The 64,016-nt window shown below is 42.2% G+C and overlaps 1 protein-coding gene and 1 pseudogene across 2 annotated transcripts; both read right to left on the bottom strand.

Annotated features, from left to right (window-relative positions):
• Positions 1 to 2,042: 2,042 nt before the first annotated feature.
• On the bottom strand, positions 2,043 to 38,099 carry AHCYL1 (adenosylhomocysteinase like 1). Of its 2 annotated transcripts, XM_036235098.1 has the most exons (18): positions 37,630 to 37,735; positions 30,777 to 30,881; positions 15,661 to 15,772; positions 13,246 to 13,389; positions 12,129 to 12,229; positions 11,612 to 11,714; positions 10,414 to 10,508; positions 9,716 to 9,822; positions 8,788 to 8,904; positions 8,466 to 8,529; positions 7,587 to 7,675; positions 7,157 to 7,227; positions 6,667 to 6,761; positions 6,486 to 6,584; positions 6,020 to 6,088; positions 5,807 to 5,885; positions 4,584 to 4,704; positions 2,043 to 4,084 (listed from the first exon to the last, which is right to left on the bottom strand). In XM_036235098.1, the coding sequence occupies exons 3-18, from the start codon at positions 15,749 to 15,751 to the stop codon at positions 4,078 to 4,080; spliced, it is 1,452 nt and encodes a 483-aa protein (XP_036090991.1). In that variant the 5' UTR covers positions 15,752 to 15,772; positions 30,777 to 30,881; positions 37,630 to 37,735; the 3' UTR covers positions 2,043 to 4,077. The 2 variants fall into 2 exon arrangements, with proteins under 2 accessions (XP_036090991.1, XP_016011067.1); XM_016155581.2 differs by lacking the exon at positions 30,777 to 30,881 and having other exon boundaries at positions 37,630 to 38,099.
• LOC118612974 lies at positions 24,276 to 24,394 on the bottom strand (annotated as a pseudogene).
• Positions 38,100 to 64,016: the final 25,917 nt, after the last annotated feature.

The raw sequence follows: 64,016 nt of genomic DNA on the forward strand, positions 1-64,016 counted from the left end.
ATTCAGTTGTATACCCTTGGGCAAGTTACTTCACCCCCCTCTCTCAATTTTCCCACCTGTAAAATGGGGGTAATAGTAGCACCTATCTCATGGGATTATTGTGAGGATCAAGTGTGCTACTTCGGTAAAGCATTTAGAATGGATCCAGTTACACAGCAAACACTACTTGTGCTCTAATTATTTCAGAGTTTGCAAGCCTTTATTCACAACTCCAAAATTTAAAAAAGTCTAAAACTCAAATAACTTTCTCTGAAGTTTGGCACATATTAATTTGGTAGCAAAACCTGATGTGAACTAATGAAAGGCTATCAATAGCCATTATTTATCTCTTATTCTATGAATATTAATAAACTAAATTGAAATATTAACGGGAATGCTGCTCCACACCCCCTAATAGGTATATGTACTATACTGTATATTCATGTATTTCCTAAAAATATGAAATATTCTCAGTTTCATGACATGAGGGATTCAGAAAAGGAATTGCGGACTTCTATTTTGTTATCTTTTTTGGCCAGAGACCCTGTGTGACAACCAGACAATGTGAGAAAACGCGCCACCTGGTGATTGCAGGGAGAATCACACTACAGGAAGGCAGGGAGGGGGCAAGGTCCCAGGTTCAGACAGGGGCCCTCTGGCCCACAATCCAGAACAATTCTTTTTAGAACATTTTTAAATGTCTTCAAGGCTGCTGTGTAGGCAGAGAAGATATCTCTTCAGTTAAAAAAATTAATATTCAACTTATGAAAGCAACAAATTAAAGACATTACCTTTTTTAAAGTTCAGTTTATAGATCTTATTGTACTTATAAATCTAGCAAATGTTAATCACTTTAAGGGGACTTTGAATATTAATAACATTCGAATTCATTTATACATTTTTATTTGATTTTCTCTTTGGAGTAAATTCTAAACCAAATGCAAACAAAATTAAAAATACTATTATTAAAAGTTCCCATATACACACAATATGTGTGCATATATACATATATAAAAAATTGATTACAACTTAAAATTGATTACTAAGTCTACATTTATTACTCAATTACACATTCTAAATTGGAATCACAAATTACCTTCCTGAGAATTTTTAAGTTGCTTTATCAGTTTACTGAGATTTCCTAATCCCGGAATGAATCTTGGCCAGGAGGCAGGCAGATGGATTAAGCAACTGCTACCTAAGCTGGAATTCTGTTCCGTATCTTTTACTTTCTGAGAGAATACTTTCTCTCAGCTTCTCTCACAGAGACTCCCTCTTCTTCCCTGATAGGATGCAAATCAAATGCCCTACAACATGTTTTTCCCTTTATACTTAGCACAACCTTTATGCTTGGATCAGCAACCTTTTTCTGTAAAGGGCCAGAGGGTAAATATTTTGGACTTTTTGGGCCATTTGGTTGCAACTACTCAACTCTGCCACTACGGCATGAAAGTAGCCAAAGACATTACATAATGAATGAAATGAAGCAGTGCTTAAAACTTTATTTATGGACACTGAAATCTAAATTTGGATTTATGTGCATGGGTAAAGAAATAACAGTACTTGTTTCAACCAGTCTGCGTAGAAATCATTAACAATGTTTGAGACTAATTTTATAAAATAGAAAAGGTATTACTTGCAAACAGAATTATTACTAGATACACTGTCACCTCAGAAGACAAAAAGCAACTTCAGAGATGGGAGGGGAGCTTCAGGCCCCGCCCCTTCCTGGTGGGCGGGGTTACCATTTATATAACTTTGGAGGCACTGTTTAAGGAAAATTAGGTAGGTCTTAGAAGGGGACTATGCAAGTGAGGAGCCCTGAAGCTTTAGCATCAAGTCTGCTTTTTGAAGGAAGTTAAGAGCGGAAGGGCCTCGGCACAGAGCAGGCACACAGAGCTTAAAACACTACTGAAGAGCTCTGATTCCAGCCTGCTCTCCTGCATATTAGGTCCTCAATAAATCTCTATTCAATATTGCTGCTGACCCATAACTTGCCCCACCATAGAAAACAGGTTCTAATGAAGTTCTGCTGTTCAACCAAGAATGACACAGACTTCCAATAAGGTCTTATCATTTTGACTTTAATGATTATTGCTCATCTGCAAGGATTAATATTGCATTCATTAAAAATCATTCAATACAAAATAAACTTGTTCCCCCCAAGTTGCTCTCCACATGCTCCCTCTGATGCCAGACATTTTCCCCAGTGTCCTTTGTTACATGGCTTGACAGAGACGGAGCCCTTACCTATTATTCCTATGGACACAGTAATAGATATGGGAGCAGGGGGCAGGCCAGAGGGCAGCAGGACCTGGGCCCCTTTCCTCCAGCATAGCTGACGCGATGGATACCACTGTTGGCCAGGCTACCTCCCCTAAAGGATGTGGTGTTCTGATTGGCTGGTCACATGCCCTGGGAAAAAGGGCTTGAACCATTAGCATCTATAGAGAAGCAAGCAAGGTCACACTGGCAAGGAGTGGGAAAGGGCTGGGTAGGGAGAAACAGGAGAGGAAAGGGGAAAAGTTTTGGCAAGACCGTAGTCCCTGCTAGGAAGCTGCAGGGTGAAAGCTTTCCGTTCTTATATTCCTGTTTTAATGTCTGTCTCTCCGATCAATGGCAGTAGAGAAATGCAAAATTTCTAGTACCTAGCACTAATGCCTGACCCAATTTTGAAGGATCACAAGCTAGAACAAGTTGAGGATTCAGAATCCTGGATAATTATATACTTAAAGCTCATGAGCATAGAGCTCATGTGACCATGCAGAAATGCCGGTAAGCAGGGTGCATGGCGTGGGGAACACAACTCTCTGATCTCTGCGAGAGCCTAACTGGGGAATTCTTTCAGAGCGTGAGCTGGGATGTACTGATCACTTTCTCTATGTAAAAACTGCCCTTTAAGATCTCAGTTCAGGAACTTTTTGTGACATGTGTCGATCAAAAGTGGTACCACTTTTGCAAAAACTAATGTTATGCAGGGCCTAAAGTCCCAGCAAGTTATATGAAGTTAGATTTCCCTCACCGTGGCCCGATGTATCCTTCCTCTTGCCATCCACATTTACCTCCCTTTAAGTATTTTAGGTTGCAGAAGCATAGCTGACCAGAAATTTGCTCTTAAAGGATAAATCCTAAAGACAGAGCTCAGTGCTTTGTACTGAATAATGGCTCAAGAAATTTGCCTTCGGCACAAGCTATATGGGGCAGAGCTGATAGAATTTGCTGCCATTGCCCCAGTTCACTGAAGCTACAAACTGGGCTAGAAATAGACAGATTTATTGGAGTTTGAAACCAGCATTTCTCTAGACTCAACTCTGCACTCTTAGCTCCAAAGGTTTGAAAGAGAAACTGATAACAACTAGCCACTCGAGCAGCAGTTTCTCAGTTATTACTTTTAACTTTTTTTTTTTTTTTTTAATACAACAGATATAAATGCTAGGAGCCAAATTCAACTTAATAGAGTGCAGTCTGGTTAAAAACCTGAAAAAAGAGAAGGTCTGGGTGGAGTGGAAGAACTGTACTAAACCCTAACGTATCTTAACAAGCAACACTCACTAGTACACATCTCTGACCCAGACAAACCACCTTCACACAGGAAACAAGGCTTAGAACATCAAGGGGAAATTAACATGCGCCACCTACATCTAACCTACCTGGCTGGTAGGTACCATCCCTGCTCCTCTGAAGAAATCAAAGAGCACTGACTTCAGCAGCTAGGAAATGGGCTCTTTTAAGGCAATTTAGACATTGCAGATTGTTCCACATAGAAGGTACCTTAGCATTTCCTGTTAATAAGGTACCCCACTTAAGACTAAAGTCCCCAGAAATGGTAAAGAAAAATCACCTTTCTGGGCTGGGAGAGAATCCTTCTTTAGTGACTAGGGTGAGAAACCTTGAATCTCTGTTTCATCTAAAGAGCCATGAGGCAAGTTCCTGTGTGGTCTGCAGAACTTAGATAATGAGATGAAAAAACAAGAATGAAATTATAGAAAAAAAAAAAATCAAGAGGAAAGGAATAAGAAGAAAATAAAAGTTATCTTAAAAAATATTTCTTTTAGAGTTGTGTGGTTCATGTGGACTGGTCCCTGGTAATATGGTCCATTAGTATCTGTGAAGGAAGAGATGGACTGCTTAGCATTGTGTCTCCCACATCAGAGTCCCAAGGGAGGAATCAGAAACAGATACTCTCCCCAGGGTCCCTCCCCAGCCCCGGCTGGGGGTCCCTACACTCGTTCCCCAGGGATCACTCTTCCCTATGCATCTATAGGGCTCTGATGGTGCCCTCTCTGGTTTCATCTCCACTCCTGATGATATGAGTTGTGGTTTTTAACTGTGACTATATATTAGAATCATCTGAGGAGCTTTTACAAAAAAGCCTGGCCCCCATCCCAGACCAACTGTATCAGAATCTCTGGGAAGAAGGACCAAGTGCTAAAATTTTAGAAAATCTTTACTTCTTTATATCTACTACTTGAGATACAATTTCTGTGCCTACCCTGTTAGTCTGAAACAAAGTTCTTGACCTCTTCCAAATCAGGTGTAACGTCAGCTTTAATTAAAAGCTGGCTACTCAGCCTGGTCTCTTCATTTGCTTTCCCCCAAGTTACCTGTAATAATTGGGTTTGAACGGCCCATTTTTGTTGAGTCCCAGATATTTTGCTTGGTCGTCTGTCAGCTCTGTCAGGTGGGCATCAAATGATGGCAGGTGCAAGCTGGCGACGTACTCATCTAGGAAGAACAAAGTGGCAGGGGAGCAGACCCCATTTCGATTATGATCCTCAGGGCATAACTTCCCCCTATTTTCATCTGAAGCTTTTTTAGAGAGACAACAAGGGACAGAATAACTCTGAAAGAATCTACGACTCGAAAATTTGCTCAATTTAAAAAGCTCTTGACACTGCCTAAGTGGGGTACTTCTCTCAGTACACCCAGAATGCGTTTAGAAAGCCACTTACCAGGGTGGCAAAAATGGGGTGCACTTGTACTTCCCCCTCCTTCTCTGGCAAAACTTTTGGCTTCACCTCAGTGGCCAACATGCCATGTGCTACTCCTACCTTCCTTAACTGGGTTGTAGTCATAATATGAATCAAAGGGGATTTCAGTGAGCTCAAAAGAGCCCTGTGCCATTAACATTTATTTAGGATTAGATCCACAAAGACCTCAAATCTTAGGATCAGAGATTTCTAAGTCAGCAGGGACAAAGTTATGACTTTTCCATAGATAAGCTTCTTGGGCTTTACCTTTATAAATACAAATTTTTTTGAAAAACCAACCGGAGATAAGCTGTTGGAGAGATGAGAATAAGAAGTTTTGTAGCTTTAAGAACACAGGGGTTTGGGCTGACCAATTATAGGTGGGAGGTGGCACCGCTATTCAGAAAGGTAATAAACTAGAGATGATGTATTACGCCACATGAACACAGCACAGATGTTGCCAGGAATGATGGGCTGTTTGCATATCTACCCAGAGGACGGACAATGAAGCCCCTGTGTGTTTCTTTTTTCCTCCTCTTGGTCCCAGGCTGTCTGCAGTGGTAGTGGGAAGTTTATTGAACTTCCTAAACCTACATCTACCCTAAACCATCGCGCTAAGCATTTTTACTCTTTAGCTATAATTCTTACAATTCTCAATGTATGCAGTATTAGGCTCACTTTACTGATAAAGAAGCTGACACTCATGGAGATCAGAACTTGTCTTGAAGTCCAAAACTATTAAGTGTTAGAACAGAGATTAGAATTCCGACTCTAAATCCAATACTTTTCATGATACTCATTTCACCAAACCATGCATAGTCTGTGATCAATATAGCTTTCTCCTGTTTTTCACTCACCCATTTTCTTAGGAAGCAAATATACATCCTGTTTGTATCGTCCCTCCGGTGCATTATAGAGTTCTATCAGTGCCAAAGCCTAAATTGGGAAAAGAGGGTCAGGAAACACAAAAACACTTTCTAGACAGGGACCGGGCAGAGCAAACTCACTGGAGCTCTGATCTAGGCCTGGTTCCACTAATCTCGGTGCAGGATACACAGACTGTCACATACCTGCGTGGTTGCTGTGATGGACAGAACAAAGGTGGGAACTGTGGAGCAGCTCAGATTGAGCAGACGACCCTGGAAAGAAAGCCCTGGGATGAGCTGCGCTGTGCCTCTGTCTCAGAGTCCAATGTCACGGCAGTCAAGTAAGCAGGAAAAAACTTTATACCCCTCTGGACTCAGTTGGAAGAGGGAGAATTATAGCTCCAGATCAGGACTCTAGGTTTTACGTAATTTTCTGCAAGTCTACCTGAGTCTGACAAGCCGAAGACTCAGTTGTGGTCAGGAAATGGTATGTTATTTGGTAAAAAGTGGGTATTGTTTGAGTGACTCTCTTCTGGGGACCGGGCCATTTGAGAAATATATCACTATCCGAAAGCAGAGTTCAGGGAAACGCAGGCCTGTATTTCCCCCTCCCCCGTGGGTTCGGCCGTGCTGCTTGTGCAGCAGCAGCGAAGCCCTTCTATGAGTGTACCTCTGCTAGGAGGACGACGCGCTTGCCATCTGGCCAGATGACGTGGTCCACCTGTGAGCGGACTCGCTCCCACGTCAGCTCCGGAGTGCGGAGGCTGGTCTGCAAGGAAGACAGCACAGATGACTGGCTGTCACGGAAGGAAGGGGGAAAAGGCCCAGCAATAAAGAATGGGAGGCCTTACCACATCGATTTCCGTGTTGGAGTGGCCCATGTTGCATACGATACAACTGTTTTTCATGCGGTCCAGATGCTCCCGTGTCACTACATTCTTATTTCCTACAAGCAAAGGAGAGTGGCTGAAGAGAGATGCCGAGGAGCAAAGGTGCCAACTGGTTTTCGGTCAGAGAGGGGAGGTTCGCAGGTCATAGGGAGAGGAAGTTCGCAGGTTGTCAGCAGTGTGTGTGGCTACGAGAAAGGAGGTGCACACTGTGCAACAGCTCTTAGGCCCAGTTGTTTGGTTTTAAGATTGAGCAGGACAGAAAGCCGTCAGGGAAAGGCTCTTTGTTCTGGAAAACATGCTAAGGTTCTGATGGCTCACTCTAGTGCTGAGATTCTTACATCTTATACCAAGGGGAGTGTCACTTACTTTATATGAAAGTCACTCAGATCACTTTGAAGAGCTAGCCTCAGAGTTAACACTCCCCCACGCACCCCAAAGCCCTGACACTCACCTGTGCAAGTTATCACGACATCGACTTGCCGGATGACTTCATTTAGCTTCACCACCCTGAACCCATCCATGCTGGAAGAAAAGGAAGGACACGATGAGCAAAGCAAGGAGGCAGAAGGAACGGAAGCCGGTCACAAAAATAAACCAACCAAATTTCCTTCTAAAGTCTGATCTAGTGCCACCTCTCAGGAATGGTAAATGACAAGCTGTGCTAAACTATACACACTGGCCTCTTCCGACTCCCCAATAGTCCGTCCAGGTAGAGAAGATGCCAAGAAACTCTAGGAGTGCCTGGGATTACAATGGAGGGGACAGAGCAGTCTTAGCCTTCTCCTCCTTTGAGAGATTTCTGCAAGGAATGGTTACTATGATCAATCATGAACTCTCAGAAACATAAAGTACCTGGAGTGACTCGAATTCCCCATCCTTACCAGGCCTGCAGAGCGCAGATGGGGTCGATTTCTGTGATGTAGACGATTGCTCCGAGGGCCTTGAGAGCAGCACAGCAGCCCTTTCCCACCTGCAGAGCGTGAGAAAGAATCAGGCTGTCCGGTCCGTTGAGGCATGGATGCTGGGGCAGGGAGGCTCTTCGGGAGATGGAAATTAAACTCCCTGAAATCACCAATCCTTTAGTGAGCCCTTGCAAGGATGCTCCAACCCAAGCAGAACAGAAACAGATCTCGATTATGCTGTGACTGAGTCAGGGAGGTGATTTAGCAGACACTCCAAATCACAGCAAGGGCTGGGGCCCGGGAGAGTAAAAGATATCAGAGGAATTAAAAGTATTACCTACTATTAATTAGGGAGACAAGGCCAAAGAAGAGCAACTAGAACCTCTAGTTTCTTATTCCAGAAAAACCTGACAATAACTGTCATTTGAGATATTATCTAACTCAAGAATGGCCTAGCAGCTCAGGAACTCTGGCTCATTGCTGATGACAACAAAATCTCCTTCACTGATCAGAGTTCAGAGACCATCAATAGCAGGCCACTTCAGAGTCACCAGTGGGGCTGAGATGCTACACAGTCGCTTGAATTGAGTATCATGAAAGGTTATTGTTATAAATGGGGAGAAATGATGCCAACATTCCATTGCACAAGGCAAAGTGGTGAACTCTGAAAACTCAACTCACTCTGTATGTCTTAACTCATAAACTCGAACCAAAGACTGTTGCTATTATTTTGAGATACATTGTCTAAAAGCATATTTTAAAGCCTGCACCAGTGACTCTGTCCTGACAACGTAAGTCTTCACTCAACACTTCTGATTAAGTCTATAAAAAGACAGACACTGAGACCCAGCTCTTTACCTCACCATAGCCACACACCACCACTTGTTTCCCACCAAACATCACATCTGTGGTCCTCTTCAGGCTGTGGAAACAGACAAGGGCTCAACTCAAACATTATTAGCTCAAACACAGTCCCTCTGCCCCAAATTAAAGTGTGGGGCCACATTCCACCGGAAGTGCGACTGGAGGCTGGCTGAGCTCAGTATGAAATGGACCCCTCTAACAAGCTTTTAAAGCTAAAGGAAGACCAGGGGACAAGGCTGGAGTGACACAGACCGACACTGCCACCCAACCCCAAGCTACCGCCAATGACTCTGACCATCTGTACACTTCAACCTACCCATCCAAGATGGATTCTCGGCAGCAGTACAAGTTATCAAACTTCTGTTTGGTAACAGAATCATTGACGTTCATGGCTGGAACACAGAGCTTCCCAGCTTTGGAGAGCTGATAGAGCCTAAAAGGAGAAGAAGCCACAAAAAAAAAAAAGGAAAGCAAAGTTAGCTGGTAAAACATAATATGTGGCAAAATCTGCCTAATTCTCTTCCAGCGCCATGCTGCCCTCCCCAAGGACATGTGCAAATGAGATGATTTCTCTGTCATCCCTCCTCACGTCATTTCCCCACTGCCCTTCCCCACCCGCTGCCCTTTTGTTCTGGAAGGAAAAAAAAAACCTTTATATTGAAGAAATTTATTCCTCTTCCATAAAAGGTGATGTATTCCCTTAGACCAGCATTTTCTCAATCTTTAAAAAACCCATGCCTACTTCTGATAAACAAAGATCATCAATGATCTGACACAGTTCCTTCCCTGTGTGTGTGCGTGAGAGCACGTGCAACATGCTCCCAACTGAGAAACACTTTTTCAGGTATCTTTTAGGTATTCTGACAAGCCAAGAATATTTTGCCCAGGTTTATTTTTGTAGTGTGTAGAATGTATAGTTTTACAATAGCATTTTTTCCTATTTTAAATATAAAATTATAATACAATATTGAATATAGTTTCTCAAGATATGCTCACTCCCTACTTCCCAACACTGGTTGAGAATCACAGCGGAATAAGTGGGAGAGAAAATGTGAGGACTAGAACCTGAAATAACTTCCTTTTAGGGCCTCAGTTTTCCGAAAGTAAAAACTCAAAAGTTTGATCTAATGAAGACACTCCCATTTAGTTACTACAAGTCTGAAACACAGCCCTACAGCCTGACAGAGACCAGAAGAATCTGCTGCAGCGAGGACACAAGGGGCAGCTACTCCAGAATCTGTTACCTGTGAACACCAGTCACGCTCTCTTCCACAATGCCTCGGATCTTCTTAAACACGTTTGGATACTTCTTATAAACCCAGTGGGTTAAGTCTCCCCCATCATCCAGGATCTACAGAACAGCCAGAAGACTTCTATGGGCATTCAGGCTGCTAGAGCTGGGGGGAACTTTGAACCCACTTTCTAGACTAGTGAGAGAGCCCTGTATGTTTTGGAAGAGCATACCTCAGAGCTCCTGGGAACAGGTTTAGACACAATCTAATTGGAAAGACAGTCAAATTTGTTGGTGTAAAATGGTTAAAGGGATTCCTAAGTTTGTTCTAGGCTCCAGGGAAGAGTAAGTATTAGGCTAATGCACACTCATTTTTAGTCTAGAGTCTTGAACTATATCACCCTTTGAATGGAAAAGAAGAGCTGGGGCAGGAAGGAAGAAACCAGAATCCTACTCCATAGCGGTACCACATCATTTCCTTCTATTTTATTCTGCTGTGTTTGAGCCACATGTGTTCGGTTAGTCTTACCCTGCCCCCACCTGTCCATTCAGGACTCAGACCCATTCTGAATAGGTTATCAAGCTGAACACTTTGGCAACGAAGTAAGTGTGTAAGACCAAACATCCAAAACATATTCAGGGAACCATGCTTTGAGGGAAGAAAGGAAACGAATCTATTGACGAAGGTGCAGGATGAATATGCATGATTACCATGTTGGCTTGCCACCCATCCATGTTCACACAGCGGTCAATACACCACCAGAAGTCATCTTCCGACTCGCCCTTCCACGCGAACACTGCGACTCCTACGGAGACAGAAACGAGTCAGGGGCTTCCTCCTGGGGGCGTGTCCTATGCCACTGTCACTTTCTGTGCTCCACGTGAAAAGAAAACGGCTACAGGAACGATGCTGCAAAGGAAGCAACTCAGGAAGGGCAAAAAGTCAAAATACTACCTTTAGTTCAGAAACTGGTTAAGAATTTAAGGGACTGTTGTTTCTGAAAGTATTTTGGAGCCTTAAAATGTTATTCTTTGGCTAGTTTTACACTTGGAACTCGACCCTAAGGAGATAAAATGCAGTGGAAATCAAAATGAAGTTGTTCACTAGAACGTTATTTATATTAGCAAATATCTTGAAAGAATCTAAATGTTCAACATGAGGAAAACGGTGAAGTCACACGTCCATATGACTATGACAAACAACGCTGTCAACGTTTTCAGTGACATGGAAAACTACTTCTGATACTGAGATTTATTTCACCTCTGTAAAAAGTGACTAGAAAAAAAAAATTAGTCAGATATTATCTCTGCAGCAGGTTTATGTTTGTTTTTTTTTTTTGAACTTTCTAAATTTTCTGCAATAAACACCAGAAAAGAGTAAACAAAAAAACCCAAAAGCATTATAAAGTTGCTTTTGAGGATCCCAGGAAGATGGGAGATCCTTTAAGAAACTTCACAATGGTTTTCTTTTGAACGTTTCAACAGTAAAAATTATTTTGTTTAATTGAACTCACAAATGGCCCATATATTTTCAAAGCAATACTGAATACCAAAGTACCTAAGGAACTATCACTATAGATGACGCTTCTTGTATTTTCTCAAAGTGATTAGACTTATGGTGAAAGGAGACCTGCTGAGCTCACACGGTTTAATATTCTTCTATATCCATTTAACATTAGTATTGGGCATTTTCCCACGTAACTAGATTCTTTGCAAAGATTGTTGTTAATGACTAATAATATTGCACCACGAACACAGATTAATTCTTCCTGTTGATATTTTTATTGTCCTCCAAATTTTACAGCCTCTAGGCAGACACTGTAAAGATAACTGTGAGAAATAAAAATTGTCTGGATAATTACTTTGAGGCAAAGGTGGTTAAAAAGAAAAAAAGAAAAGCTGAACTCACCAGCTTCGGCCAGTGCTGCAGCCACTTCGTTCTGAGTGGAGTAGATGTTGCACGCAGACCAGCGGCACTGAGCCCCCAGGGCGCAGAGAGTCTCAATCAACACCTGTGCAGAGGGACAGCAGGACAGGGTGAGGAGGAGGAGGGCCGGACAGGAGCTGCACGTAAGAGAACAATACCCAGCGGCTCCCAGTAACGGGTGCTACACCAGGGAGTTCCAACAGGGTGCGATCCAGCCAGGTCCCGCGGCAGGATCTAACATTACCCAAGAGGGATGTTCCGAAAAGTCTTAACACTTTTACAACCGTTATATTTTTATAAATCTAGATCTCCCTACGTCAAGTTTCTTAAAAGCAGGTCGCACCTATACAAGCTAGGAAACCCCATACTGCATGATAGGAAAGTCCCACCTAACAGCACTGGGAGGTCAGACAGACAGGGAAGGAAAAACGAATTAAAAAAAAAAAAAAAGTATTTTTCCCCCTCATCGGAAGTCTCTCTCTTCTCCCATCGAACTCACCGCTGTCTGGGCTGTGATGTGTGTACAGCCCACTATTTTAGCACCAGCCAAGGGCTTCTCCCCCTGAGCACGTTTCCTGAGTGAAATCAGAGCAGACATGTCTGTGAAAGAACAGAGGATTTGAGCTAGGTCCGCACTAGCAGTAACATCGATTCCTGCCCCAGCAACAGCTGGGACTGGTCTGGATCTGTTGAAATACAGTTAGAATATTGAGAGAAGTTAGAAAAACTCTAAGCATAGTTCTGTGATAACTGGGAGCTTGGATGGCAAAATGACAGAAGAGGGTTTTTATCCAATCACTCAGGTTTTCTCTCTTTCTCTCCTGTTTCAGTCTTATAGGCAGAGGACTGAACAGAGAATAAATTCCCCAAACTGATCAAATGGAGGTTGAGTCTAGTTATTCATTTGGGAGGAGAAGGAAGTTGTTATGGCATTGGTTAACGAGCTCCTAGATAAAACCGTCATACCAGGAAGAGCGCTTTACCCTCAGCAGAGGCCACCTGCTTCTGTTTTTCCAGCCTCTAACCCTCCTCTGTCAGCCTCTTGGGTTTCCGTACTCCCTCCCAGTACGGAGCATACTTTCAGTGAGAAAGCAACAACGGAGTAAAGAGACCTTACTGGGTGTGGGATGGAGAAACCAAGATTTAACTGATTGTTAGTCACTTTCACTCTTGCTCCAGCAGAGGGTGCTCAGGACCAGAGATCAAATGAGACCCTAGGTCACCACATCCTGGGCTGAAAACCCTCCCATATCTGCTGCTTCTGGGAATCTGGGTCTCAGAGACTGGCAGCTATGGTAGGATCCCACAGAACTAACCACCATGTAGCACTGACCCAGCACTTGCTGACTCTGCAAGTAGATCTCGGAATATGGTGTCACGGGGGATGGGGGGAATAGAAACTACTCTAATTACCCCACGCTGAGAACAGGAAGCAGGGAGAACAAGAACAAGAATCCTGAGGCTTGAGTTCCATACAGAGATCTGTTAGTACAAAAGTCCAGGATACTGGATTTTCCAGGAGACTTTCAAGCTAGCTTTCAAGTCGTAAGTTGTTTGTGGATCCTGATGACCAGCAATGGGTGGCTTCTGGTCCCCTACCCACTCCCTTTCTTTACCTTGCTCTGCAATCTCAATCTCCCGGCGTCCAAATTCTGCCTGCTTGATGTTCTTCACGCAGAAATTGCTGCTGCCCTTGGAGTTGGTTTGCTGTTTCTCTCGGGGGGAAACCTCATCATCAGAGCTATCTGTATAGGATGCAGCTAAAGGCGGAAGAGAAAGACACAAGGACAGAAAAACCTCAATGGCCCCAACTCCACCGAGTACAGTCCCCAAGGGACTCTCATTGAAGTTAAGCCGACACTCTTAATTGGAGTCACCTTTTACATCACTCTTAGTCCTACTTTTCCAGGGTTTAATAAATGGTATGAATGAAACTGTTGTGGACTTTTAGGGTTGTGGCCTTTTTACCCACCCTGATGATACTCTTGCCATTAGTGCCTGTGATAAGGAGCTACTGATCCCAATATGGCACTAGCCCTAGTGAATCCCAGATAATAGGAACACTTGGTCCCAGCCAGATATGGAACCAGACATAGCAAAAAGGAAGAATAATTTAGGGCACATAAGGAATGCTATACCCATAGATCACCAATCTCTAACTTAAACATATAAAGCATCGATCAGAATCATGTGGAAAATTTGTTAAAACACAGTTGTCTAGGCCTCGCCACCCGAAATCTCATGCAATAGGTCTCAGGTGGGACCCAAGTCTAACAAGTTCCCAGGAGTTGCTGATACTGCTGTTCAGTGGACCACACTCTGAGAACCACTAATATGGACGAAAGTGACAAGACGGTCTTTCAAGGATCAATTTTACGCTAGGTTGTACTCAAAACATAGAGGTAGAAAGGAATGACGCAAAAGTTCTCGTTGTGTTATGGGCCCTAAGATCACTTAAGAGGTTCAACTTTAAAAAACAGCTTAGATAAAAGCTACAAATGTCCTTTTAGATAGAGCTGGAGGAGGATATACAATAAGCCTTCTTTATCTCTCAAACCAGTCTTTACTCTCTGAATTGAATATTTCCCTGATCACTGTAATCAAGTCTCTCTCACTGACTTCTATATATTGCTTACCTAACATAAATACTTCTGTCCTGCCAATACAAATACTCCTAAAGATATCTATTTCCTAGGGCAATTTGACTATATCGCTGAGCTTTTAAAAATGCTCTAGCAGGTTCCCATAACACACGGCTGTTAAGATCTATGACAATGTTGTTAGAGCTTTCCTCATTCATTCCATCTTCTTCCTCGTATAACCCAATCTTTCACAAGTAATTCTTCCTTAGCTACAATTAGCCTATCCCACCTTTGGTACCTGTTACTCCAAGACACCTTCTCATTTGACAGCCAGTATATTTAGAACCTTTTCCTGCACACAAGCTCACAGTGAGTCTGTATATTCATTTATTTCAGTACTCGGCCCTGTACACCACCATTTGCTCTCGTCTGCCTATCCTGTCTATATTGGGTTATCAGTGGCACAGGGCAGAGAATAAGTATATAAAATTTATTTGTTTACTTGTCTGTTTTTTTTTTTAATATTCTTTATACGTTAAGTCTAATCCTTAATGTTAACAACACAATGCAAACAATATACTGGCAAAAGACAAGAAATGGTTTTGGTACAAATTTCTTTGCTGACATTAACAGCAATCAATCTCTGACTTTGGGGCGAACCTCTTAATCTTTTAACAACGTCTCCTCAGTTGAACGTGAGGGACTTGCGTGCCCCGGTGGATCCTCTGCTGTTGGGCTCCTCCGCTACTCAAATTCTAAGCTTCTATATCCTTTTCCATGTTAAATGTCTAGTACCCCCTCTAATGCTGAGAAGGGCACAATTCAAATCGGAAGAGAAGCTACTTGTACAGGGTTAATACAGGAGAGAACTAAAAAGAAATGGTGTGGAGCCACATCATAGTGGTTCAGACCTTTCCCACTTCAGAGGCAGACAGAGAAGAACACTTCAACATAAAGGGTAACCTAGTAAATGAAAGAAACCAAAATACTAATTTTTATTGTTATAATTCAAGCAGTCTTGGAGATAAAAAAGAAAAAGTTAGATAGAGTATATCTTACATAAAAAATTAGAAATTATGCTTCCACAAAACGCCTCTTTTCAAGGCCCGTTCCATCAGCCAAAATGCCACTGATTTTCTCCTTTTGTAACATGGGCAGATACATGCGGGAGTGGGAACCAGCCCAGAACTACCACCAGGAACTAGCCTCAGACCTCACGCAGAGGCAGCTGGGGGAAGAAAGCCTCGAGATGACAAAAGCTTCCCCAGCTACAAGGCTGGCTGGGAACATTCCCATGGCCTAACCACTAATTATCAGCTTTCAGCACAAAGCCGGGCAGTACTGACATGAGGTATTTTCGGATTCTAGATAAGGGAGCCCTGGAGAGAGAACTAGCTTAAGGCTCTGGAACAGAGAAGAGGGATCAGAGAGGACAGGAAGCGCACCTACCGGAACTGTAGCTGTCAGTGGAAGACTGAGAGATGGAGCGAGACAAAGATCTTCGACCAGTCTTGGTGGGGAATTTGGAGAACTCCTGCATGTCATCAGCAAACTGGATTTGCTATAAGAGGAAGACAAAAAGTTGAAAATTTAGATTCTATGAAATGCTCCATTTTTTAAGGCCGTACTTTGTTTTCTCTAAAAGTTGTTATTGTGTGGCTCCTATAAAACCAGCGACTCCCCCACCAGAATGAGGGCAGGGAGAGGCCACTTTCTGCCTCCTCCCCAGATGCCAGTGACTGTCTCTGGCCAATTGTTTCAGCAGAATTTTTTTTTTTTTGGGGGGGGGGTAGGGAGCAGGGGAGCTTAAGACCCAATTTCTTTTGGCATTTTCACAAATCTTCCTTTCCACATTCCATATAGATTTTCCTCTTATAACCTTGACACATTAAACTCTTTACCCTTCCTTCTCAGTCAAAAAAAAAAAAAAAAGGCATAATCTCATAGTTTTCTGCTTTTTTCTTTTTTTCGGAATATTCTCTTATAGTACATTCCTACCCTGAAGTTAGCAGTGGTCATCCTTTTTTGAAAGAATTATGAAGAGATGCCTTGAAATGGTGATGAGCATTAGGGTGCCAATAATCAGAGTCCAATCATATACCTACACTTCACGAAGCCAGTGTAGTACCCCCACAACCTTCTAAATTCAGTAAAATACCAGAATATACTACTGAAAGAGAAATTAAAAAACACACAACATCGTAAATTCCAACTAATTAGGACTAATTTGAAGGAAGGACAAAATAATGACTTCAAAAACTTCCTTAAAGGAAATAAACCAGAACTAGGTAATTGTTTGAAAGGTACTTGGAAAACTGGCTTTCATAAACAGCGAATAGTTTACAATTAATATTACTTACAGATAAACTAATGGGTATTTCTAAAGGGTATGAAAACACTTTCTTCTATAAATGGTTTAAACCTTCCTCCTGAATTCCTACTTAAACCCTGATAAAACTTTTCCGTAAACTTCGGCCTCCAGAAAAACATAATGAGTTAGGAAACTGAATTGAGATTTTCCTCACAATCTCCAAACGGTTCCCATGGAGAATCCATTAAGCTAAGTCTTCAGTAAATATCTCTGGAAATGTAAGCTATTACAGATGAAAATCTTCTCTCCATAATGCTAGGAACATGGTTACAGTCACTTTGAAGCCAGGAACAGTAAAGTGCCCATTAGTTACAGCTGCAAAATGTTCCCCTTCTCTGCCACATGTAACCTCCACCTGGGGTACCATTAGCCAGCACTGTAAGAATCAGGCTTAAATGTGCAGCCTAGGCATAGGCGGCTGATACGAACTGATCAGATACTGAATTGGTAGGACTCCAAAGGGAATGAAGCATTAGTCAAGGGAACACAGATTTGCTTCCACACCAAGAATGAAAGCAGAGAACAGCCATGCAGGAACATCCAATAGGACAAGATTTTTTCTTTAGGCTATTCTGTGAAATAAGGAGGCAGAGTCCACAGGCTGTTAATTATTAAGTATAAGAACAGATTCTGACGGCATGGAAGGGAAAGAGCTACATATCCTGGCATCTAGCCCAGAGTCTTGCACATGGAAAGCATTCAATAATTATCTACAGAGTAAGTGAACCTTTCAATTTTTTTTTCTGTAAGATAAATTCAAATTCCAAAAATAAATAAGTAAATAATAATGACTCAAGCTAAACAACATATACTGCATGAGAATTTGATTAACAAATATCTCTGTACATGTGAAGCCATTTTTTTTTTTTCAGGTTAGGTGCTAAAACTGGATCTTTAAATAGCTTGGATGTCAAAAGCACAACTGCCTTTCAAAAACAAAAAACAAAACGCCAAAACCAAAGATTGAAGTGGCCACCAGTCAGCATCTCTCCTTCTAGATAGGATTTCCCACTGCACGTTCACATGACTTCTGCAGTCAGCAAAGCTAGTTTGACAGAAGAGACTAATCCAGGACCAAAGCGATGACTTTCAACCTAATATATAGTTATTTTGGTGACAGAAGAAATTCAGTTAAGAGATCATCAATGCCTTCTTCTAATGCTCTCCAGAGGCAGCTCTTTCTCCCTTGGCCTCCTTGCTCCTTGCACAGCAGCCTAGGAAGCTGCTCACTTTTCATGGCTGTTACGGCTCCCTCCCCTGCTTGTCTTTTTTTCAAAAGGTTCTGGGGATATTCCCAGACACCACCTCCAGGGATGGGGGAGGGAACTGCAAAAACATTTGCAGTTTTTTTAATAAAAAATAGAGAGGCGGCTGTGGCAAGATAGAAATGCGTTTCTTAAGCACCCTAAGAACTGAATTAATAGTCATAATCCCACCTTACATTAACACAGCTCATCAGTCACCTTAAGCTTAGCAAAATCTTCCCCATCTAAAAATATTAGACTGTGTTACAAGCAGCTTATGAATCAGTGCAATGGCCCATCTCTCAAATAATGAATATCATCCATATTTGAAGTGGGCAGAATGTTAACTCAAGCTCCAACATAGATGGGTAGCTGTCTATTCTTGTAGCTCTTTGATATTTTCGCTGCTTATAAACAAGGTGGTCCAGCAACACAGAGATGCACAATAACCTTGTCTTCTCTCCCACCCCCAAACCTACACGCTGAGGAGACCCGCCCGCCCTGCGAGCTGCACAGCTAGCTTTGCCTTCCTCCTGGTGAAGTGCCTCCCGGAGTGCTGTTCACCCTTCATTTTATAAATAAAAACAATGTTGCCCAAAGCAATTTGGGGGCAAGTTCCCTCTCTAGTAAAACCAGATCTCAGTAACAGTCTTCTCAGTGCGTTGCCCTCACTGCATTTATACCAAATATGATTATTAGGTAAAAACAAAATCCAAAGACTGCAAAGTCGTTCTGTGTACTTCTCATTATTATGATTTCTTCCAATCATCAAGTCTTAATTAGTGTCTTTTAGTGTTTCTTCAAATCCAGGTCTGTAAGGAATGCTAGGCCTAACTGTGATGTAGGATGGGGAAGAAGGGGGAGGGAGAGAGACATAGGTAGTTGAAGTCCAAAAAAGTATCTGAAAATCGAAAAGTCCTGTTAAGGAACTATTTTGTGTTTGGATACTCACCACTCCATAAACAGCCTTACCCACACCAAGCACTAGTATTCCATTCTTGAACAAATACCACATCTGAGAAAGGCTAGGTCAGCCTGATCCATTCTCCAAAATAGCACATCCAAATACAGAAGTCTACTTGCTGTGCCTTAAAAATCTGATTAAGTATCAGGCCAATTTAACATGCTATTTTAGAGCACACTTAAATAGCTTAGTGGGTACAATAGTTGACCCTCTTCCATGTGATACTGAAAAGGGCAAAGAAAAGCTCTACAGCAGAAACAATTTGGGGTACGGTACATCTACCACCTAGTGGTTAAGTCCCGCGAAAGAGTGAGCTCAAATAATTGCTATCCACACCTTACCAAGAAAAGGGTTCACGGGCAACCCAAAACAGTAGTAAGCCTCCAGAGAAGAAAAATTGTTGTATATTGCTCATTGATCCTAATTGATATCACCATTAGAAGCTGAGAAGCGAACTTCCACAAACCCCCCGTCTGTCTACTCAGATGTTATCCACACAACTTCATCTTCTAGCTCCTGAATCAGAACCACTAGAATTCCACTGTGACACTAGGGCCAAGGGACAGTGATCAAGATAATACTCAAGAAGTATTATATTTTTTTAGGCAACACATTTGGTAGGTACCACTGTACCTAGCGCCATTCTGGAAAAGATGTATGGAAGAAAACCTGGAAGGAATTCCAATCTGCAGATGTGTCCCTGCCCACAGCATTATAACACACAAATGGTTCTGTCGTTGAATTTTACTGCTTCTTCAGGAACATGCTAGGCATTGTTGTCGTCACAGCCTTATCTAGATGTTTCTAAGTCTGGTCTCCAAAAATCAGAGGTTAGGCTAGAAGTCGTATTAAACCTGTTATTTCACATGCCTATCTAATGACTTTTAATTTCCTCAGAAAGGTTTCCTCCTAAGGGTGAAGAACTAGACTCAAAAGTAAACAGCAATGATTGGGAAAAGAAATCATTAAGAAAGCAGAGCTCGGAAGTGAGTAGAGGGTTCTGTCTTTCTTACTGCTGAGGATTATTTGAAAGGGCCAGTGCCCCTCATGCAGCACACTACCGACTTTCCGAGACATTCCCAAATTTATATAATCTCAGCAGGTCCTCTTTCCCCATCTCAACTTTCTCCAGTTCTTAGTTCCCCCAGACGGGGCATGAATTTCCAGGAGGAGGGAGTGGGCAAGCTGACTGATCACAGCACACATGTCCCTCCCCCACCCACCCATCTGCTTCTCAACAGTAATAGGATATAATACACACTCTCTGCTAGAATCCAATCCTAGTCAGAAGAAACACTCCTTTCAAAATGGATTCAACTTGATCTTTCAGCAACACTGGTGGGAAGAGGGGGGAGGTAATGCCAGGGCCCATGCTGCTGAGTCACTAGAATGGTGAGGAAGGAACATAAAGCTTGAAAACTCTGCCAGAGTGGTTTTACCCTTATCAGCTACTCCCCTATCTTCACATAAAACAACACACTTTATTGGCTTCTATTACCTCCTAAAGTGATCTATTGAAAATAAGTCATCTGAGCCTCCAAGAGCCAACTAGACGTAAAATTAAGGTTAAAAAAATGGCTGCAAGTAGGACACAGAAGGGCTTCCTAAGCTTCTGAAAACCACAGTTTACAACAGAACATGACACACATCCGGACTATGTTTCAATGCCTATTTAGGTATCTACCGTCCACTGTCCTCATACTCAATCCACTACCAATATTAAAATATGCCAGTCATTCTTTGCTCCTGACATTGAATTATCATCAACTCATTAAATTTTTTTGTACAGGTGACTGAAGAACTCTAGGTTCCTGGAACACACCCATGACTTTAGCAACAAACCAAAAGTCCCATCTCACTCACCACCACCAGTGTTAAATTTTCTGTGTATTTTTCCAAGTTTACTATAATCATTTTCAACATAGAAAAATTTTAAAAGACTAGTGTAATGAACACCTGTACACCCTCCACTTAGACTGACTCTTTCCATTTTCCATATTGTTTCTTTCTCTGTATATATACATACCTATACTTTCAAATGGTCCCGCAAAAAAATATGTTGCAAACATGAAGACTCATCAATTCTTTAGAATGTATCTACTAAGAATGATATTCTACAGAATCCTCATAACTTAAGAATGTTAACAATTCTCTATTAATCTGCATCCAACTTCTCTATCTGAAGAATCTCTTTTATAGTTGTAGACCCGACAGTCTCCCCGACTTCTCCGACCCAAGACGGAATGGAGGTTCGCTAAATGCATTTGGCTGTTCGGTTCCTTCAGCGTCTGCTAATCCAGAACAGCCCCCCTGCTCCTGACACGCCACTCCCCCCACCGCTCTCCACCTTGCGACATTGACTTTTCTGGAAAAGCCCAGGCCAATTGCCTTATAAAATCTCCCATATCCTGAATTTTTCATATTGTTTCCTTCCTATAAACTGAAAGTTCAGTTTTGAGGTCTGATTAGAAAAAGGTTAAAATGTTGGCAAGAATATTTCATGAATGATGCTGTATACTTCACTTTGCATCCTATCATGTGGGATATAGCATCAGGTTACAGGTTTAGAGAAACGTGATTTTTTTTCCCCCCTATCATTCATTCCACATGTCAGCTGGCATTCTTCGGTAAAGAAAAGTTTTTTTTCCTTTTTTCTTTTCTACTTGTCATTCATATTTTTATTTATTCAATGCTACACTCAGTTACACAATGAGTACACAGAAAGCTCCAACTGTCCCAAATTAGGCCAATGGGAACCTCTTTCAATCTGACTCTTCTGTCCTTCTGACGTGGCCCCATTTAAGCACTTCCTTCTCTTCTGACATAGGAAGATATACCAGGCTCACCTTGCACCTTCTCTGCTTCAGACCTGGAATCGGCCATTTCTCCAGGGAGCCCTGACTTCTTTCAGTGGAGAATAGTATTTAGAAACTAACACCTGGGTATAAGGTGTGCTAATTGCTATGAGAGGTGACAGTGCTTCCACGTTCTTTCAGTGGAGAGAAAAATACTTTTGTTTCACTCATGAGTTCATATGATAGTTCCATTTCAAGTTAACATGACCTTTTTAACCTTTAATTTTCCTATCTGTACCTCCTTCCTCTTATGCTGACAATCTTGGTCTCTAACAGCGATAATATATTTACTTACTTGCTTTACTCTGTAACACATAATTTCAAAATTATAAGACTAACATTATTACTATTACACTACACAGTGAAGTGTCGCTATTTCATCATGCTTTTTGTCCTTAGAATATATTTCACAAAGGATATACATAGTCCAAGTACTGCATAATCATTTGATACGTAGTTAGGTTCATTTGTTTATAAGCAATTTCAAGTTCCCCTTCTTTCCTCCTTAATTTTATTTTTTGACATACAAAGACGTCTCCGAAGTTTAAAAGGTATATTCAGAGGAGTCTCACTTCCATTCCTATTCCCCTAATTTTGCTCCCCCTCTCCCCATTCATTGGTTTCTGGTTTATGCTCATTTTTGAAAGCAGAAAAAAGCAAATATATATTTATATTCTTATTTTCTCTTTTTCACTCCAAAGGCGGCATGCTAAAATACTCTGCACCTTGTTTTTTTCACCTGGCAATCACTTTGTATTGGTTCACAGAGTATAAAAAGAATCAACAATTCTTGAATACCGGACAAGACAGAGCCAGGTTACTACTGTCCACCTTACACGTATGTAACAAAAAGTCATTAGCCTGAGTTCGCAGTCCTCTTTAAGCCAATCTTGATTTCAAATGAAACTCACAAGAAGTTAAACTGGCAAACCTTGCTGCAAGGTATGATGGTATGTTCTTTAAGATGAAAACTTGTCAACTGCTTATGAATAAGTAAATCTGTATTCCTGAAATGAATGTGTCTGAGAAGAAAAGCTAACACCGAAAGCAAGCAATCAGTGGACAGCTCTAGAAGGATGACGAAGTCTCCCAGGCATTTTGGAAGGTGTTCACGCAGACTGAATAAATGTCATATGTATGATGTCTTAGCTTACCAAGAAGAAACAGGATTGGATATGCGTAAGAACAATTCTCTCCTTGCTCTGGAAGTCTAGCTTGAGTGAAGCTGAAAGACAATTACATCTTACAAATTCGAACTCTCTTCACATACCTGCTTGAGTGAATCCCACCTGTAGGTCAGCTCAGCATTTGGGAAGACCGTATCTAACCAGAAGTGAAAGACATGAAAGTCCTTGCCTAATAGTATCTGGCAAAAAAACTTCAAGGAGCTCCCAATAAGTGGCCACTGAGTCTATGCTGGTTAGCTTTCTGAACCCTAGACCAACACCCAGCTAAGCTTAATGAGATGGAAATCACGTCAGTTTTTAGTTGCCATCTACTGCTTTGCATAAAGTACAAGCTCAAGGGAAGAAAAAGTCATCAAAACTCAACATTAAATAAAATAATCTGACTTTAAAGACTTAATGTTAAATAACTTAATGTAATAACAGGTATTGGGAGTGGAATGGACCTTTCTGAATCCATTCTGGATAATTTCAAGTCCAAAGGACAAGGTTAAGTCACTTTAAAGATCAGCTGTAGTTGGCTTTAGTTTCCACGGCTCTTAAAACACAAAATATTAAGCCTCTAGAAGGAGAGACTAGAAACACAATACATTGACAAGAATCTACCAAAGAAAATCCATCACGTCAAAAACATAATTTTATTTTTCATTCTAGAGAGGCAATATTTGCCATCTTTCTTGCCTTTCTAACTTGAGATGTAGATATTCAATTTTAGATAAAAGTCGAAAATCACAACCTTATACAGCCTGTAAGAAACAAGCTGGCTGAAAGGGAATTGTTGGCTGCAACTTTGAGGCTATTTAAAAAGAAGAGCTACCTACTGCTCTGAAATGAATACGACCCAAATCACCACCAGAATACAAGAGTTTCTTGACCTATGACTTTCTGAACAGCCATTTTCTAATGAGGAAAGTGGACAGATGCACAAGGATAAAAATCTCTTTAGATTATACGGCAAACCAAAAGTCAAAATCAAATTTTGTACAGTAAAAGTTATTTGGCAAATTTTACCAATAAATAATGCTGCTAGAATATCACTGATCTATATATTTTTCAAACCATTTTTGCTTAAAACTTGGCATACAAAGAACAAGTAAAACCAGCAGTAAGCCAGGACTTTTACTTACAGCTGATTAGAAGTTTGAAATCCACACTTAGTAGTATTATGAAAAGCAAGGCCTGAATGTCTAGATTTCTGTGGCTTTCTAGTTTAAGCACTCTGTCTCAACATTAATGACTTGCGTCTATGATTTCCGTATACTAGAGGATTTACATTTTCAAAACATTTTGGAACCCTTTGAATGCTGGGCCTACCCTTCACAGATGAAAAAACAAAAAATAAAAAACAACAAAAAAAAAACCACCAAAAAAACAGAACAGGGGTGTGGTTACATAACTTGCTCAAAGCAAATTTTCTACTAACACTGAGATTTTTTTTTTTTTTAATGCCTACAGCACCTGGTCTTCCTAGGTAGTCTCCCATCCAAGTACTAACCAGGCCCGACCCTGCTTAGCTTCTGAGATCAGACAGGATTGGGCATGTTCAGGGTGGCATGGCCATAGACTGAGATTTAAAAAAGCGAAAAAATCACTTTCTTTTGGAACAAGCTGGGGGAACAGCAGGTTTCTCCTTTACCTTCAAGGGGTCAGTTTACGGAACAGTGTACTATTGCACTGAAGACTTCTGAACTTACCAGATGAACATCTGTGATGTTAGGGAAAGAAAAGAACTCTTTCAGTTCTAACATCTAGACGGATTTGGGGAGAAGTGAAATGATGCAAAGAAATGTAATATTTTAAAGTTGCCAATGAATTGCCCTTAAGAGGTATGGCTGCTTAGACTCAGAATGAGGAGAGAAGAACAGAGCCCGAACATGCACCCCGGCATATCCCTCCACTGTCTTCCAGGGATGGACTGGGGGAGAATGCACGGACAGTCTAATCCTGACCACTTTACTAGGATGAAAGACACGACCCAACATTTCCTATTGGCATCAAAACTAAGTTAGCAATTCCACCTGGATTTATTTACACCAGGAGGTTTTCATTTATGGTTAAAACTACTCGATGATTTTTCTCTCTTTTGGTTATCTGAGAAACTTGCTATTTTTTATAAGAAATAACCATACTTTAAAACATGCAACAGAGAATGTATTTTAAATGTGCTTTTTAAGGTAGTTTTATTCTGTGCAGAACAATAATGGGAGAACTTTTCTCTCACACTAACAGCACAATCAGAGATATGCCTTTAAACTGAGAATATTCCACTAAGTTCCTTTTCTCAGCTGCAGTGCCACTCGAACAGTATCCACTCCAAGTCACCCTGCATCTTATAACATGTTTGAAAGATCTCGCAAAGTTGGATTTTCCCAATACGAAACAAGTTATATTAAATTTGGGGACCCCAAGCAAACTTTTAAAGAGATACATTTCTCACTGATGCTTTCCCACTTCCTGGTAGCATTTCTCACACTTAACCTACTATGACTTTAGTTTTTATAAAGTTAATTCTATTGACGTACTCTGGGTTTAAGTAACATGACATGCAATTATTGAATATTGTTTTCATACTCATGGTAGACATTGAAAACACTCATTTTTTCTTAATGAATGAAGAAAAAATTCTGGTTATATGGTTTTTAAGAATAGAATTTTTCTAAAAACTGAGTAGCAGGGTTTTAACTAGAAAGCTTCCACAAGCTGAACAGAACCTCAGAATGGATTTAAACAGTCCCAGGAAGGGAGGTCTGAAATTCCTTTGATCACTTTAAAGAGCTTTTTTAAAAAAATAATTGGTGGTGTTATCATTTGCCCCTCAATTAAACAGCTTTGGCTTTAATGCATCGCTGAACCAGCAATGTCCTTATATTAACAGCAGATTGGAAGGCTTCACAGCAGAAGAATTTTTCCACCTGCTGGAGAGCAGTTAGGACAGGAACTGCCTAGAGCTCCTGGCTCCTCTGGGGAAGACTGTGGCTCCGCTCTCCAACGGGCTTTGAGTTTGCAGCGGTTTGGCCTCGACGGCCTTGGGTACAGCACTTACTCAGCAATTGATCGGTGCGGGTCTGGAAAGCTCCCCTTAGACCTCAGGAAGAGAAACAAGAAGATCCCTGTAAAGACCACCCTAAGAGGTCTCAGCCTGTGGTTACACTAAAGATCAGGTTTCATGGAGGTAAAGGCAGAACTGGCACAGGACTGCGTGCTCTGTGTGTGCCGACCTTTAAATCTGATCTCGTTTTTTTCTATAAATTTTTCTCCTAGTGCCCCAAACAAAATTTCATTCATGTTTCTGTAGTACATGTTACATAGTGCACTAACCCTGAGACAGTGTTTGGCCATTCATTCAAGTCAAACACTAACTTTTCCAGGAACAGATATTAATATTGGTATATATAAAGCAAAGCCTTATCTGCCCTCCCCTTTTCATTCTGAGTTCTATTTGATAATAACACAACAGTGACAGACCCCTGTAAAACTAAAAAGAAATCTTTCTCTGGGTCTCAAATCCACTCATGTTGGCTTAAGGAGATAGCTGCCATCCTGGCCACCTGGCTTACCAGCTCAGGTAGCTGTCTTTTTGGGCTCTGCCCTCCTTTTCCGATCGTCTTTCTCCAATCTCTACTCTCTGGCTATTTCCTCAGCTCCTCAATCAACTCCTCCTGTGATCAACTGTATTTTGAATCCAGAATTCCACTAAAACGATCTCTTATGATCTTTATAATTTTACTATCACTGTTAGTCTGGAAATTCATAATATGAACTATCATGTTAAGAAAATCCCTAATATATTCTAATGTGATTTTTCATCCATTGAGTCCAAAAAGCTCAGCTAACTTAACTAGAGGTGGGAATGGGGAGAGTCAAAATCATTCTCAACATTTCAAAGAGAACACGGAGTCAAGAAATGCGATTGGTTTACTGGAGGCCTAGCTAGCCCTCAGAATTTTTCTAGAGACACCCACAAGATCTTTGCAATTGCCTTGGCTGTATGAAGAAACAACCCAATCTAGCTAGCTGAGAGATAACAGTCACAAACACCCAATTCATGGCCTAACTTTATCCAAATCACATTCTCAACTACAGGCAAGCATTCTAGGTTTTTAGCCTGGGGTTCATGGAATGGGCTTCCGGCTGCCAGCTCCACCGTACATGCAAACTGTTATATATACGCACACATTTCTGGACAATGACCATAGCTCAGATAGAGGGCTCCAAGCCCCACGTGATTAAGAACCGCTATACTAAACTTACATGACCCAAATGATAACCTCACAGGCACATAAGCGCCACGGGATGTGGATCTCTGTCTTGTTCACTGATGTACCCTAAGTACCCAGCACAGGTCCTGGGACACAGGAGGTGCTCAACCCCGAGCTGACAGGGCTGCATGATTTCTGGCCATAGCTTACTCTGAATACCCTGGAAAAGAAGAGTAAGTATAGGTTATTTTCAGGACTCAACATTTTTCCTCAAGGGCAAAGTCATCCAAGGTAGGTGGTAGCTGTATTACCATCCCAACGTCAAATTTCATAACAATGCTGGCCAGCCTTGCTAGATAATCGAAAAGAGTGCTTCTAAATCTGGGATCTTTCAAATTCAAGCTATTTCAAAATGCACACACCATTCCATTTTCTACCTGCTTCTTATCCTCAACCCCTCCTTGTTCAGACTAAGTAGGTCTGGGTTAGGGCCCCAGTAATGATTATGTTGAAACCGCTCCCTTAGTGATTGATACCTTCCATTCCTTTCCGCTCCATGAGAAGTACTGATCTGAGACAATATAAGCAGAATCTGAAAAAGCAAACACAAGCATACTGAGTTTACCAGGCTCTTGATAAAGCAACTCAAGGAATGCAGGCAGCAAATGGGTTAGCTATGTCCTGTTCGGAGATAAATAAGGCAAAGGAAGTAGAAATTCTGCCTTTAATACCAACTCCATCTGTCAGGTACAATCAATCCATCAGAGGGATCCACAAGGGTTTAGGAGAACATGACAGAGAGCTTGTCTGAGGAAGAGACTGTATTTTTACAATGGCTTGGTCCAAACTCAATAAAAATTGGCAAGGTGCTCTCATTCCACACATGCCCAGCACTCAGCTAATCCCCTCCCTGTGGAGTCAGAAAAGAATGTGCAGAATTCTGAGCCCTTTACTCCCCAGATAGGAGGGGCTCCTTCCCCTGAATACAAGGGTTGAAACTAATCTGGTCAATTCCAGTCCTGATTACAAACTAGGTAGAGAAACGAGGTGCCACTCAGCATGGGTGTGCTCCTGACCTTTGATTCCTAAACAGCCTTTATCCCATTAAAAGCCAAGCCTTTGCCAACCTCAATTCATTCTCAACTGGCAAATAAGTACAGAAACCACCCCCGGAGTACTGTTTCCCTCTCAGAAATCCTGGGGAAGGGGTGCAATAGGGTCAGTCCCTCCAGCTTGCTTTTTAGAACACCATGTTCCCAACCAGCTCGGTCTTTTCTGTTACAAACCTGAAGTAAACAGATTCTACAGCAGCTACAAGTCTGTTACCAAGGCCACTGTATTGATCAGTATAATTAACATTCACAATTCATCTAATCCAGCATGACAAGCCAGCTGGGCTGCTCTCCATAAGAACTAAACATTGGGAATCTTCATGTCTTGCTTGCTAAGTCTGGTGCTCTGAAACTGGGCACTAAGCACTCAGCACTGAATTAGAAATTGGAGCCCACCTACCTGGCCACCCACAGGAAAATGAATTAGTTGCCAGAACAACTGAACACATCTGCCATCTCTCTGAAGCACAAAATTCTGAACGTCTCCCTTTCCCCTGAATCCTGCCGAGGTCACATACTTCAGAGAAACGTCACACACAAAACCCTCAGTGCCAACTAGAGCCTGAGTTCCTGGTGAGGACAAGCACTGGCCCAGTTCCCAGAAGGTGTACTTCAGAGTCAAAGGCATATACAGCTTTTGAACACTAAGCTCAGCCTTTGGTTCAGAGCTTGTCTGAGGGGCAGCTGGGGTGGTCGAATGAGAAGAATGAGAAGTTTTCTCAGCACTGTTGAGCAGAGCTGTTGTCATTACTTCCTGGTCTCCAATGCACATTCTAAAATGAAACTGTTCGACTCGCCACTGGTCCCCAAATCTCAAACATTCTAAGAGGAAGCCTCTGTTCCTTAAATCAAGAGCAGAATACCAGTGTCAACTTTGGGCAATGTCCCTAATGCTAAGGGTTTAAAACTTAGTGGGAAATTCAAGTTACCTTTTCCATCACGTCCAAGGACATCCCTAAGCTTCCAGCCTCCTGCCCCGTGGTTCTCATGCTACTAGGCTAACAAGCTAGAGGCCACATCTTCTCAACAGTCTCCTCCCTTCCTCCTACTTCTGGCAGTATAAAGGGCTCTACACTAAGATACTGGAAATTCTCATCAATTTCTTACTTGGTACGTCATTAGCACCCACGTGGGAAGGGTCAAAGAAAACAACCAGGGCCAACTGGAGGGGAAAGTGAGCCAAAGTCACAAAGCGAGTCCAACTCACTTTCTCCTAGGGATAATCATCTCACAATGTTATACTCAATAAGCAATTATTGACAGTATTATGTGCCAGGCACTACATACTATACACATGTGTGAGATATGGTCATTACCCTCAATATGTTTGGTCTAGAGAAATCAAATGAATAAAATTCAGATATTAAGTCAGTCCTGAAAATAGTTTGAGAAGTACTATACTGAAATCAAACCCATATTTGAGAGACACAGGGAAGCAAATTACTTTGTCTAGTTTTGATATTCAGTCTAGTATGTGAGCTCCCCACTGTAAACACTCCTATGGGACATTTAGAATCAGTTCTGGAGCTTTAGGGGTACACACAGTTCAGATGAAGGGCAGTGGGGTTGAGAGTACGAAACCCCCAAAGTCACTGGTTTCAGTGTGCCTAAGTTCCTGAGTTGAACCCTCAAGGCACTTATAATGAGTCTCTTGGGAAGCTGAGGAATATCCCAAAGAGGGGGTGACAAAGAACACCGACAACCTCAGCTTTGTTCCAAGGACAAATTTCAAGCTGGAAACCTACTCTCAGCAGTTTCTGGATCTGCAAAGGAACAAGATATTATGGCTCAGAGGCCTGCCGTTCTAAATCAGGGTTTTTAAGCCCAGGATCCATGGATGAATTTCAGGGAGTACCGTACATCCTCTCAAAGTGTATGCAAGTCTTTGTGCTCCTAAATCTTCCTGAGGAAAGATCCAGGATTTTCTAAAATTCTTAAAAGAATCTGAGACTCAAAAGATGAAGAACCATTGTTCTAGAGTCTCTAATCCAGTGAATAGCTCAGGAGCAAACCCTCAAAACTGGCAAAAGAGACATCTGCTTAAGTTCTCTACCTTCCAGAGCTCTGTCTACTTACTCAACTCTCTTCTGAAATCAGAAAGAGACACAGTATGCACTTTGAAAATTCAAGGTGAAAAGCTCTTTACTACAACTCCAAAATAAAGCTGTCACAAGAGCTCAAATAGGTTTTCTTCACAGCCTCTAAGGATGGAGATAGGGTGGAGGTGGTCAAAGAAGACAGAGCAGAATCTCTGTTCTATTAATTTTCCCGATAGGTTCTTTTGTTAAATTAATTAATTAGTTAGTTAGTTTGTTAGTTAGTTTATTTCTGATTTCAGAATCCAAAGATAATAGGAACGGGTCACAGCACAAAAACTTTGACTTGAGGTCAAGAAAGTCCCAGGGGGAAAAGGATACAGTAATTTCCACTATGCCCATGGAAACCCGTGCCCTAAAGCGTCACCTTAATACAATTAATTAAAGTACTAGAAGAGTTGGAGCCACTTATTAAAAACAGCTACAAGTCATTATTCAAAGCACAGGGATACGAACAGCTTCATTGAGGAGGCCAAAATGAACGAAACATGGTTACACGCATCTCCTCCAAGCCTTTAACCCCTTCATTCTGCCACTCACCAGTTCACCATCCAACTCACAGAGCTGTGCACCATGCAGATCAGCACATTAGCATTTTCCTTGGCACCTTGAGCACACAGGCTCAGTGGGATTCCAGTGATGCCACTGCACACACACAAGTTCGGGAGAGAAGAGAAAAATACATCAACAACGAGGCTTAATCTGGCTGGGCAGTTCTTCAGATTATAAAGAACTAAGCCAAGATGAACAGCATGGAACAGTGAGTAATCCTCAAACTCTACGTTTAAGACTCATTCTAGCACACAACTGAGTACAGGGTGCCCATTTTAAAAGAAGTGAACCGGTTTGGGCTGGTCAAGGAGAACATTTTAAGCCCATTAAACTCTACGGGTTGAATACAGAGGCACATTAGCTGAGGCACTGGGGCTTTCGCAGCAAGAAAGCAAAAGACAAATAGCATATGATTTCACCTATATATGGAATCTAAATAAACAAAACAAATGAACAAACAAAATAAGAAAAGACTCATGGATACAGAGAACGAAGGGATGCTTGCCAGAGGGGAGGGAGGTGGGGAGATGGGCAGAAAAAAAAAAAAGAAGAAGAAGGGGACTGAGAGATACAAACTCCCAGTTATAAAATAAGTCATGGAGATGTAATGGACAGCACAGGGAAAACGGTCAATACTATCATAACGACCTTGTACAGTGACAGATTACTAGACTTATTGGGGTGATCACTTTATAAGGTACATAAATGTTGAATCTCTATGTCGTACACCTTAAACTAATATTGTATGTCAACTATAATTTAAAAAATGAAAGAAAGCAAGTGGAAGCATGCTTAGACAGTCCTAGATTTGTGGATCTGTCAAAGTCCTTTCCAATCCCCTCCCCAGCACTCCAAATACTACCTTTTACCAGTAGCTCACTAAGCTTTTACTCTGGGGCCTGTTTGGGCAGTAAATGATTAATCTCACTATATATTGCTAAGCAGTACCAATCATTATAAACATTCTGAGATAAGGCATTTGATGAATCCTTTATAAAAACTAAACAGAGATAGGAACAAACATGAAACCAGTCTGAGTGTCAACAAAGACCAGGGTGTTCCACCCTAGTTCTGTAATTGCTGTGGAGTAAAGGCCACACATATCTGCGGGAGAAAATCAGTTACATATAATTAGGAGCAGGCTGTTTAGAACAGAAACAGTGCCTAGGGGAGGGAGCTGCAGTACATTGGGATGCCATCTGAAGGTGACTATATAAAGATTCCCAAACTATTGCAGATAGAAGAAATACACTCCTGGGCCCAGCTAGCTTGGTGTCTGATAAACACCTACATACATTGTGTGGAATAGGGGGATAAGGTGGCAGAGTGGTCAGGTAGAGCATATCCCATTTCCATCACAAGCTCTAAGTTATCCCATTGTCTATGTACCTTCTGGAAATCAACAACTATTTTAGTGTTCAACAGGTGTAGTAAGCGCTACGCAAAACAACATTTCGTCAGGGTCGAAAAGACATGCCAATAGCAACATCTTTGTTTTGGCTCTTATAGAATATTTTTAAAAGCTAAGGCATTTTTCAGAGTATAAAGAGTTACTCATTAAACAGCATTGGGATAACAGGTATAAACGAGAACTGTATCAGGCAAACCAGGATATATGGTCACCCTAGATATAAAGGAGTAAACACACTAAGTGGTATTTAGTAAATGCCAATCCCCTGTAGTGCTATTACTATTCCTCATTTTATAGATAAGAAAACGAAGGCTCAAAGTCCATGTCTTTGATCACTGTGATATGCAGTCTCAAAGAACTTAAAAGTGGGGGGAAAAATGACAGGTCACCTACAAAGAAATAACTAGAAAGACGACTGACTTTTATTTATTGATAATTACGGCTAGGTGGCAATGGAAAAATACCTTCAAAGTGTTGAGAAAAATAACTGTCAACATAAAATTGTGTACCCAGCAAAACTATCTTACAAGAATGAGAGTGAAATAAAGTCATTTACAGATAAAAGGAAGACAATGGAGGCTCCAACATATTAAGCCACTCGTCCAAAGTCACATGGCTATTAGATGGTGAAGACTGAAGGTAAACCTGACTCCAAAAACCAAATGCTTGACTTACATTGTGCGGTTACTCACAGTTTTAGGAACAAAAAGGGAAAGTTAAAGAGGTTTCATGTAACAGCCAAGCAACAGTGTGACAGCAAGAGAATTACCTGAATGAGTCAAAGGGAAATATGGAATAAGAGAAGAGAAAAGGCGATCACAATTCTGTGTGAATTTCTAACTGCTTGTCATATGCAAGGCACTGGTAGTATTGATAAGAGTCAGAAAGAAAACTTGTGGTAAGAATCTGTCTTTAACTTTGGATTCTTGGATTTCAGGTTGAAAAATCTCTGGTCAATACAAATGTGTTGTTCTTCATACATGATGGGGTGCTTCCAAACCACCTCAACATAATATATTATGAATTATTACAACCAGAATAATGAGTGGCCTTTCTTTATAAATTTTAATACTCAGATTCCCAAACTGGAGAAACAGATGAGTATAAATGACTCTCTTTCACTGGCCAGTTCCTTTGAATAACAGCCCCAAGAGGGCATTTAATTGCTTGTTTACAGACCATACTATGTGAGGTGGCAGAGTAAACTTATTTAATGTCACAGACAACTTAAGATTTACATTCAATGTACCAAAATACATTAAAAACTTTAAGCAACTTTACAAGATTATATTGGTTAGCACACACTGGATCCAAATGATACCCACCAGATAGCCACCAGCAAGGGATCTAGACCATGAACAAAATGCTCTGCTACAAGCTAAAAGTCTAAAAGAAGTTAAAACAAAGTAATATGGAACCTAGTGTTGAACTAAATAGAATCAAATAAGAAAAAAAGAGGTAATCAGTATCCGTGGAGAAATCTAAACAAGATAGGATCTTTTCACACGTCTGACTCCTGTTCAAAGACTGCCACTAAAACAGTAGTTGCTCTGAGAATCAAGAGATACTAATGATATGGAGAAGAAACATCAACCTATCAAATCTCTTCTCAGTGAGTCTAAGAAGTACTAGTATAAATTCTCTAAAACTGCACCAAGAATTAGCCGTAACATAATCCTAGAGGAGCATCCTGGACTCCACCCAAAAGGTTAACATCTAAGTAGTCCTCACTGGAGATCTACCTGCTATGCCTACTGAGCCACAGCTTGCTCCTTTGAATTAGTGCTAGATATGCTTTATTCAAAGGAAGAATATTCTACGATGAAGATCAAAGAAATTTTATGTGTTTTCTCCTTTTCCCTCCTCTGCTGGTGATAAAGGTCTGACTACACAAATCCTAGGTCAGTGCCTTAATGTATCACTCCAGAGAGTCCTCCCAAATGTTCAGTAGTGCAGAGAACAGCACATGTCCTGACAGGCCTGCCAGAGAAGAAACATATCTTCTACCTCAGGAAGTTTCATCAACAAGCTAGAGATTAGGGTTTACTCTATGAAGGAAAAAAAAAAAAATCAACTTGATACAATGTCAATTTCTAAAGGCCCAAGGAAGCTATCAACCCTGCAACACAAAGTAGCAGAAAAAGAGGGATAAATACCCAGTGATTATGGGCAACTAGCTGACTTATTTGGTTCCACTGCCAACATTAAACAAGGATCCTCTTTAGCTGTGGTACAATGTACATTACCCCTACAACTCAAGGACTCCTTTCCTCACCCACAATTTCCTGGCAACACCATCTGAAATCATCAGTGCCAGTCGTGAACAAACCTTACCACATGAATCATATTATAGCTATTAATACTGTCCCATGAAAATTTCCTTTAGAACTTAATGTCAGCACAAGTTGTCTTCCTGAAGAATTGGTATATATTATTTCCTATGTCTGCTAATGAGATGCTGGGATTCTCTTCATCCTTGGGTTCCTAGGAAGCTTAGAGTTGCATGTGACGATCAGCCTCATCAACTGTCTTAGCCCTCAGGGTTAACAATTTTTTTCTTTCCATAGTTTTGACTTCCTATTATACTGTATGTACCCTGTTATAAGCAGCTCAAATGCTCACTAAAAAGAGGGAATGTAATATAGACTTATTTTTAAAAATCACTTTTGCTTAGTTCCATACCTTTGCCTAGCTCCACTTGTTGCAAACAAAAAGTACTTATTTGGCAGATGAGGAAACTGAGGCACAGAAGCTCACTTGCTTAAGGTGGTACTCATCTAGTTGGCTTCTTGACACCCAGATCAAGCCTTACATCAAACCAGCAAATCCTATCATCTACGTAGCACTGTGGTGGACCCCGGGGCATCTGAGTAACTTATGATATTAGTTGTGGAATCTCGTATCTCTGCTTTTAATTGATAGACATCCACTCTTTCACAAAGGAAATAAAATTTTACCAGTTACACTGGAATCTGATCTGAGGACCATCAAGGTCACCCTGAAGTAACCTACAGCCTGTGAGTGGCACCAGAAATGTTCTCATTTCCCCTGGGGCCCCAGGGCTTGGAATGACCCAAGAATCACTTGGTCTAGAGGCACCCCAGAATCCTTACAGGTAAAAAGACAGCCTCGTCTGAAAAGGCCTTTTTCTCACACCATTCAGTACACATCAAGCTTTATTTCTTCTCTTGCTTTTCTCATGTTTTCTCACGCCATCAACACACGGCAGAGATACAAAAGTGACTTAGGTCATAACATCCACTTCAGCTGAAAGTTCTGAAAAAAAACAGATCACCTAGTACTTGCTGCAACTTGACCTTGACTAGCGCTCAACCAACTCATTAACTAAATAAATGCCTTTTATCATTCCCTAGGCGAAAGATAATTAGTCATCATAAAGCACTTACGTACAAAGTGCTGCGTAAATGCTAAACAATAAAGCTCAGAAAGAGCAAGATTAATATGAAACACAAGGATACATTTACCAGCAAATGGAAACTTACACGTTGTCTTCCCACATTCCTAGCAGAGATAGGTTTTGTCAGCTAACAAAATATGAGTCTCTAAAATCATTAGCACTTGGTCTGACAATAATACACATTAGCAATACTCTTCCTGGGAAGAAAAGAAGAAAAAGGGATATTTATTCCTTGTAGGCAGCCATACAGATGTCTGAATTACTAGTTAGGCAGGTGGGCAATTAATATTTGAGTACCTACTATATGCCAGGTATGGAGCTAATGCCAGGTCTGGAGCTAAGCACAATGTATACGACGTGAACAAGTGTCCCTGCACTTGCAAGAATAAAGGCTTTCTAAAATAAAGGCAAGTATAAAAAAAGATGCCTGATCTTTGAAGCAACCAGACAATGGGGGATAGGCTAATGTGGAGAGAAGAGTTCAGGGAGTTAGGGTACCAGGGCTTTCCCATTCTTTCCAACTTGTGATAGGTACTATCCTTAAGCATTCTGCTTATAAAGGCTGTAACTGTGTCTCCAAATAGTACAGATTACTAAGGGTTACTGCCCAACAAAGCAGTCAGCTGATCTGAGAGCACTAAAAATAAGGTTAATAAGACTCCTTAGAATCAAGGGATCTTCTACCTTTTTTAAAGGCATTCTACTAGTGAGATCTTAATTTTGTGGGAAAATGGAGTTAAAGCACACAAGAGTGACCAGTCTTTTCAATCCTGCATTTGATTTTTGGAGTGGTAGATTAATTTCTGTGGTAGATTAAAAAAAGTCATCTCTCCCACTTATGACAGTTTAACTAGTTCAAGTGTAGGAGCTTCAAGGACTGTAACTATTCCTGCAAGCCTGGCTTTGTTCAGCTTATACAAGCACTGCATCTATCAAACACTGGAGGGTGGAACAGCCTTGAAACACACTGTTTTTATCCAGGAGGGAAATATTTATCCAGTTTTTCACTGGTTTCAGAAAGGTCACTTCTCTGCAACGGTTTTCTGGTCTACTGTTAACTGGATGCCAGGTATGTGGAAAGTCAAGATGTGGTTGGCAGCATATGCTCAGAGAGCACGAGGGATCCCAATTCCACCACTCTGAGAGCTAGTTAGACTGAAACCTCCAAAGGCTGCCATTTAATCTTCCACAAGAGAATCAGAAGGGCGTCCTTCGAGCTCAACCGACTGCACAATAGATGAAACTTGTTCTGCCTCAGTAAGTGCAGTCAAGAATGAGCAATCGCTCGGTACCACCCACCCCTCCAACCCACCCAAGCTGCCTTCTCAAGAGAACTCAAGCAATCTATTCACATGACACTATGATCAACCTGTCTCCATGACAGTGTCTGCTGTGACCAACCTCCGAATGTTAATTTCTTACATGAGTCGAAGTAACTGGACAGTAGGTGAAAATCGAAGTTTTATTTTTCAATCTCATGCTGCCCTCATTGCTTTCACCTGCATAAAAGGGCTAGCTTAGATCCACGCATTTTTTCCTCTTGTCTCCGAGCTAGCACGCAGTTGGTGAAAAAACCGGCCACTGCTAAGATTTGCCCAAAGAAGCTCTACCAGACTTACCTACTCACCCGAGGGGAGATTTTTCTGAATATCCCCATCCCCTGGGGCTGGCCAGAGGGGTCAAATGAGTTGGCTCACCCCTTACCACTCTTGTCTTCAAGGCCCTTCATCCAGGAAAAGTCAGGGGCAAATTTAAAGCCCGGCCCTGTCGGGTTTCAAAAAGATTCCGGAGGACTAGGGCCGAGGGACAAAGGAAAGTGAGGTCAGAGGCGGCCTTTCCACCTCGGGATAGGCCTGGGAACGTTCGCCCGCCACCCTTACACCATCTCGGTCTTGCCCGATCCCATCAAACCTCGCCCCAGAAGTCGCGAACTAGCTGGTGCCCGGGACTCGCTCGCGCCCCTTCCGCGAGGCCCCAGTCCAGGCCCCCACTGCCACCCAAAGCCCCCGCACCTTCTTGGGCGCCTTGGTGACGGTGGCCATGAAGGAGTACTTCTCGGCGTCCTCAATCTCCTTGGCCTGCTTCAGCTCCTCCCCGACCCCGGGCAGCGGCATCGCGTCAGGCATCGACATCCCCCGGCCGGCCGGGCCCGCGGCTGACCCGTCGCCCCCGCCTCTTTTCCTCTCCGGCGCCCGCCCGCCCGCCCGCGCGGTGCCCTCCAACACGCGCTCGCCCACCCTCCCGCCCGGCCCCGCGCCGAGCTGCGTCTGGTGCCGCGGTGCTGGGGCCGGCGCCTCGTCCTTTCGGCCGTCCAGGACAGCGGGACAGCGACAGCGGCGACAGGAGCCCCAGGAGCAGCACGGAGCTCCGACCGGCCCGCGCCGACACCTCCGCCGCACGCACACACGCACGCAAAGTAAGGGTAGAGGGCGGTGACGCCACGTCGAGTACTGGCAGCTCCGGGAGGGGGAAGGGGCGGGGCGAACGGCGCTTGGTCATGACTTCATCACGCTGGCCCGGGCCGCCGAAGCTCCCAGGGTGAGTCGCGCCCTATGCGCCGCCAGGTGGCACCATCAGCCCTGCAAGCCGCGCGTCGTTCCTGCAGGGATGCTGCTGCTCTGGGGGGGGTCTTTGGGCTCTAGGGTTCCTGTCAAGGCCTCAGAAAGGCGTAAGGCGGGGGTGCTTGGGAGCAAAGACCAGAACTCCACACGTCCTGCAGCCAGTCCTAGGAAACATCGGGGCCCAAGACAGCCCACTCGCTCACTGCTCCTTCCCAAGGGGCAGTGTTTGCCTCTTTGACTCCATAGGAGTGAGAAGAACAGACAGCAAGCATAACCCTTTGTGACCTCCTCCACCAATGCCTCCTCTGGGCCTTGCCTGTTTACAGACCTTTAGGCCGCAAAGCGATATTATCTCACCATTGGGACAGGGCTAATAATGGGTCAGAGGGTGGAGAGCAGGAGGGGGGTGGGGGAGTTTCCAGTCTGAATGGCTTTCCTATTCCGCGCCGCCCCCCCCCCCCCCCCGCCCGCACACACATTAGACTGTCAGCACCCAGTGTGGCACCTAGGGCATTGATGGAGTATTCACATGCTATTATTGGGACCTACTATGTTGTGTCGCCGTGCTAGGTCCTGGACAGTAAAAATACATGTGATGCATTTTATGTTTTGCAAGTCTTAGTCCAGCTGGAGAGGCAAAGCCTATTCGTAACTTGATGTCAGCTGAGGTAGCGTGCCCTTTGAGATTCAGGTGACATTGGCTTCAACTCCCATGTCCTGTGGAAAGTCCAGCGCCCTCCCCAGGATTTCTGTGAATTATGGGGGCGTGCAAGGTGGGGGGTACTTCAATTTCGGGCATTATTTCTGTCTCTAATTTTCTGCTTCATCTGCAGTTTTATTCACTATTCTGGTCTTGTGACCATTTCTTTAGTTCCTGCTGTCAACTCACATAGGGAACACAGCCCTTATTTCTTCCAAACCCTATCCCTATTCCAAAACCACAAAAATAATGCTGTAATGTGTAGCGGAACTTTTAATGAAAATTTGCTGGCCCCTTGGGGGTGATTACATCACACAGAAAACAATTTAAAGTCACATTTCTGAAATGTTCTGAAAAGTTATTTTGGCTATCTGGTCACCTGGGACTTCTCACTGGCCACACCACCCACCCCACAAACGGTCCTGGCCCATTGTATCTAATCTCGCTTCCTCCTGTTACTCCCTTCCCATCCCTCCATCTCACCTCTCTTCCTTGACTGACCCTAGAAAGCCAGATTCCTTTCTACTATGCTGAGTAATAAAGTCTTCCCAGTGTTCTTTTCCTAAATTCTGCTCCTCAAGCCCACCTTTTTGTATTCAGAAACCTACCAGGTCTCTGATAGGGCCAGCTCTTTCAAGAAAGAACTTATGGTTTGAAGCGACATTTTCCCCACTGGCTTATGTTCAAGATTGGGAAGAGTGTGAAATACTTGCCTCTGGGGCCCTGAAAGTCTTAGTCAGAGAAGCACGTGTATCAACCGCCCAGCCTTATGAGGCTGCCTATTTGCAGCAGCCTGTGGAAGCTCCTGGAAGGATGCGCTTCCACAGATCCTGGTCTTGAACTGATAGGAGTCTCTCATCTGCCCATTCTATCATGCATCTTGACTTCCCTCAGAGGTATTCCTGTAGCAGAAGGGACAGAGTTTGAGAACCAGAATGTCACCTTTCTCTTCATCTCCCAGCTGGGGCCAGGGGCCACCTCTGCCCACCCAGGACAATTTGGGTACATGGCCTGAAGTAGCTCTCATCCTGTGGATTTGCCCAAACTGTCCTCAGAGTCCAGGATCAGAGCGACCTGCCCAGAGAGCAGAGGCAGAGCCCCCGTTGGAACAGAGGTGAAACTCCACATCCTTTGAATTGGAAAACATATGGCTTGAGTTAGCTTATTCTAAATAAATAAATGAATACATACGTACATACATACATACATGCGTGCGTGTGTCTGTCCTTTGGATTAGATTTTTTAAATTCCCATTGTTCGAGAGCTTAGTCTCTGCCCCGTACGTTAGCATTCCGACCATGAGATTCCTTGAGACTGAGGTTCAGCCTTTCTTTTACTCCCCCTGAACCAAAGTAACAGATTTTCCCAAACTCCAGGGTCATAGAATGGTAAAGACAGGGCCAGGCCTAGAGGAAGCAGTACCTTTTCAGTTTGAGCGAAGAAGGAGATCAACAGGTCCAATTCCACTTACTTGAGTGCCTGGCCCACAGGAGGCTGGGGACGCTGGCCTAGGGGAGTTGGAAAGGCTAAGACTGGAAGGCAGGAGGGGTGGCACTCCCTGCCCTGGTGGAAAGGCAGCAGGCCTATGTGTCAGGCCAGGGGCAAGGGCGTTACTGGAAACAAGCCCACTGCAGAGGACCTGGATGGCTGCCATCCCTGCTACCATGAGTAGGCTGGAGATCAAAGAGCTCACCCAGCCAGAGAGTGTGGCACCACAATATTGGTGAGAACCTTTGGATGTTGCCCCCTCCATTTCTAAATTACCCCACATGACCCAGCTAAGGGGGTCGCCTCATGACCTGTATTCAGTCTAGTCACCCACCTATCTGACTATTCAGCACCTCTAAGCTGGGTCAGGTAGGTGAGACCCAGAGCTCATTCCCCTGAACAGCAGAATCCTCACCCAGATCAGAAAAAAAGACCAGGAGCCAGTGTATGAGAAGAGCAGGCACCCAAGGATCGGTGCACCTGTTATGTGTGGTGCAGAGGAAGCCTTCAAAAGGCCTCAAGACCAGAGGGGAGGCTGCTCTAGGAAGGAGTAGAGATGACTTGGGAGATGTTGTCACCAGACATGTGGTGGATTGGGGTACCACAGTTGGGCTTGGTCTGTTTAATCAAATTCACTCTTCTGTTCGCGCCCTCCCCCACACGCACACACATTACCCTCTATATTTATTCTTTTTTTTTTTTAATTCGTAAAATATACATAAAACGCTGAAAATATGCCAGGAGCAGCACTAGGTATTGGACTACAGGGACAAATGAAGTAATCATCTCTACCTGGGGACAAAAGGTAGGGGTGGGGTGGGATGGGGATGGAGGGATGAGCGGGATAGGCTTTGTAGAGGGAAATGCTGCTTAAGCTGAACTCTTGACAGAGACACAGCTGGACAGGAAAGAGCAGGGATTCTCGACTGAAACAGTAGCAAGAGAAAAGGCAGGGCAACGAAACAGCCTGGCATATTACGAGAAGTAAATATTTCAGTGTGGGTGGGGCATAGGGTGCAAAGTAGGGCGGAGTGAGATCTGAAGCCAGAGCCAGGTCCTGCAGAGCCTGGTAAGCCATGGGTAGATGTTGGTGACGTCCACCAGAACGGACTATGGGAAGAGAAGCAGGTCAGGGTGGAGGGGCTCCTGAGATAAGGAGTCAGCTGGAGACATACCGAGTATGAAATGTCTGTGGAGTGCACTGTCCCGAGTCCCAGGGGACCTAGGTTAGCACTGTTCATGCCCATCTGCTCCCTGCCAGGCCAGCACCCCACAAGAGCAAGACCGTGCTCTCCGCATAGGCCCTTCACTTCCGGTAGGCCTGGTCCCTCTTTAGTCCAACAGCAAATTGCTCAATGGGTTTCTCTCCTCCCATCTTCTTTCTGTCCCAGAACTGCCATGGCACGGAACTCCAAGAGGCACCACCGACACTGTAATTGCTGTGAAGGGTGCCCCTGGAGCACAATTCCGGATCGCTAATCGTCCCGCTGTTCCCAGGGGACGCCCAACACTGGCTTCCCATACATACCTGGCTCTTTCTTCCCCCAGGCCCTTGATTCCCCCACTCCCAGCTTCCCTCTCTCCCCTCTCTGCAATTCCTGCCCTTTGGAGAAGATGGGCAGCTACTCAGGGGCCGAGAAAGACTCCTTCTCATTCTCTGCCTCCTCCTCTGCTTAGTACGATCGTATTTATTATTTATTTTGCATTTCTTCTTGTTTTGAACATAAACTTTCTAGAAAAATAAACGCCGTGAAGATAAAAATCTCTTTACGTCTCTGATTCGCTTCTGGTTCTTATCGATTTGTACAATCTCGCTTTTACATACCTCTGATTGGCGTGTCATTTTGGGTCCTGCTCTGATCAAATTACAATATTTCAGAACGCATTACCACATACAGACGTTGTTTATGTACTTATTGTCTGTATTTCCCGTGTGTTCCATCATATTGCCATAAGAGTTTTCTTAACTGTTTTCCTATGGTTGGGCATTTGAGTTGTTTCCAACTTAGTGCGATTCAAAGACAATGTATGTTAGGATAGGAATCAAGCAAAACAGACAAGGTTGGATCACAGCGCCAGGTCCTGCCAGAGAGAAGGAGCAAAAATGTAAATAATGGGGCCATTGTCCTGGCTGTAAACAAGGTCAAGGGAAGGCACCTTGTGGCTGTAAGGGGACATGAGGTGCAGTGCCTGGAACTCGTGATGGCTGACTCATAGGGAGGCTGCGTGGTGTGGAGGGAAGCCGGGTATTGGGGCAGAAGGAGATGTGGCCTTAAGTCTTGATTCTGCTACCAACTTGGCTGCTTGAATCCTGGGCCTTTCTGGGCCTCTGTTTCCTCATTTAAAACCAGGTGATAGCTGTCCCTCTGGGGCTTGTGATGATCCCATCCAACAAAATAATAACTATAAAAGAGTTTTGAACAAGTTACAAGTATTGTGCAAACGTAAGTTACTAAGATGCCGATCCAGGCTAAAAATCTGGAGGGAAAGGAGGTATTGTTGAAAATTTGGAATTCTATGTCCAGCTTCCCAGAAGGACAAGAATAAGTAGAGCCCTACGTGCTGCAGGGGAGGGTTGTGTTGAGGGTACTGAGCACTTGTTTACGCCAGGATTGAAAAGGAAGGGCTGGACCTGCCCCAGCCACTGCCACTTCCCTGGCCCAACCTGGCCCCAGGTCTGGCTGCTGTGTGTCCAGCAGCCCCTCGAAGCATCCTCAAATGCTCTGTTCTGGGTTGGACCAGTGAGGCTGACTTGTTTTTCTTCAGTTCTCAAAGCTTCAGCTCATAAAATTTGAAGCTGAGAAGGCATCCAGAAATTGTAAACAACATTCAAGGAATCTTCTTCTAATGATTCTTTGTACTACTTTGTGTACTTTTCGGCACTGTGTGTGTGTGTGTGTGTGTGTGTGTGTGTGTGTGTGTGTTTCTGGTGAGGAGTTTACCACAAAAGCAGACTCCAGAAATTGTGAAATTGACCTTGGACTTCAGCCTCTGCCAGGTCTCTTCCGGTCAGTTATTTATTGAGCATAGGCTTTATCTTCGGAGCTGTGCTAGGCACCAGGGAGCCTTCAGTCAATAAGAGAAACACAGTTCCTGTCCTCATGGGGCTTAGAGTCAATAGCAGGACTTTGTCACGAAATCTGCTCCTCCGTACATTCTCAGAGGGGGTCCTCTCTGTACTCTCTCCACATGCCCCACCCTGAAAAGTCCTCAGAAGTAGGTGGCATACTTTCCCTGCCCCCGAGACTGTGCCAGACTCCAAGGTCAGATCGACATACCCACCTTGGAGTTGCCCTGAGTCTTTTAGAAGTTTCTGGAATACTGTCTCCCCGGCAGATACTCTGTCCCAAAACAATAGAGAGTGGGCTGGTGAGGCGGAGGTGCCAGTTTGCCAGGGTCGGGTACTGCACTGCCCGCTTGTGTCTCTCACAGGCATTGCCTCTCCACCCACTGCCTGCCACCTACCCCTAGGACCGGACACGGTCCTGGAACTGGCAGAGATGACGGTTGGCCGGGCCAATTAGATACTGTGTTAAGGGCTAGCAGAAGGGCTTACGTTGACTGGAAAGGCACTGGGGTTGGGCGGAGTGGGACAGAAGCTACAACTTCCCAAATCTCGGGTGTCCAGGGTCTTGCCCACTTTGCCCCAAAGCCTCTGCTCTGCGCCGGTTTGCCGGAGCTGGAGGAGAGAGAGTGGTCAACTGTTGGTTGTGCGGAGGCTGCTGCTGGGTGGGAGCCCGCCTTCCTCGCCCTCTCTGGTGTACAGGGCGGGCCCCATTGCATCACCCTTGGAGCCTCTGTTCCTGACTTTGCAGCCAGCTGGGCCCCTGGAGGAGGGACTCTCCCTGTTTTTCAACAAACCATTAACCATTTCACCCTCCTAGTCCTCCCTACGGCCAACCTGGATTCCCCAGGCTGCCCTTCGCGCCTGTCCGCCCCAATCTTGGAAACCTCCCTTCTGCTCCATGATGCACAAGGGTTCTGCCCGGGCAGCCTTTCGAGCGTTGAAGACTCTGCCTGACCCAATGCCAGCCTGGCCTCTTCCCCAGGAAAAGAGTTAAGCTCCCCCGTCCCCACCCTCAGCGCATGTCCCATTCTGCAGCAGTGAGGGAAGACTCCTCGGCCTCTAGCATGAGCTCATGCCCCTTTCACACTCCAGAGCCTGGACAAAGGGTCAACACAACGTTTTAGACCAAGAGCAAGAGTGGGGCCCGAGGCAGGGCCCAGGAGCTTGGGTGCTGGCCTCTCCCCACAGCCCCTCTAACCATTTCCTGCAGACCCATTTGGGCCTCTGCCCTCTTTAGAGGGTCCCAGGGAAGGAGCAGGTGGAGCGGGGGTCTTAAGGGGCCCAAGGGTCTGACGGAAGAGAGTCCCGAGTACACAGTGTTTCCTGCTCCTCTGAGGGCTGGGCCAGGAGGGGGCGGGGCGAGGAGGAGCCCGGCCAGGCCTTCCAGTCACTGAGGCCCAGGCCGCATTCCCAGTCAGGCTCAGGCCTTTCATCTCCCAGCTCCAACATCCCCCTCACCACCCCACCCACTGCAGGGCCTGAAATAGCCTGAAAGTTCATCCAAGCCTAGGCCCAGGGCCCACTTTTAGTTCCACAAACACTTATTTGGCTGCACCTTAACTTGAAGAATCTGGGCTGGATCCTGTGTGGGCGCAGAGATGAATGAGGCCCAGCTTCTGCCTTCAGGGAGCTTGCAAAGTGTACTCTGATGGCTGTAGTCAAAGGCATAAGATGCCTGTGGAAAAGATGGCCTCCTAGGGAAGGAGTGGGGGCGGCCTTGTGGAGGAGAGTGGTTTTTGTTGAATAATAAAGGATGAGTAGGATTTCAACAGGCAGAAATGAGGAGTACTCATTCTAGGGGAATAGCAAGAGCAAAACCATGGAGCTGTGAAACTTAGAGTAGGTTCTGGAACATTGCCTACAATCTAGTTTGACTGGAACGCATGGGAAAATATTGAGCTGCTTACGGTTTCCATGGATATGCCATTTAATTTGCCAGTGAGTTTGTCTAGGCTCCCTATAGGCCAAGGGCTCCCAAGGGGCAAAGATCTATTGGTTCACAGAACTGTATAAACCAGAAAATGGAGGAACAGAGATGTGAAGAAACTTGCCGGGAGCTATAAATCACATTAGTGATTTAAATGAGTGAGTAGCGATTAAAGAGCGGTTAGTGAGTAAGGACTAGAGCCAGGATCCCCACCCTTATCTGTGTTGGTGTGTGTAAGTCTGGTCCCTTAATCCATAGAGCTGACTGGCCCAGCAGAGTCTGGCATTCCTTAGGGGCCCAGAAGACATTTGAAATGAACAGCCGGTGATCAAAGATGAACACAAAGATTTAGCCACCTGAATATTCCTCATGGCGTTTCAGGGAATTAATAGCTTCGTGACACTTGATGGGAAGACGTGCCAATAGTCTTTATTTTTCCAAGTTGACTTAAATGTGATCCCAAAGGCCATTTACAGTTGATAAGGAGTTTAATATCATTATTAGGGCTTCCTCCCTCGGCTCCTTGGATTTTACAAAACAAGCAAAACGAAAATCCCCAGATAAGCAAACAAAGGGCTGGATCTTGTGGAACTGAAGCACCTGGTCTTTATTCAGTAGAGCTGGCCACAGTTATGGGTCCTTCTGTGCCGTGTGTTGAAGGCCGGTTCTTTCTGTCTGTGGGCACTGCTTCTCCAGGCAGGCTGTTGAGCTGACCACTCACAGCGGCCTCTCCCAGCAGCTGGCCACCTCGTGGGTTTGTTTTTCTAGCCACTTCCTCAGAGTCATCTCCATACCAGGTTTTGCCAACCAACAACTTCTCAACTTCTGCCACTCGTGGACATCCATGATGTCCCATCCTCTTCTGCAGTCTTGGACGTCACTGCTCCACAGGTACAGCCCCCAATCCCCAACTGGAAAACCAGCTCCAATCCTCTTGACCTCCAGAACTGGAAGCCCCAGCTGCCCTCCTGGGAGGATGTGGGAGAAATACTTCGCATTCTTTCCTGAAGATTCCACAGCCAAGAAAACCAGAAACGGCCGATTTCTCAATCAGGTTATTCTGCCATATTAAATGTTCAATTAATCACCCTGTTCCACCTCCAGTAGCAAATGAAAAATTCAGCAGTGGGCAACCGAAAATATGGCAAAGGTCATTATGCTGCGCAACCAGGAAGAAGAAAGTTTAATGACGTGGAAAGCGGGTCATGATGAAAAAGCTGAAAAGGCAGTTTTTAAAAACAGCATACGGTGTGAACTAATTTTTCGATAAACATAAAATATATATTTATACAAAGAAAAAAGAACTGAGAAGGTAAATATAAAAATACTTCTTTCCTGTTTGTGGTGAGGTTACGGGTCATTTTTATTTACTCATTTGAGATTGTTTTCATTTTCTAAAAATTCTACGATGAGCACATATTGCCTTTTTTTGACGAGTATTTGAAGAGAAGCTTAATTTTAAATGATGAAAGTAATGCACACTCGTAAAAAAGAAAAAAAGCAAACAGATGTATGTCACAAAACTGAAAGTTCCCTTTCCCCACGCACTCCCCAGCCTCACCTCTATATCACATTTTGTATTTTCATACACGTATTTATTTATTTTTTATTGCACAGATAGGATTATCCATGTTCTTCTACAACCCAGTCTGGTGACTGTTTCCTAGTAAAATTGACATAACAGTGATACCTATCTTATGGGGGGTGGGAGGAGTTTGTCACAATCAAGTGAGTTAATATATGTAAAGCACTGCCTGACATGTAAAAACAACTACAGGCATTTTAACTCTAGCTCTCTTAATATATTATTTAATCTCTCACTCTACTTCATAGACATCTCTTTACATTAGGACTATATCAACTTAATAGTTAGGGGGAAAAATTAATTATTATTTTTTTAAATGAAACAGATGAACAGCTGACTTCTCATCCATTCCTCTCATCACTGGGAGAGTAGCAGCCTAGTGGAAAGTTCTCCCCTTTATCTACTTCGCATTGATGATCCAGACTAGCCTTTATCATGGGCTTCAGATGGGCAACCTATTCAGCCAAATGCCGTGCTTACCTAGAGGCTAGGGGTCATCTGAACTACAGTAGTGCCCCCTTATGCTGGGGCATATGTTCCAAGACTCCCAATAGGTGACTGAAACCACAGATGGCAAATGCCACTAGCTTAAAAGCCAGGAAGTGTCTTCACTGGAATGTTCACAAAATCATCATTTCTTAGGTTCTATCTTTTTTAAAATAAAGGATTGGTACATTAATAGGATCATTATACTCAAACCAGAAAAAAGGCATCACAAATAAATTGCAAACTAATATCTTGCATGAACACAGACACCAAAATCCTCAACAGAATATTAGAAAATTAAATCCAACACTAAAAAAAAAAAAAAAAAAAAAAAACGTCATGTTCAAGTTGGTTTATCCAGATAATTTTTACTATTTAAAGAAAAAGTAACATGATTATAGCAATTGATGCATAAAATGCATTTGACCACAAAATTCAACATCTATTTATGATTTTAAAAAGAAATAAAAAGCATATAGGTTGTAAAAGAAGAAATAAAATTTTCCCTATTCACAGAGAAGCCCAAAGAGTTCACATACACACACAAAAAATCACCTAGAACAAATAAATGAGTTTTGTAAGATCTCAGAATGTAAGGTCAACACAGAAAAATCAATCATATTTCTATATATTAACAATAAAAAGTAGAAATCAAAATTCAAAAAACAAACATGATTAATAATAGTTTAAAATAAAATATTTAGATATCAATCTAAAACATATACAGGATCTATATGCTGAAAAGTACAAAATGCTGTAGAAAGGAATCAAAATGGACCTAAATAAATGGAGAAATATACAGGGATTATATGACTCAATTGAGTATAGAGTCGATTCTCTCCAAACTGATAAATAAATTTAACTTAATTCCAATCAAAACTTCAGCAGATTTTTGGTAGATATAAGCACAAGCTGACTCTAAAATTTATACAGAAAGGCAAAAGAACTAGAATAGTTAAAGACAATTTTGAAAAAGAAGAACAAAATTGGAAGAATCACACTACCTGATTTTAAGACTTACTATAAAGCTACAGTCATCAAAACTGTGGGATTGACAGTAGGAGAGACACAGATCAGTGAAACGCAATAGAGAATCTAGAAATAGACACACACGAATATGGCCAATTGATATTTTACAAAGGTGCAAAGGCAATTCATTGCAGAAAGGATACTTTTTTCCAATAAACTGTGTTGGAACAGTTGAACATCTATATGCAGAATAACAACCCTGCCACCTTATACAAAAATTAACTGAGAATGGATTATGATTTTAAATGTAAAACATAAGAAGAGGGAAAAGACAAGCTACAGACTGGAAGGAAATATTTGCAAATCATATGTCCAACAAAGGATTTGTACCCAGAATATGTAAAGAACTCTCGAAATTTGACAGTAAGAAAGCAAATAATCCAGTTTAAAAATGAGTAAAAGACAATCATTTTACTGAAGATAAGCCAAGAAAACAAGCACATGAAAGTATGTATGTTCAATATCATTAGCCATTAGTAAAACACATATTAAAAACCTCCACGAGATAATACAACGTTTATTAGAATGGCTAAAATAAAAATACTAACAATACAAAGTGCTGATGAGGATGCTCCCATACATTGGACCATTGTTATGATATGTTACTGGTGAGCATGCAAAATGGTACCTGCCATACTGCAAAACAATTGGACATCATTCTTACAAAATGAAACAAATTACCATATGACTCAGCAATTGTGCTCATAGGTAGTTACCCTACAGAAATGAAAATTTCCGTTCACACAAAAACCAGTACAGGAATGTTTGTAGAAGCTCTACTCTTCATCACCAAAACCTGAAACAATTCAAATGTCCTACAACAAGTAAATGATTTTTAAAAACTGCGGTTCATCCATACAATGGATTAAAATGGAACCAACTATTGATACATGAAATAACTGTGATGAACCTCAAAAGCATCCTGCTGAGTGAGTGAAAAAAGCTACTCCCATTCTTTTGAGTACTATTAGTGTGACATATCTTTATTGTCATTCATTTCAACACATATACATTATGTGTATGTATCTGTTATATTTTCATGTATAACAGATATATACACATAATCAAATACATTGCTGCTCTTATTTTTTGAACAAACTATTATCTGTTAGGTCACTTTGAAAAATAAAAAGTTTTAATTTTATCTTTACTCGTTCCTTCTCCAATACGCCTTTTTAAAAATACAGATTCAAATTCTGACTTACGTCATTTTCTTTAACTCCGAAGAACTTCTTAATATTCCTTGCAAGTCATATCTACTGACAATAAATTCTCTTAAATTTTGCCTGAGAAATTATTTCTCTTTCACTTTTGAAGGATAATTTCACAAGATATAGGATTCCAGGGGTTTTTTTTCTCTCTCTCAACACTTCAAATATTTCCCTCTATTGTCTTCTTGCTTGCATGGTTTCTGAGAATTCAAACGAATTCTTGTCTTTGATTCTCTGGCTTCTCTCAAGATTTTTTTCTTTGTCTTTGATTTTATGCAGTTTAAATATGATATGCGTAGGTGTGGGTTATGGAGCATTTATCCACCTTGGTGTTCTCTGAACTTTCTGAATCTGCGGTTTGGTGTCTGACATTGATTTGAAGGAAATTCTCAGTCATGCTTGCTTCTAATATTTCTTCTGTTCTTTTCTCTTTTCCTTTTTTTTTTTTTTTTTTTTTGGTATTCCCATTATGCAAATGTTACCCTTTTTATAGTTGTCCCAGAGATCTTGGGTATTCTGTTCATTCTGTCTTTTTTCTCTTTGATTTTTAGTCTTAGAAATATTTACAGACATAATCTCAAGTTCAGAGACTCTTTCCTCAGCCATTTCCAGTCTACGAATGAGCCCATAAAAAGCATTCTTTATTTCCGTTACTATGTTTTAGATCTGTAGCATTTTTTTGTTCTTAGACTTTCCCTCTCTCTGCTGATATTACCCACCCTATTCTCGCATGTTGTCTATTTTTTCCATTAGACCCCTTAGCATTTTAATCACAGTTGTTTTAAATTCCCTGCCATAGCTGAGTCTGGGTCTGATACTCCCTCTGTCTCCTCAACCTGTCTTTTGCCTTTTAGTATACCTTGTAATATTTTTGTTGAAAGCCAGTAAAAGGAACTCTGGTAAACAAGTCTTTACTGGTGTGGTGGGGAGGTGTGTATGTGGGGAAATGTTCTACAGTTCCGTGATCAGATCTCAATCTCGTAGTGAGTCTCTGCCCCTGTGCTATGAACTTCACAAGTTCTCAGTTTTCTCTCCCCTTAGGCAGGCTGGGATGGCTAGAATGGACTGGAGCTGGACATTTCCCTTCCCCCAGGTTGATTAAGCTCTCCTACAACTTCCAAAGATTAGGCTCTGGTAAAATAGTTTGTACTTAAAGCAGGCCTTGTGAAGACAACAACAGAATGCTCTGGCGTGTTTTAAAATGGTCACTTTTCCACTTCCCTTGCTGTGAGCATGAGGGGATTTTTCTCTGATACTCTCTGTGAGAACCTGGTAGAGCTTCTGGAGCTAAAACTCACAAAAGCATAAGCCCCCCCGCCCCAGGTTGTTTGTTTGTTTATTTTTAACTCAGACTTGTCTACACTGAGCCACTAGCAACTCCCCAATTGCAGTCCAGGTTTTCTACCCCAGTGCTGGCTCCCACGAGGTTTCTGCTCATGAGTTTCTGCTCCAGTAAGCTGTGATTCTCTCTATCTGGCTGTCTGTTTCTCCAATACTGAGGGCAGCAGTTTTCCCTGTGACCTCACTTCTCTGGTGAATGTAAAAAGCAGTTGTTGATTTTTTTGGCTTGTTTAGCTTTTCGTCTGGATGGAGTGATGGTTTTCAAGCTCCTTACATGCTAGACTGGAAACCAGAAGTCAACTTTATGCTAATTTAAACAATAAAGGACTCTTTAAAAATGGTTAAAAGGTAAAGTTTTATGTTATGCCATGTTATGCGTATTTTACCACTATAAAAGTTTTTAAACAATTAAAGAAGAATGAAAAATTATAAATAAGGATCAGGGTGTCACTTTTATTGAATGAGACGGTGTATATAAAGTGCTTGACATGGCGCTGGGTGCATAGTAAATACTCTGTCATTGCTCGCTACTTTGTATGATTATGTTTCATCTTGGTTGATTTTAGGCACTACTGTCAAATTAATTTTCCTAATGAGCAGTTTTAATTATGTGCATCTCTCGCTCAAAATCTTTTTTTTGACTCTCTCTCACCTGTTGAATAAGCCAAAACTCCTTCGCAAAGTATTCAAAGACTTCTTGATCAGTTCCTCGGATCTTCTGGATCTTATCTCCTGAATTTCACGATTCACTGGACCCCACACATACCCTGGTTTTTCTTTCTCTTTAGCTTTGTTTAAACTGTTCTCTCTCTCACTGGAATGCTCTTCCTCCTCCTATTTTGCTCAGTAAATATTTACTTAGTAAATAGATGGTGTGCTTTGGAAAAGCTCCCTAGAGCGTCAGTTCTTATGCCTGCCCTATACCCCTCCTGTGGTGGAGACACACAGGGCAGGTTATGTTTACTTTCAGCAGGGTTCTCATTGGGGGAGATGTACGTACAGAAAGGTTTTAAAGAAGTGACCCCTGCTCCACGAGCCCCTCAACCCCTCCCAAATACTGATGCCACACAATACTGATGTCAAGAGGTGATATCACTCAACTCCTCCTGTTCAGTGAACCTTTCAGTTCAGAACATATTTAGTGAGCACTTACCGAGGGCTCTGTAACTTACGACAGATGTGGAGGTCAGAACACATTTAAGACCATCTGGCTGGTGGAGAGAAAGCTTGTGCAACCATGGCAAACAGTGCACAAGAATTCAGAATCAGGCTCTAAGTTCTGTGATGCCGAAGAGAAGTGTTTGACCAGGATAAGCCTGTGTGCTAGAGAAGAGGTCAGAGGCTGCAGCCAGATGAAGCTTTGCAACGGCTGGGCCTGGGGCTGAGTCTCCATGCCATACGTGCTTTGAAAATGTATGGTATGCTAAGGCAAACATCTGATGTGTGCTGGAGAGATGCAAACCAATGAAATTCCCTGTTCATGTGATAAGCCAGGCTGAGGGCAGTCCCCTAAAAGGCAGCTTCCAAAAAACCACTGGTAATGGTTTTTTGCTGCTGCTAATGGTATAGGTGTAGGTTGAGACCTTCCCCCCACGACCAGCTCCCGAACCCTAGTGGAGTTCATTTGGTGGGGCACAAGCTCAGTTGTTTAAAATGCTAGGATGTCTTTAATGACAATAGGAGCAATGAACACAAGTTGATGGAAAAATGGGCATTTGTAGCTTTTCAACTTTACTCAAGACCTTAGCCCAGCTTAACTCATGATCTAGGTTCTCGACAAGTCTCTAAACTAGATTTCATTCCCAGAAGATTCTCCGTTTGTTTGTGCGTTATTCAAAACAGAATAAGAGTTAAGCCTGGAGCACAAGCTATGAAATCAGATGGATTTGGGTTGAGCCCAACTTAACCACTTACTAGTTCTGTGACCTTGAAACTCAGAAGTGTGCTTTGAAGTTTAGTTTCCTCATTTTGACAATTGGACTGATACTACTGATGTTAAGGTTCGTTGTAAGGGTTTAATGAAATGATGTGTATGGAGTTTCTGACAGAGTAGTTATTCAATATCTGATGGTTATTATTACCACAGCAATTACAGGACATCCCGTCCACAACACCCCATTCCATGCCCAAACGGTCTACTCCAAAGCCACCTAAACTCTAAATTTAGCAGCTTCCTCTGTATTTCCCCTACACCTCCTAATAATAATAGTAAATAATAATAATAAATAATAATAGTAACAACACAGCTATTATAGAGGTCCTATTACATGCCATGCCCTGAGGTAGGACTCTATATATAAAATTTTCTCCAGAATTGCTAGGATCTACCTGCCCTTTGAGACCTCAGTTGCTTGCTCAATGGAGCACCCCGGCTGCTGCCCTCGTTGCCTTGTCCCCGACAGCCCTGCCTACTTTGTCCTCCACTAGGATAAAGGCTGGGATAAGGCCACAGTTGCATTGGTTCCAGATCTGGAAGGTGTAACTCTCCCCGCTTCTGGACTCAGATGAAACATTGTGTCGCAGGACCAGAGATCTGGCTTTCTACCAGCTGTGCTAGGTGATGTCCCAGAGCCTCGTGGGACAAATGTTGACCTACGAGAGATTGCAGATGGGAGAGAATTGACAGATAAAATCCTCTCCTCCCCATTCCCACCATGCCCCACCCCTGGCACTGATGTAACTGAGTGACAGTCTGTATTTCTTCCTGTGAGATAACAACAATACCTACCTCACAGGGTTGGTGTAAGGATTAGATGTGACAAAGCAGGTGAAACGCCTACATTGGAACTCTCGTCATTATTATGCACTTATGGTGACTTGTGTACACAACAAAGTGCCTGTGAATATAGCTTGGAGAATCAGAAAGGGCGGGATCACATCAGGAATTTATGGCTGAGAGTTAAATAACCAAGCGAGATCTCACCTAGACTTGTTTTTTTGGTTGAGGACATTAATTTGGGAGGAGGATAAAAAAAGGCCTTCAAAGGCGTTCACACTGCAGATGCTGGGCTGGCCTGGAGGGGTTGGATGCTCCTGAGCCTTCCAGCCAGGTCTGCTACCAGACAGGGTTCTCCCCTCACCAGAGGCAGCCTTGGGGGTCTGGCTGGAGGTAGTTCCCCTTGAATTGTTTCTCAGAGGGCTGGTCCCAAATATGCTCCAAAAGGGACCACTGGGGACTAAACATGGATCACTCACAGACCTATCTGCTGTGGCAGATAGATCCAGGAACACACCCAAGAATTAAGGAAGTGGCTAGTGCTTCCCCACCCCCCACCCCCAAGTGATAGCCTGCCAATTGATTGAAAGTTGGCAATGTCAAAATTAAATCCTGATGCTCATGCATTTTTCCTGGGAACAATTACAGATTTGGCTGCCTAGGGTAGTGGATGGACAGGCAAGTGAAGAGACTGAGTGAAAGGCCTGGAGGAGAGGGAGAAATGTCTTTAGGGCACTTTTAGGCAGGTTTGCTATGTAATTTGCTGTGTGACTTCCTTCTCTACATCCCCAAGAGAATTTTGCTAAAGACTGACTCATCTTTTAAGGCTTTTTTGAAGTCAGATTTAGATTCCTTTGGAATGTTGTGTTGGGTGGTCCTTAAGGCAGAAGCAATCCATAGACATGGGATTATTTATTCATGTAATTATTTACTAAGCGTCCACTGTGTATGAATCACCATATCAGGAGCTGAAATATAGAGGTATTTAAAGTACAGTCCTTGCTCTCAAATTGCTCAGAGTGTGCTCAAGAGATAGGCAAATCGACAATTAAAAGGTAAATTATGAGTGTCATAATCGTGATAGGCTGAATACCGTCTCCTCGAGAGATCCACATCCTAATCCCTATGAATGTTATCCTATCCAGGTGAGCCTGGAACCACGAGTGTCCTTAGAAAAGAGAGAGATTTGGCCACAGAAAAAAAAGAGGGTGACATGGGGCTAGAAGCAGAGGTTGGAGCGATGTGCTTCGAAGATGGAGGAAAGGCCACTAACCATGGCATGCAGGTGGCCTCTAGAAACTGAAAAAGGCAAAGAGAGGGATTCTCCCTTCAGAGCCTCCAAGAGGAACTGGCCCTGATGTCACGTTATCTTTAGCCTGGCGAAACTGATGCCTGACTTCTGGCTTCCATGACTGTAAGAGAATAAATTTGTATTGTTTTAAGCCACATGTCTGTGATAATTTAGGGCGGCAGCACAGGAAATGAATATAATCTGGTAAGTGAAATAAGGGGTGCAGAATGGAATCGATTCCCTGTCTTCCTGTTGACACACAGGTGCATACAGGCATCGGAAGGGAATTCACAGAGGTGTTGCCATGGTCTCTTTCAAGGTCGGAAGGACTGTCAAAGCCATCTACCCCAGACATCAGAGGTGTGGAAAGTGTCCTACACATTCATTCATTAAGCAAACATTTATGAAGTACCTGCCCTGAGCTAGGTCCTGTGTTGAGCCTGATGGGGATGTGAAGATGAATACAGCAGAATCTTTGTCCTTAAGGAGCTTACATTTAGCAGGGAAGAACTTGACATAAAAGCCCTGGGTCGTCATTGCATTGGATAGGTGACTTAACTTCTTTGGGTTCAGCTCCTTCTGTATAACTCATACTTCACCAGATCAAGAGATTAAAAAATGCGAAATTGATTTGCAACCCATAAGTCATGTTGTAGGGGCTGAATCCTGGTCTTTCCACAAAGCCTCTTCATTTGCAGACCTCGCTGGGCTTGCCTGTGTCCACTGCCTTCGCCTTCGAGAGGCTCCCAGCTCCTCATTAAGGTGCCCAGAGTTGAGCCCAGGCTATGTAACTTGCCAGAGCTCAACTCATCATCAGTGCGGTCTCAACAACAGGCACGGAGGTATAGGCTGGTGTTTATTAGTCGTTTTTTTTCTTTTCTTTAAAAAATGCTGCTCAGGTATAAAAAATAAAAAATTTAAAAAAATTTTTTAATTGATTATTTAGTTTTTTATGGTGACATTGGTTAACAAAATCCAATAAGTTTCAGCTGTACACTTTAACAATAAGGTGCGTGTGTGTGTGTGTATATATATTACAGTGTGTGTTCACCTCCTATAGTTAGATTTCTTTCTGTCACCACATATTTGACCCCCTTCACCCCTTTACCCCATCTACCTCCCCCCTCCTCCCACCCCTACCCTCTGGTAACCACTAGTCTATAGTCTATATCTATGAGTCTCTGTTTATTTATCCTGTTCATTTGTTGCTTTTAAGTTTATATCTCACATATAAGTGATATCATGGAAAAGCCTCAAGACAATCATGCTAAGCAAAAAAAAAAAATGTTTTAAATGAGAAAGTCACTCCTTGTCAAATCATGCGAAAAACAAAGAGAATAGTTTCTGGGAGAGAGAGATGATCTATCATTGTGAGCCAAATAGGAAAATGCTGTTTAAAGTTTGTCCTATTTGGACCTCTGCTGATATTCCCATATCAGATTACATTGTGCTGAAAAATCGGTGGAGAATGTTTGCGCTGGAACTGAAGTCCCAGCTCGGGGTTTGGTTCCTGGTTAGACTAGAGAGTTCAAGTCTGATGGGGGTGTGTGTCAGATGTGCTTCCTCCACCCCAGGATTTGAACTTTGAAATCAAAGAAATGTGATTTTTAGGGAAGCTTCTAAAACTCATTTCAAATCTCTCCTCTGTGAATTCTTCCACGATCATTAGCTAGAACGACTCTCTCTCTCTCTGCCTGTCTCTTTTTCTCTGTCTCTGTCTCTTTTTGTGTCTTTCTGCCTTCCTCTCTCTCCCTGGTTCCCGCTCCCCTTCCTCCAAGGGTAGTCTTCATTCTGGATCTCACAGGACAGTTCAGATTTCATATATTTTGCACTACAATCTCTATGTTAGAATGTACTAGAAATGCAAATATTTTGACAAGCAACAGCTTCTGAATACTTTTGTATTCCCCCAAATAATCAAATACTTGGACAGTGCTATTTTCTAGGACAATTTAGAAACAGGTATTGTTATCATTCTCAATTTACATATGAGGAAACTGAGGCACGGGGAAATTAAATGGCTAGCTCAAGGTCACCTTGGTCAGATCTTGTGGACCAATTTTTAGCTCCGAAAATATGGTTTCCACAATCATTTGTCTCTTCCTCTCCTCCCTGGTCTTGTCTGAAAGCTTTGCATGTCCATGTCTTTCTTTCTCTTGTGGATAGAAATGCTATAGTCACATGCCTTTGAACATTTCACTGTGCCTGTCTTGTACAGAGTGGAAGCTCAGTAAATAATTGTGCATTGCTTAATCAGCTCAGAAAAGCATAGAGAATAAAAGAATAAAAAGATATCTATAAACACCCATTGATACCAATAAACAGATCTTCCAGACAGAAAATCAACAAGGAAATAGTGGCCTTAAATGACACACTAGACCAGATGGATTTAATTGATATTTTTAGACAATCTCACCCCAAAGCAGCAGAACATAAATGCTTTTCAAGTGCACATGGAACATTTTCCAAGATAGACCACATGTTAGGCCATTAAATAAGTCTCAATAAATTTGAGAAGACTGAAATGATATTAAACATCTTTTCTAAACACAATGGTATGAAACTAGAAATTGTTTATAAGAAAAAAACTAAACACACACACACACGCAGACTAAATAACAAGCTACTAACCAACAAATGGCTAAACAATAAAATCAAGGAACAAATCAAAAGACACCTTGAGACAAATGACAATATAAACACAATGATCCAAAATCTATACTACATAGTGAAAGCAATTCTAAGAGGGAAATTTATAGCAACACAGAAAACAAGAAAAATCTCAAAAAAAAAAAAAAATTGAATCCTAAACCTAAAGGAACTAGAAAAAGAATAGCAAACAAAGGCCAAAGTGAGTAAAAGGAAGGAAATAATAAAGATCATAGTGGAAATAAACAAAAGAGAGTCTTAAAAAAAAAAATCACAAAAGATCAATGAAACCAAGAACTGGTTTTCTGAAAAAATAAACAAAATGGATAAACCTTTAATCAGACTCATCAAGAAAAAAAGAGAGAGAGGGCCCAATAAATAAAATCAGAAATGAAAGAGGAGAAGTGACAACTGACACCGTAGAAATACAAAGGATTGTAAAAAAAAAAAAAAAAAAAAATACTATAAGCGGTCATATGCCAGCAAATTGGGCAATCTGGAAGAGATGGATGAATTCCTAGTGACATGCAATCTTCCAAGATTGAATCAAGAAGAAACAGAAAATCTGAACCAACCAATTACTACTAATGAAATCAAATTAGTCATCAAAAAACTTCCAATGAACAAAAGTCCTGGACTGGATAGCTTCATGGTGAATTTTACCAAATATTCAAAGAAGAAGTAACACTCATTCTTCTCAACCTATTCCAGAAAATTCAAGAGGAGGGAAGGCTCTCAAGCTTATTTTACGAGGCCACCATTACCCTGATTCCAAAACCAGACAAAGACATTAGAAACAAGTAATCTGTAGACTGATATCCCTGATAAACATAGATGCAAAAACCCTCAACAGAATATTAGCAAACTGAATTCGTCAATGCATTAAAAAGATCATACACCCTGATCAACTTGGATTTATTCCTGGGGATGCAAGTTTGGTTTAATAGCCTCAAATCAATTAATGCAATACATCATATAAACAAATTGAAAGGTAAAAATCATATGATCATATCAATAGATGCAGAAAAAGTGTTTGACAAAATATAGCATCCATTTATGATAAAAATTCTCAGCAAAGTAGGAATAGAGAAAATATACCTCAACATAATAAAGCTATATGTGACAAACCCATAGCTAACGTCATACTCAACAGAGAAAAGCTAAAAGCATTTTCCTTAAGATCAGGAACAAGACAAGGATGCCAATGTTCACCACTTTAATTCAACATAGTATTGGAAGTTCTAGCTACATCAATTAGACAACAAAAAATAAAAAATAAAAGTCATCCAAATGGTAAAGGAAGAAGTAAAACTATCATTATTTGCAGATGACATGATATTATATAGAGAGAACCCTAAAAATTCGACCAAAAGACTGTTTGAACTGATAAGTGAATTTAGTAAAGTAACAGGATGCAAAATTAATATTCAAAAATCAGTTGCATTTTCATCCGCCAGTAATGAACTATCAGAAAGAGAAATCAAGAAAACAATTTCATTTGCAACTGCATTGAAAAAATACCTAATAATAAATTAAAGAGGTAAAAGACCTATACTTGGACAATTATAAGACACTGGAGAAAGAAATCAGGAAGATTCAAATAAATGGAAACATATAATGTGCTCACGGACAGGAAGAATTAACATCGTTAAAATGTCCACACTACCCAAAGCAGTCTGTAGATTCAATGCAATCCCTATTAAAATGCCAATGGCATTTTTCACAGAACTAGAACAAATAATTCTAAAATTTATATGAAAGCATAAAAGACCCCAAATAGTCACAGGAATCTTGACAAAGAAGAACAAAGTTGTAAGTATCATGCTACCTGATATGAAACTATACTACAAGGCTATAGTAATCAAAACAGCATGGTACTGGCATAAAAACAAACACACAGATTATTGGAATAGAACAGAGAGTCCAGAAGTAAACCCACACCTATGTGGTTATTTAATCTATGACAAAGGGGACAAGAATACACAATGGGCAAAAAAACAGTCTATTCAATAAATGGTGTTGAAAAAACAGGACAGATACATGCTGAAAAATGAAACTGGACCACCTTCTTACACCACATACAAGGATAAATTCAAAATGGATTAAAGATTTAAATATAAGACCTGAAACCATAAAACTCTTAGAAGAAAACATAGGCAGTAAACTCGCTGACATTGCTCTTAGTAATATTTTTCCTGTTTCCTTGGGCAAGGAAAACAAAAGAAAAAAAAAATGAGACTATGTCAAACTAAGAAGTTTTTGCACAGCAAAGGAAACCATCAACAAAATGCAAAGACAACCTACTGAATGGAAGAAGATATTTGCCAATAATACAGCTGATAGGGGGTTAAAACTCAAATGACTCAACACCAAAAAAACAAACAATTCCGTTAAAAAATCTGCAGAGGGCCTGAATAGATATTTCTCCAAAGAGGGCATACAGAAGGCCAATAGGCATATGAAAGTATGCTCAACATCACTAATCATCAGAGAAATACAAATTCAAGTCACAATGAGATAGTACCTCACACCGGTCAGAATGGCTACCATCAATAAATTAAAAAACAGGAAGTGCTGGCGAGGATGTAGAGAAAAGAAAACACTTGTGCACTGTTGATGGGATTGCAAATTGGTACAACCACTGTGGAAAACAGTTTGAAGTTTCCTCAAAAAGTTAAAAACAGAATTACCCTATGACCTAGCAATTCCAATTCTGGGAAAAATCCAAAACGCAAATTTGAAAAGATCTATGTGTCCCTATGTTCACTGCAGCACTATTTACAGTAGCCGAAATACGGAAGTGACCTAAGTGCCCACCGATAAACAATTAAAGTGGTACATATACACAATGGGAGGGGGATTGGGGGGCCGGGTGAAAAAGGTGAGGAGATTAAGAAGCACAAATCGGTAGTTACGAAATAGTCACAGGGATGTACAGCACAGCAGCGACTCATAGGGGAGGGATCACTACATAAAAATATATAAATGCGTAACCACTGTGCTGTACACCTGAAATGAATATAAAATCATATTAATATTGAATGTCAATTCTAATTGAAAAAAAATTTTTTGGATTATATCTATAAAGATTATAATGAGATGGGTAAAGAGTTATGATTGTATTAAGTATAAAATTGATATAAAGCTATTTACATTACGATTTTAACTATATAAAAATATAAATATACCATTAAATACTAAAAGGAAATGTAACAGAATGTTGGCAGTGGTTATCACTGAATGGTATGGCTAAGATAGTGATTTTTATATTCTTATTCGTACTTAACGAATAAAAAAATAAAAGTTTAAAAATACATCATCTACTTAAGGAGAAGCAAGAACCATACAAAAGAGACTGATTGGCTTGCGGGTCGTCCTAGTCATGCTTGGTACCGCCGGCGTTGAGCTGTGTGAGTGAAATTTGTGTAGTGGAGTAGCTTCTCTGTGTGTGTGACATTTATGTCACGATCGGATAGTATACATATGAGGACGTGGTTTAAGTGATTAATTGTAAAGGAGGAAACAAAAGCTCTCTTTAGTTAGTTCAAATGGCTCAGGGACTTGGAAACTGGTCTTAGAAAAGATTAGAGTGTCAGAGCTAGAAAGGGCCTCTGAGATGCTAAAATCGAATCTTCTTTTCTTGTAGATCAGTATCTGATGTCTGCTTTGCTTAGGGCGTTGATGTGAGTTAACCTAGACTAGACCAGGAGGGAGAAGGTTGAAATCATAAATGAGATACTCATTTCCTCTGTCTGACTCACACCTGCAGTCTGGTCCTGCCGCCCTGATGGGAGGCCCTTCAGCATGCCTCAGATGGGCGCCGCTGCACTGGCCTAACCCTGCTCGAGGTACCTGTCCTCACTGCTGAGAACAACACCGGCCAGGCCAGCTTAGCTAAAGAGTCTGCTCTGCTGGCCTTTCTGATAAACTGTTGACACTCTTCCAAGGCCCATGTGACCAACAGACCGGTCTTTGTGACCAAAATCACCATTCAGAGACTTCAAACAACCAGTGACCAAGCAGCAACGGACCAGTAATTTGTTCAATTGGTCGAACTGCATGTATGTTTAGATCTTGCCCCAGAAGGTACCATTTTGTGGTTCTGTGGATGACTTCAGGAAAATCACAACTTCACATGCAGAAGTTGAAGTTTTACAGAATATTTTAAATTATGTTTTCTGATTGTAAAACTAATATGAAAATTTTATTAAAATTGAAAAATACAGAAAGAATAAAGAAAATAAATCCTCATAACTCTAACCCTTTGTAAAAGCCTCTATTAACATAATTGTTTTCCCTTGCAATTAGTGGTTCCTTCTAATCTTTTTTCTCTGTATGGCATACTGTATATATTTCAGTTCTGCTCTTTCTCTTAACATTATATGATAAACACTTCCTACATCGTGCAATATTTTTTTAAAATTATGATTACTAAATACTGTATAAAATTCCACTGTGCCAACGAACCACCATTCTGTAACTTTTCTCCTAGTATCAGATGTAAAGGATAAAAATGTCACGAGGACAAAGGAGACCATCAGTCCTATATACCTCCTAATCAAAGAACACAACGGCACCTATGAAGCATGCTTGTCAAAAAACTGAACCTAAATCTGATCAAGTCTCCACATCCAACTCCCGATTTATAAGAGCAAAGGACACATTAGTGACACTTTGGCACTGCAACCAGAAAGTTCCAAATTCTGGGAAATGCTACAGGACAAATGAATTGTTTTTTGTTTTTTTTTTTTCCCCAGCAGATAAATTGCTGGAGAAAGATGAGGGAAGATGTCATCTATGAATGAAAAGAGGCTTAAGAGGCTTATCTACCGATTACTGTGTATGAATGATATCTAGGTCCATATTCAAACAAAGTCTAAAAAGTATTTACAAGACAGAGATATTGAAACACTGATTTAGATATTTGATAATATTAAGGAGCTAGTCATTTTTTCAGAAGTGATAATAGTATCTGTAGTTATGTTTTAAAAATGAATCCTTACCTTTTAAAGACATATACTGAAAAGTTCACATTCGAAAGGATATAGTTGAGACTGGCTTTAAAATAACGAGATGGGGCAGCGGATAGTGTGCGGGGTCAGGGAGGGGTCAAGCGTGGACATAACCATTGAAGCTATTGGGTGGTGGGTACATGAGGTTCATATTACTCTCTCTCTCCTTAGGTACATGTTTACATTAAAAAGTTAGAAAAAGGAACGAAGGACAAGGAAGCCAGCACCTCTGGTGGCCAAGCGCTGCGCTATGGAGTAGAGAGGCTCTTATTCGAATAGCTCTGTACTCGAGTAAGACAGACCTCGTTTCAGTCCCCCTTTCCACACTTACTGGCTCTGTGTCCCTTGGGCTGCTTCCCTAACCTCTCTGAGCCTCAGAGCCCTCACTTATCAAACTGATGTTCGAAAGTCTGCATCACAGGGTCCTTGTGAGGAGGAAACATGATCTCATCTGGAAAAGAGCTCGGAAAACTAAGGAGCATTGCACTTTGTATCGTCAGAGGAGAGGGGTGCCTGCGGTAAAGGGGCAAAGAGAATGCGCACCTCTCAGCTCTGACGGGGTGAAGGCTCCCTAGTGTTTCTCTGACAGCTGGAGAGTGATGCTAGCATACAAGAACACTCAGGAATACCTTTTCAATTCCCTTGTCATTTATTTAATTATATATAAATATGTGCGCGACTAGTTTAATATACATACATAATATACATAACACAGTTTAATGGTTGCCCTGGAGATTACCATTAGCATCTTAACTTATAACAAGTGGTTTAGAGTAACGCCAATTTAGTGTTGATGGTCTACAAACTCAGCCCGCTCAGCCCCAGGTGCCCGCGGGCAGCAGCCTGTCAGAACCAGGGACGGGGCCACAGCAGCCATGGCCCTTGCTGGGCCTCAGGAGTGAGCCTCTCTGAGGTTCGGTCACAGCCATGGGGCTTTCCAGGCTGGCGTGGCCCATCTTGCTCTCTCAGCAGTCCCAGCATTCCAGGACAGCAAAGCCTGGTCGTTCTCCCTTCCCAGAAACAGGGGTGGAAAACCAGGGGACGAGAATGCGTCCCTGGCAGAGGCGGGCAGAGGCGGACTTCACCGGGGTGGGGAAATGTGGGCTCTTCCCCCAGCAGCTGGCCGGGGCCTGAGGGCTGCCTGCTCACTGTCCACACTTTAATGACTTCAGCGCCCCATTAAAAGGGTCGTCAGACACCCAGCCCACCCAGACCCCAGAGCCCCATCGACCCCTTCTTACCGCTGCCTGCAGTCTGCACGAGGTTAACCTCAGGCTTCTTCCTGGTCGCCTCTGATTCACTTTCCGGTCTCTGGCCGGATAATGGTTTGGGGTTT

This window comes from Rousettus aegyptiacus, unplaced genomic scaffold (assembly GCF_014176215.1).
Source record: "Rousettus aegyptiacus isolate mRouAeg1 unplaced genomic scaffold, mRouAeg1.p scaffold_m13_p_17, whole genome shotgun sequence".
In the NCBI taxonomy this organism is placed as follows: Eukaryota; Metazoa; Chordata; class Mammalia; order Chiroptera; family Pteropodidae; genus Rousettus; species Rousettus aegyptiacus.

Coding starts and splice junctions, on each gene's coding strand:
- AHCYL1 (XM_016155581.2), bottom strand. CDS start 37,749: ATGTCGATGCCTGACGCGATGCCGCTGCCCGGGGTCGGGGAGGAGCTG. Junction 13,390..15,660: donor CACTGACAGCTACAGTTCCG/GTAGGTGCGCTT, acceptor TTCCGCCTTTAG/CTGCATCCTATACAGATAGC. Junction 7,676..8,465: donor TGGTGTGTGGCTATGGTGAG/GTAAAGAGCTGG, acceptor CACGCTCTGCAG/GTGGGAAAGGGCTGCTGTGC.